General features: G+C 42.2%; 3 protein-coding genes across 3 annotated transcripts; 2 read left to right on the plus strand and 1 right to left on the minus strand.

Annotated features, from left to right (window-relative positions):
- Positions 1-5,468: 5,468 nt before the first annotated feature.
- On the plus strand, positions 5,469-19,574 carry il34 (interleukin 34; the record flags this gene model as incomplete). The annotated part of the gene is made up of 7 exons (XM_079224104.1): positions 5,469-5,514; positions 14,068-14,171; positions 14,927-15,004; positions 15,142-15,219; positions 16,610-16,717; positions 18,503-18,712; positions 19,569-19,574. The coding sequence occupies 7 exons, from the start codon at positions 5,469-5,471 to the stop codon at positions 19,572-19,574; spliced, it is 630 nt and encodes a 209-aa protein (XP_079080230.1).
- Positions 19,575-23,830: 4,256 nt separating this feature from the next.
- lonp2 (lon peptidase 2, peroxisomal) lies at positions 23,831-40,151 on the plus strand (the record flags this gene model as incomplete). The annotated part of the gene is made up of 17 exons (XM_079223878.1): positions 23,831-24,063; positions 25,791-25,926; positions 26,616-26,729; positions 27,862-27,993; positions 28,736-28,858; positions 28,945-29,108; positions 29,420-29,514; positions 31,366-31,484; positions 31,594-31,733; positions 34,068-34,209; positions 34,515-34,665; positions 35,667-35,793; positions 36,742-36,881; positions 37,587-37,672; positions 38,124-38,331; positions 38,429-38,619; positions 38,703-40,151. The coding sequence occupies 17 exons, from the start codon at positions 23,831-23,833 to the stop codon at positions 38,931-38,933; spliced, it is 2,532 nt and encodes an 843-aa protein (XP_079080004.1). The 3' UTR covers positions 38,934-40,151.
- A 7,411-nt stretch (positions 40,152-47,562) lies between these two features.
- Positions 47,563-50,222, minus strand: siah1 (siah E3 ubiquitin protein ligase 1; the record flags this gene model as incomplete). The annotated part of the gene is made up of 3 exons (XM_079223957.1): positions 50,041-50,222; positions 48,237-48,533; positions 47,563-47,934 (listed from the first exon to the last, which is right to left on the minus strand). The coding sequence occupies exons 1-3, from the start codon at positions 50,218-50,220 to the stop codon at positions 47,563-47,565; spliced, it is 849 nt and encodes a 282-aa protein (XP_079080083.1). The 5' UTR covers positions 50,221-50,222.
- Positions 50,223-72,089: the final 21,867 nt, after the last annotated feature.

Below are 72,089 nucleotides of genomic sequence, written 5' to 3' on the forward strand. Positions count from 1 at the left end.
TACACATGGCTCCTTTTAATGAAAACTATCTGTAGCTTCCTCTTCTGCGTCATGAGGTGACCGCACATGCTGTAATGACAACGCACACTGTTCAATTGTTGCCGCTTGTGAAACGAACAGCGGGTTTCAGTCATTTGTTGATTTGTTGCGTCTTGGCTGCCTGCCACGCCATGACTTCACTACTTATGGCACATTGTGGCACATTCGACCAACCAGCAAGTCATTGAGTCATTGAGTTTGTCAGCTGGCTAATGACTGAGGTGTCATGTGCAGTTGTAGAGCGCTGAAATGAGCTTGTAAAAGCTAGATGAGGAGGAAGGTAAATATTTAGAGGGAGATAAACAGGGCAGAGAGGGGAGAGAGAGTGTATTGTCTGGATAAATAACGCATTGAATACATATTCGGTAAATACTGTCACATGTTTAAAAGCATTTTTAATTAGCTATGAAGAATTGTCTTCACACGTCATTGGTACACTGCTTTGAAGTGTAACCTTAACGTTCTGTCCCAAAATAGACAGTTTTGGTTTCAGTCAGTGTGACAAATTGGTGCCATTCACTGGTGATTACGCAGCTGACAGTAGCTCCTGTGTTTTTTCCTCCAAAACATCAGAAGCATTTCTGAGCTCTCAGTTGACTGGAGATTGGAACATTTTATTGACGAGACACGCGGTGGCTGTGCTGCTCTGAAAGTCTGAATCCTATACAGGGAATGCCTCTGCTGAGATGGCTAAGATGGCTAAGCACCTCTCTGATGGTGTGAAATGAATACACTTGCATTTCATATTGATCTTCTCTCTGATCTTGCTGCTGCCTGCTTTGAAGTTGCACGGAGCTCAAGAGTTGCATCTTTAATGACCTCTAAGATTTGCTATGTGTCGACTGTGATAGGACAAACATATTGTCTATATTAGGGGCATGTCTGTTATACATATGTGCTGACTGCGACTCAAACATAGGCCAGAGTTGACAATGTGCAAGTTCACTGTATCGAGGATGGGTGGATGTGTTTTCTGTGTTTCTTGCAGATGTGTAAGCATGGATGCTGATGTGAGCTTAATGAAGGGTTCAGTTTAATTAGTCCTGGGATGTGTGTGAGGCCCAGTGTTCTGTCTGGTCCAAGTAGGACGTAGATGTGTGAATACGGTCGACGCTAATGCTGACAAAGATGTGGGCATGATGGAAGCAGCCTCTGGTTAGAAAAAACTAAACAAAGCCTTGATCAGTGATTTCCAGTCAGCTGTGCAATAGTGTTCCTGTGAAAGAAATCTGAACTAAAAACAAATTTGGCATACAATATGCTAAATCATGTTCCTGTTTAGAAATTGAATTTCAGCAATCTAAATTTAAATTGTGTGTGTGAGTCTGCATCAAACAATATCCAGGCTGTGCAGTCACTTCCCTTTCCAACAAGCTTCATGCAAAAGACTTGCTTCCTCCAACAAGGATACATCTTGAAACCCAATCTAATCAGATTTTAACATCAATTTTAGTCTCATCAAATCTTAAAACAAGATTAAAATGAAGAAGGATTTCATTTGACTGCTATTTAAACGGCCAGTTTGGTTTTTACTTTAAACTACATTAGATTTAATTCTGTTTTAACAAAACCATAAACTCCAATTAAAAATGTGAGCCAGTATTATTTTTAAACTTACACTTGAGGAGGTTTAACTTTTATTTTGTATCTTTTTAGAGAAGGATTGAACACAAGTAAACAAGTTCCTGAAGAGACCACACTCAACCCAGTAAAGTATTGATTATACTGCTAAATGTATATCAAGATACTGGGAAAGGAAGATATTTTCCTTACAGTAAAAACAGTTTTTTTCCTTACTTTGTTTGCATCCTCTATTATTTGTTATTATACACATTTATTCAGCCAACAAGTTTTTCTCTGCCGAGCCATAAAGATAACTGACGTTTTGGCAATGCTTTGTTAATGAATACAGAGCAGCCGAAAGTTAACATTTCCCTCTTTTTCTATTTTTATAGCCTACTTTCTAGGTTGTGACAACACCTAGATTTATTTATTTATTTAAATTTGGATAAGCGAGGATCTCCATATGGATTAAACTGTATTTCAATTTAGTTTAAACTTGGATTTACTAAATGGGGAATGGTTTTCAATTGCGCAACAGAGCTTTGCTTAAATTGAAATCTGGATTTACTCAAATCTAATAAAAATAACCCTACAACCCAGTCTAAATGATTAATTATGAATACTGTATGACAAATTTTTTATCTTCACATTCTGATTTCTGAGCTTCATCAGACGTTACTATTACCTTCCATAAATAGTCGTCATAATCAATTTGGCCGTAGACAGAACATAACTACCAGGATCCAGCCTAGAAAGCGTCAAATCCCTTTTATAATTAAAAGTGTTGTGCGTCATCTTCCAACCTTAGCCTCCAGACTTCAGGACTACATCAATTTTGGGGGATGACCATGCATTTCTCCTGCCCAAGATTGAATTTTGAGAGAATCGGCCAATTCATCTGAGGCTCCATCCATTACTGCTTAAGACGATTTACTGAGATGAGCAGTAAGTGGTGCTCATTCTCCAGTCAGGTTCCATCCAGGAGTTCTCACAGTTTTGATAAGTCTGTGCCAATTTAGGCAGCCTGCATAAGATTGAGGGCGAAAACCAGTATTTAGCTAACGAAAATTGTATCGGGGAGAAAATATCCGATTGGAGCATTCCTATTAGCACATGTAACCGGCACGGTTTCTCATGTACAGTATTGGTGTTGTGTCAAGGTACAGACGTTACATACAGAGCTGAGCTGCTATGAGCAACGCTGCGTGTCCATAAATCAGCTGAAATCCGGAAGGCTCATCTCTATTAGAAGATGACATTTTAAGGATTTCTCAAACCGAAAAAGGCCTACAACTGTTTCTATAATTAAATACATACATTTCAAGTCACATGCTCTAGTGCAATGTTGTTTAAGTGACAGAACTAGTGCTGACAATAAGTGGAAGCACCTATGTTACTGATACTGTGCAATAAATATTACAGTGTGTGTGCGTGTCTACCTGCAGATGTGCTGTCCTTCAAATGTAATATTGCCCAGATGTTGTGAGATGGTATTTAAAACCACAAGCTGGGTCGCCTACATGCTCTCAGGTGGCTGCAAACAGTGATGCGCCTCAGAATCACAGATTTCTTTCCCCACACTCTAACCTTTTCCAAATTTCCCCACTGACAGAAGTTATTGAGCGTCTTGATACCCTTTTTTATCAGTCGGATTAGAAAGTACTGTTATGCCCGGTCTAGGGGAAACCTGAATGCAGCATACTGTTTCTCCCCCATTCCCAAATAAGGACCAGTACAGTCCACAATATGTACTCATTAGAATGGGTTTAAGCCCTGAGTTTGCCACCAAATATGGATTGTTGGCCACGAATGAGGTGACAAATATCCCTTTTTCTTGACTCTGACAAATACGACAAGTGATCCTCCATTTTACCCAAAATTTGGGGGTTCTGTAAATCACAGAACCGACACAAGTGGCTTACGCAGTCCGTTCCCCTCTCTACTGTGTGGGGGTGACACCACAGTCACCACAAGACATTTACTTGCACAGGGACAGCACGGGAAAAATAGGATTCTAGCATGTTGACATCCCCAGGACTTTCTTCCTATCCGGCGTTTTTGATTACATGATCTGTATCAATCTGTAGTAACTGCCGCTCAACCTTGTATGGCCCACAGAATTTAGCCTGGAGACAGGAGCCAACCACATCGTAATCCAAACTCGGTTCCAGGGTCAGGTTGTTACACACCTCCTGACCTTTACCCACCAATTTACACTGGAACAGCTAAGTCCAAACACCCTTTGGCTTCTTTAAAGCGGATGCAATGCGTTCAAATGCATTGAAGTAGGAATCCACCTCAGGCTCACATTGCAGCTATCTCGGGGAGAGTGTGGGGTTTGATTTGTTACATGTGGCTGGGGAGCGACACTCGGCTGGCGTTTCAGTTCTAAGGCTCTCACCCTAAGGTGCATAGCCTCCACTTCTTCTTCGCCGGCGTAATTGGAAGACTTAGGGCGTGACGAACGGCACAGGATCCTGGAGCTCCACGTCAACTTTCTTCGACCCCTCTGTAGTAAACAAAACAACCCCCTCTCCCCCAGCTTCTCAGTCACGCATTTGTATATCAAACAAGAAAGTAAGGAGCATCAAATCCACCTTCCTCCAGGAAAACCACAAAATAATTGTGTTATTGTTAAATTGTGAAAAAGTATTTGCCTCCTTCCTGGTTTCTTATTCTTTTGCATAATAACTGGTTGTGCCACCTTTTGCAGCAACAACTGCAACACGCGTTTGCGATAACTGGCAATGAGTCTTTCACACAATGCTGCAGAATTGTTTTAATTCAGCCACATTGGAAGGTTTTCAAGCATAAACGGCTCGTTTAAGGTCATGCCAAAGCATCTCAATCTGATTGAAGTCCGGACCTTGACTCTCCAAAAACAAAAACCTTCATTTTGCTCTTTTTGTGCCATTCAAGATTCAGGATTTGCTGGTGTGTTTCGGATCATTGTCCTGCTCCACAACCTAAGTGCGCTTGAGCTCGAGGTCCCGAACTGATGGCCAGACATTCTCCTTCCAAAAAGTTTAACTTTTCTATTCCTAGTCCACAGAATATTTGCCCAAAAGTCTTGGGGATCAACAAGAGGTTTTTTGGCAAATGTGAGACAAGCCTTTGTGTTCTTTTTGGTCAGCAGTCACTTTCGCCTTGGAACTCTCCCATGGATCCCATTTTTGCCTCGTCTCTTTCTTATTATTGAATCATGAAGACTGACCTTAACTGAGGCAAGTGAGGGCTGCAGTTCTTTAGATGTTGTTCTGTGGTCTTCTATGACCTCCTGGATGAGTCGTCAATGCACTTTTTTGTAATTGTGGTATGCCGACTGATAAATGTTTCTCATCTGTTCTTGAAGTGATGCATGAAAGCATGAAGTGTTACTTTCTAAGATCTTTTAGCCAACTTCTCTTTGTCAGACAGGTTCTATTAAATTATTTCATGATTCAACAGGTCTGGCAGTAATCAGGCATGGGTGTGGTTAGTGAAATTGAACTACCTAAACCCTAAAAATGTGGTTAGTCAAATTCATGATTTATCAAGGGGGGGGTGGGGGGGGTACATCAATATTTTGTTTTGTTTGGCTGTTGGTTTATTTTCTTATCTGGGTCCCTGATGTTTTTTGTGTCTTGTTTTCAGACTGTCAGCAACTGGGAAACAGCAGAAGTACAAGAGCCATACAATCCAGGATCTGTCTCTGCTGGCATGTTCCAGAAATGCTCAACGGTGCAATGAAGACCTGATAACCCAATAACTCATGAGTCTCCCACTGAGCACACACACTGAAAAGTTGCAGACATCAGTGTTGTGTGTGTGTTTACACACTGTGCTGAGATAAAGCACTGTGGAGTCAAGCACTTAAGCTCAAGAGTATGGTCCAACTGTCCACCTCAGTCTACCTGCTGGGAGGCCTTTTGGGTAAGAAACATCTGCACGTGTTTGTGTGTCTTTGTCGTGGCCCTTTCCACTGCAGTTAGTGCTGAACTGATTTTTGTTTTTGTCCGAGTGTAAAACATGGAATTGTATGCCTGAGTTGTCCATAATTTGCAGATTCATACTGACCTTCTAGCCAGAAGGTCAGTATGAATCTTAAAGGTACAACAAAATCAAAAACAAGTTCAGTTTAGGCGTGTTATCCAAATCAAGTTCTTAACTTCCAAAGTTTATATATGAAGTCTTTGTTCTTCTATGGACTGTGTTTGCTTGCTGAGCCATTGCAGAGAGATAGTAAAACAAAGAGGGCATACTAAAAAGACTGGAAGATCCTCACTCTTCCTCATATATATATATATATATATATATATATATATATATATATATATATATATATATATATATATATATATATATATTCCATTCCATCCCAAATCGCATATCTTATTTAGGGTCGCGGAGGCGCTGCAGCCAATCCCAGCTGACATTGGGCAAAGACAGGGTTCTCCCTGGACAGGTCGCCAGTCTATCTCAGGGCACATATAGAGACAGACAACCATTCACGCTCACATTTACACCTACGGGCAAACTAGAGCCTCCAATTAACCTAAGCTGCATGCCTTTGGACTGTGGGAAGAAGGGATCAAATCCGGGCCAGGTCGAACCATGATCAGGTCGCTTGCCAGTTGTACGCCATTCATGGAGTAGGGGGCTTTAGGCTTGTAGTTGGGCAGAGTCACTTGTTGAGAGCTGGTGTTGCAGTTTCTCCGTACTGTCGTTTAGCATCTCTCACTGTCTTGATATGTTGACTCTTTAAACCAGTCCTTGTCCACACTTCTAAATACCTGTTTCTTATGCAACCTTAGCTGTCTGAGTTTATGATGATACACAGCAATCTTCAGCCCATTCCCAACTACACCGTGGGTGGGCCGTGCATCTTCGACCACAACAATGCCCCATGCCCTGCAGTCTTGGCACCTTAACTAACCTACTTGCCTTGCTCCATAAAATAGTGCTGTTTTTCTTCGAGACTGATGAGGTTTGCATAGTAAAAAGAAAGTGTTTTGCTGCAGGAGCATTTCGATTGACCTCTCAACAGCTCACAAAATGTCCACGTTGACAGTGGCCTCTTTCACCACAACAGAGAGAAGAGTCTGTTGTTGAGATGATTGAGGTCTTTTATGGTCCTGATAAATGATCCTTGCAAATCTCATGGTGTTTTCTGTTGACCGCAGAACCATCTGCAGGGCCAGGTATAGTCCTTTGAAGTGTACAGAAAATGTACACTTCAAAGATATCTTTAAAGATATCGCCCTTGAATCGTAGGATCAAAGCATTACAGTCTCTGGAAAAAGTGTATTTCAATCTCTTTGCAGATGATTGATTTCAAATGTCACAACGACACTGAGTTTTCTAGGAACACAGTTGGACGACATCTGTTATATATTTGTTTCAGATGTCGCGGTAGTTAAGCCAGAACACGAAGAATACTGATATAAGCACACATGTCATCAACTGTGTGTGAACTGTTACGGTCAGTGTGTTCTGGCAGTCTTGTTACTCAGGAATGCTTTGTGATGTATAACACAGTGCATGACTGCCAGGAGACTTGTGCTTTTGTGACTTTTCTCCCTAAAAAATGCACATGTAGTTTACATGTGCATTTTTGAGAGATAAGTAGACACAGCAGGGTTTTATTACTTATTTAGGGTGTAGCCAATAGATATATATATATATATATATATATATATATATATATTTTTTTTTTTCTTATTTTTTCTCTTATTTTACAACTTGCCAAATGCAATGTCACTTGCATAATCAAGGTTTGGTACTTTCTGTATTTTCATTTTCACACTTTATTCAGTGTGAATTTGTTCGTCCATCTTGCTGTGACGGGATCCAGCACTGCACACATCGCTCAAAAGGATAAATTAGAGTAGAAAAGGGACATATTGAAAAATGTCCTTCTTGTCAGAAAGCGTTTATGAGGTTGTAAGAGAGTATGTCATGTCACTTTGGATTATTTCAAGTTCAAGTGTCTTCATCTCAGCGTTTTCCAGATGCATGAGGAGACTTGTGAATGTGTGAGGAGATTGTATGTAATGCAGGCCCTGGAAGATTGTTGGTGTTTAGAAAGATGGTCAAGATGCATTAAACATGGCCAGCAATTGAAATCTTAGTTCCTATTTTGGAAACCTGACAGTTTTTTAAACCAACTGCTGCAGTTCTCTCTTCATTGGAGCTTTTCATTGAACACCTTAGACGTGTAACAAACGTGGAGCAAGTGTTTAATATAAATAAAGAGGTAGTGAAGTAAATTGCCTCATTTCCTCAGCATGGTTTGGCTCAACTTCACTCACTTGTGGTACGCGAGGCCTTGTTACAAAAATGTAAAGGGTATCAATTACTTAACCATTGTAACTTTGAATTCTTGAAGAAAACACTTTTTTTTTTCGGCATGCCTCCACAGTAAACAAAGAATCCAAAAACGAAGCAAAGTCTTGATGAATTGAAGTAATGTGGGCCATGTTTAAACATCCTCATGAAACTGCCACACCATTATCTTCAATGTGACACTCATTGAATCCTTTCATCAACAACTACACACAGGAACGTCGGCACTTCGCCAAGTGTATTGCAGTAGAAATAGTGTACAGCGAAGCGTCGTAGTAATCGAGTAGTGTAGGTAGTGTACAGTGTATCTTTGTGTGCTGCCATTGTTTTAAAATCTGGGTTCAGTGAATAAGAAAACTGGTCGCTATTGGAGGTAAGTTGGTCATCAGAAATGGCGGATTTGTGCAGGATGTCTGTCCTGTGTTTGCGTTAGCATCAATTCTAGTATTGGATCAGCTAGTTTGAAACCTCAACCGAGGTGGTACCAAAAGAAATACCAGGTACTAATCCACAATGAAAACCAAAAAAGAGCGAGTTGAGTTTAATAGAGCTGTGCCATGCAGTGAAAATGCTGAAAAATGCTGGGGTAACTGTATGCGGGGAAGAAAGAATACAGAGTTATAGGAGGGTGTGTCCATGGGTATACCTCACCTACAACAGCCTCTTTAGCGTTAATACTGTAAAGGTTCTTAAGAGGCCGTTACTCTTAGCATATAGTACTTTCACTGCAACTAATCCCTAGGAAGATATTTGGTGTAATGACGTGATAAAAGACGAACTGCTACAGTGGCATAGTATGTGTTTTCTCCATCACACATAAAACCTTTAAACTGCTAAACCACATGGATGAGAAAATATTTCTTTTGGGAAGGACTGCGCAATTGCGGTAACCACTTTTAACCCCACTATGATTGGTAAATGGGTTTCTCTACTTTTACAAAATGTGGTCTTTCTACTTTCAGTGTCTCCTTTTCAATGTAGAGTGACATGCAGCTTGGCCAACATTAAGTGTACTCACTCAACTGACATTTTATAGATGCAAGTGCACTGCTGTGTGTGTGTGTATTTCAGTGAAAGAATGAATGAATGCAAGCAAGGACCTGAACTTCCTTCCAAAGCTTCATGTGTATGATGCAGTTCTTAAGTTGAAGGTGCAATTGTTTCATGTTTTTGTGAGAATGCGGATTGAGTTAAGACCCAAACTGTTTCAGGAGAGAGTAACTTAGTTTCAACTCCTGTGACACAGTCAAATAACTCAATTCCACAACATCAGTTTGTCAATCTCTTGCTGTTTGATCACCCACCCTGTGTGCCTCATGTGGTCATATCCCAGGGGCCAAAGACCTTTCTGTTTTAAAACGCATTTCTACGATTATGCCTAGCTCAAGGGCACAGGCTGCACACTGTTAGATGTCAGGGGTGGGAGCATTTAAGTTTCAGGATGTAAAACATTGCATTTGCCCCAAATTAGATGTTGAATGGTAAGAACAGAGTGTGGTGAGAATGCTTTGGACTTGAGGTTAGTTGCATATCCTTCAGCCCGTGTTTCTGTTCAGCGGTAATTTAATTAGTATAAATAAAGTGAGTAAAAGTGGAAACTGTGCAACCCACTTACACTGCCATGATACAATCAGCTGGCTAGATCTAGAGAAAAAAACACACAGTCTGGTCTTATATTTTTATAATAAGAAGTGGTGGTTGTTTCTTTTTTTCAAAGCAACAAGCACATACTCAAGCCTGCTATAGAATGCACTAACTGGACAACAGTGTTTCTGTGAGTTGGCACTGAATAATTAAATGAAATCCTCCGTCTTGTTAAATGAGATTAACTTTCTTCACCAGTCACATGTAAAGCTGCTGTCAGTTGTGCAGAGATCTGTCAGCATATGCAGAACTAGCAACTTTTCCCACACTAAAGTCATATTAAAGGTGTTGCTTAATGGCTCAAGCAGATATTGTATGTAAAACCAGGGACTGGTACGTGAATAAATAAAACTTCAACCAATTATTTTCTGGGCGATCTGGCTAAAAAAAAGGACATAGATGGCTACATTGATATGGATGGATATGAATGAACAGGCAAGCCTCAAGACAAACAACACTGGAAAGATAAAATAACTGTCTACATTTATCTTTAACAAATCATTAAATCCAAAGAAAAGCACTGATGAGATAAACACACATCCTAATTATTAGAAACACTAGGTGCTGGCTCTTCCTCTATAATATCCTTTTTAGATTTTTTGTACCACACATTGCTAAGTTTTAATGTCAACAACCTGCAGCGAAGGGCAATATCAAAACTTTCTTCACCCCTGACAATCATGTGATTATGTAGTCCTCATAATTATCTGGCCGTAAACGCATGCTGACAAACTAAAGTAAAGAGAAGCATTGACCGTTAACTAAGACCGAGCTCAGGATTCCCAAAGAATCAAGGTTCTGTCGTCCCTTCCTTCCCTAATTACAGGATACTCCCAGTTGACACAACTCACATTTTAGTGCTGAAACTGATATATCTGTTTCAGATGTCGCTGTAGTAATGCCAGAACACAAGTTAATGCAAAGATAATGTTATTTCCTGATCACAGCACCCATACACCTTTTGTAAAACTGAAACTGGAGCATATACTGCAGGGAAATTAAGCAGAAACAAAATGTGACTAGCTGTTAAATTTGACTTGCAAATTGATCTTGTACCTTTATCAAACTAAGAGGAACCCGGTGGATGTCTGGATGGTCAGAGAATCTATTATACCGACACATGCATGACTTTGTTCTGCTCCGCTTCTTTTAACTTGTGTCATAAAATGTAAAGAATAAAGCTCTGGCTGAAGCATGGTCTTCCGTAGAGACAATGAAGACGGATGGTTTGCAGAAGACAACTGACGTCTCTTAATGATACAAGCACACATGTTATCAATGTATGAAGTGTTAGGGTCAGTGTTGCAGTCTGGTTACGCAGGGAAGCTTTATGGTGCATTTAACAGTGCAGACAGTAAGGAGAGTCAATTATTTATGACTTTTGTTTTACAAGAGGCAACCTTCTGGTCTGAAAAGTGAAGCCGTACAACAGTGACTCACATCCTGATGGATCAATTTATTTCTTCCATGTAGGACTCCAGAATGAGTCTATCTACTATCAATTTCTGTGTGAACAGGGACAGCCGGCATGGTGGAACAGCAGAATCTCTGTGTGAAAGAAGCTTATATGTCTGTCTGATTGTCCATTCGTCTAACTGAACAAATGGTAAAAATATTGAAACATCTACACAAACTTAAATCTGATTTCTTCTTTGACAAGAAACCCATCTCACAGATGGAATCTCAGATGGATTCGTCAGAACTTCAGTTTATAATCCCAAAAAAGCTTTCATTACCATCGACGGCAACATTGAAAAATTAAAAAAATGTACAAAGTACATACCGTAAAAGTCGGGTTACAAGCCGCTCCTACTTCCGATCAGTGTCCCGCTGTAGCAAGCTAGCAGCAACGCTAGCTAGCTCCCCTCTCCTGCTGCTAGCTCCCCACTGCTGCTGCTACTGCCCAAGTCGGGTGTCGAACCGGGGCTGGTCCTGCTACCTTCGATGGTTGTCGGGGATCTAGCGGAGAGCTAGCGGGGAACTAGCATGAGCGCCAGCTGGCTACAGCGGGGAGCAAACAGGGACACTGACCGAAGGTAGTAGCGGCGTGTAACCCGACTTTTACGGTAGTATTTTTAAATGGATTCCTCCATTTGCTTTCACACCCTCTTTGAAGAATTAACCAACTTCCCAAATTCCCATATTAAAAGGTGATTTTAACTTTAAATTAAACGTAGATCTGAAACGCTGCTCCATTTCAACCTCCCATAAGCCTCTCTACTCCTCATCTACAACTAAACAATATATGACAGAATGCGGACTGACACATAACTGGCAACTACACAACCCAATAGAGAATGTCTTACTAATCCTCATACCACAAAACATAACACAAAACACCCCGCATTGACTATTTTTTTCACCAACAACTCTCTTTTGCATATAGCCACAGAATCCATCACCCACTGTATCATTATTTCTGACCATAACCCGATCACCCTTCACCCACACTCCTCACCCAGATGACACTTTTAATACCTCACTTGGATTTTTTTTACAGTATTTCAAACAGTAATGGATATCCTTCATAGAAGCAGCACGCTGACATAAGCAAAAGCATTCTGAGACGCAAAAGTAGTTCTCAGAGGTAAATTAATAGCATATTCCACAAACAAACCAAAAAGAAGAAAGACAAGAGAACATTTTCTACAGCAGGATGTGAAGGGACTCTCAAACGCCCACAGGCATGTTTAGCAAAGAATTACTCAAAACCGACAACAACATTTTGGAAATACAAATGGTAAACTTCTGATTCATTTAATTGCCCCCAGGGCAGGTGCCTGGACCGAGTTTGAAGAAGAGGGTTTGATAAAAAATTATACCACGGTTATGGATATGTGTGGAAGCAGGAACAGTGGTGCCATCGATGCAGAAGGACAAGTTGTGGTGGGATTTGTTTTGTGATTTGGAGCTGATGATGGGTTCAGATTGGTCGCCGTTGAGTTTATATGTGAGGTAGTTGGTGATGGTAGAGTGGACAAAATCATCAACATACTTGTTTATATATATGTATGCATGCAATACAAAAATCAATAAAAAAGATGATATATCTGCTTCTGCTGCATGAATTTTCACTTTAAAAAACACAATAATACACTATCATCAGGTTATGGAGGCGTAACTCTAAATGTGTGTGTCAGTATAGTCTACCTAATTAAAGTAATGAAATAAGTGACATGAATAATGCAGTTCAAAATAATCACTTGGTTGATTGATTTGCTGGTTTAGTCAATAACAATGGCGGATTGACACCTGTGTATCTTTTATTGGGACATTTTAATAGAAGCTAAAAGACAGTGGATATGAATGTCTTCACTGGAAACATGAGAGGATTGTCATTTTTATTTTAAAAAACCTTGTGTTCATGTTCAATAGCAAAGGCAGAAGTAGTGTCATTTAAACCTTAGAGGAGAGGACAGAGTGTCGAGGTTTTATTCCATGTGGATAAAAATGTGTAATAAATAAAAGTGGACATTCTTCTGTGACAACGTCGACGGTCAGGACGGTCATTAAACACTAACAGTGACAATATTAACATGCACTATTGTTGGATTTTAAAGTTTAAAAAGCTGAACTCTTTACTGACTCGGCATCTGTTAAAATAATGACAGGGCTAATTAGACTTGACGAAATGACGCAGATGCAGTTGCCCACTTTCCCGTATAAGACAAAGACTACAGCAGGGATGAGCAAACCTTTTGGCTCAGGGGTCACAATGAGTTTTAAGATGTGACAGATGGACCGGGCCAGAATCAGATGGATGGAAAGTGTTTGTGTGAACTAATATAAATTAAAAGTAAAAGCCATTAACTAAAAAGTAGTGGTTCTCAAACTTTTTGTCACACACCACTTTGGAGGAAGAAAAATACTCATACCCCACCACCCCAACAAAATTATAACAAGTTGCTGTATTGTTTTTGAAATAACTGTTTGTGACTTCTCCATCTGTGCTTTTTCAAATAAAAGAATAACAAAAATCACTTTCAAGTAAACAACTAAACAAAACAAGTTTAAATATTTGGCAATAAAGAGTTTTACTGAGTGTTGCAGTGCACATCTTTTTAAAACAACAACGCACAACATGCAAAACAAAACGTAATTAGTGCAGATATGTGTGAGTCATCAGGTTGTAGTTTCTGCAATGAGCCTGTTTTCTTTAGAGTGTTCCTCCTGGGGAGTGGGATCAACTGAAACGCCGGGAATTGCAGGAAAAAGGCGAAATGAGTCTGTTTCTATTGTACCAATATTTGATTGGTCGGATTAAAAACCCCAACGGGCCGTAGTTTGCCCATACCTGGTCTACAGTATCTTTTTTTTCTTTGCCCTGAGGAGTGGCCTGAAATCTGAATATTTTCCTTATCCAAAGTGGGGAATTAGTCAGATCCTAATTCTGTTTTGTAAAGAGCAGGGGAGTAATGAGACAGGCGACAGGTAGTGCTCCTTTGTTTGACTGTATTCTGGACATCTGTCATCTTCTGTGTTTTCTGGCTTCTGTAGGCCTGTTTCTGCTATCACCTGTTCTGATGGCCCCGACACCAGCCAGCATGTGCACACCCTTGAGGACTCTGAACGACAGCCTCAGCCACAGGCGACGGTACATGGTGAGAGAACAATGGCATGGTTGCAAGCGTGTCTCAATCGGTTTGGAAGCCAGCAAGCAAATGTCACCCTTAAATACCCACCTTCTAAATATCAGCATCTGGGTCTGAAGCTGCTGTGATCAAGGGTCATTTTTAGAAGCTTTGTCCACTTCTACTGAAGTTGGTGATTTCCAGCCAACTGGACACATATAGAGGAGACAACAATAATCAGAAAATAAATAAACAGAAAGAGATTTTCCACAACAAATAAAACATTGTTTTCTGTTTTCCTTCAATGAAACTTAAAGGGACACAAAATTCCCATTAAATTGTCATTTCAGGGTAATAGTTGTCCTAAACAATTAATTTGTATCACACAATGGATCTGTACTTTCCCTTTATTCGTCATGCACAATATATTGGATGCTGTTTATTCAATATTAATTCATATTACTTGTATGTGGAGCCTGTGTGAGAAGAACACTATTTGTTTTGCCAATAATGGGAAAGTTATATTTTTTGTGACAAATGTTTCTTCACCCATGTGGAAGTCATCAGTGATTGGTCCAGATGGGTCATTCATGTGATGAACATGACACATGAGGGGTTTATTACCCTGATTAAGTGTTTTTTATTTGTGGGATTTCTGAGAAGTTGCTTGAATGTTCTAGTTTTGATAGTAGATGTCATAGTCAATTAATCAAAGACAACCCAGGTTTAAAGCTATCTGAGTTAAGAAATGAATATCATTCTCTCCCTTTCTCTCTGCATTACAGAAACACAACTTCCCGATCAACTACACCATTAGGATTCATCATAAGGAAATCTTTAAACTGTCAGACATCAACAGAATGGTAAATGTCACAACTCTGTCTCTTGATTTATTGACACCTTTACCTTTTCCTGTCAAAGGACAAGGTGGAGGTGTCGCACATTCACATAATCTGATGAACGTACTGATACCATTTCTCTCCTCTGCGTAACACATCAGAGGTTACAGGTCACAGGGTTGGATGAGCTGGTTCTCCAGAGGTTGTGGTTCCAGGTCAACCAAGGCGTGTTAAAAAAGGTAGGAATATATGTAAACAGTTTGTGTCATTTATTAAAACCAGTGCCCTTTTCCTTCTCTCCCAACAGCCAAGTCTGAGCTGTAAAAATGATTATACGACTGCAGTTTACATTGAGTTTGGCCATTGATATTTGTAACATAAAGCATGTGTTGTCACTGGCAAATGTTTCTTTTAATTCGTCTGCTATAAAAATGTTATTTCAATTGGTTGATGGTCATAAAATGCAAACAGCTGAAGCATGACCACAATGCAGCCGTTCAATGCACGGCACAAATAAAACACTGTTCAGAGACAACAGAACAGTGGTTCAGTCAGCAACTCACTTTTGACATGTGATCAAATGCAGTTTTGAGTTGAATCAGAAGGACAAAGCATTCATCAATCCGTCAATAAAGATCAGAATTTGAAAATGACAAGTAAGTTATTGCCTGATTAAGGAACAGGCACTAACTGTGTGCTGTCCAGGGACAAGAGCTTCAAGTGGTGCTGCGGCGCCCACACGTTTTGTATAATAGCGTGTGCCGCTCACCTGAGCTGCTGACAGTCAGCCAGGTTTAATTAGGGATGAGGACCTTCTGCTCTGTCCACTCTGTTGGAGTCTCATGAACCGATTTAACTGGGTTTGGTGTTGGTCTCTCTCGCCTACTCTTGTTCCGTTGGGTTCTCTCTCTCTCTCTCTCTCTCTCTCTCTCTCTGCTGGTTTGTCCTCATGCCCACACTTAAAACCAAGCACACTTACAGTAAGTGTGCTTTCACACGTAGCCAAGTGAGTACCACTTACAAAAATGGCAACACCCTTAAAGTCACACTTTATGCGCACTTAACCTAATACTGAGTGGTCCTCAAAGCTAATTAATTCACTCGATTCATCCCATTCTACTTCATCACACCAGTATAGCGGTTGACAGCAATGGAGCTGGTTTTCCGAACAGCATTAATCACCAAAAAGGTTGATTTCATCAGATCCCAGTACAACGATTGTAGGTAGTTTATTGTTTCTCACTTATTACAATTTGGAAAAGACGCTGAGCTTCTTGAGAAAAGAGTCACTTGTACAACTTCCACTTTTCAAAACAATAAAATAAACATTACCGCCTCTCAGGTGTGTCACATCAGTGCTTAATTAGAGGTTGGCTCTTTTTTTAAACTTTTTTTTTGCACTATGCACATTGTATTAATTAAGAAGAGACTCCACTGACTTTTTTCCCTCGCATTTTTATTAAATACATTTCCTTAAAGTGCATTCATGAATTGTGAGTTTTACTTTTTAATAACACATTTTGTGTTGTCAATGTACAAGGAGTCTGAAGATCTGAATGGAGAAGATAGTTGGGGGGCTTGTCTGCGGTCTTTAAGGTCTTAAGCATCTTTTTGTCTGAAAAATTTCAGATCATCCGAGTTATGCCAGAGAGACATCCTTCACGTCCATACAGCACTGAGTTGGAAAGACGCTTTCGGGATGCGGAGGGCGTCTTTGTACAGTCACATCCCGCTGAGGTAAGCTTCAGTTCACATATCTGTCCCACAGCTGCATTTAATTCCTCTTTTAATTGAAGCAAATCAGTTAGTAAGTGAATTTCCCTCAGACTTTAGAATGTCAAAGCAGTGTATTCAGTTGTAACTTGTGTCTCCATTGAACTGTGTTAAACCATGTTGGCCCAATTGTAGCAGCGATTAAAACAAATAACCTTTAATCATTTATTTCATTATAATTCTATCCAAAAGTTTGAAACTAACATGAATTCTCCCCCCAAAAAGGGGGACCATGTGACAACATATTACTCATTTGTGGTCTGTGGTCTAATTGGGTCAGACTATAAATCCCTGAGGTGAACAAGTTTGGGAACACTTTGTCCAGTAAGTAACAGACACGGATGTTTCGACAATTTACATGCATAATTACCGTTGACATATTAGTCATCTTCCCCACAGCGCCCTGTGGGTACTTTTGAAGTACCCTGTGAGTTTTAAGTCAGCAGACAGTAAGTCTGTAGAAGCCGGATCACATGCCTTAATTGTGATATTTATCTGGTTGGTTCTTCCTTGTTATTTGCAGGTATGGAGTCAGATCAGTGTCAATAGTATTGAATGCAGCCAGAAAGATTCACAAATGCATTTTGTGATTTATGAATGAATGAACTCCTCCACACAAAAACAACTTTTTAAAAACAACTTAGAGAAACGGAGTTTTGATGACTCCTTAACGTTATGTTTAGGTATAGGCTTTAACATGTGGGATTTAGACCTAATTTTGACCTCTCCAATACTATGACTCCTTTTGATATAATCCACTGTCATTACCTTTTTATTTTTATTTCAGGCAATTTCAATTTAAATACATTATATAGCCATGTTAATAAATAAGCCTATCCTTTTATATTAATCATGTAGTAATTGTTGTTAAGTATAAATGTTCAGACTTTGTGTCCACAGAGATCTTATTTGAATGCACACTAATGCCATGTCTTAGTTACTTGTATTTTGTCTACATATTGTAATCTACCTCAGTGTAAAAAAATTACTTTATTTGTTAATACTTTTTTTTGCATTTAATCTTATTTTGGTTCTGTACTCATACAACACTTGTCTTTACTGTCTCACTAAACATTGTGTGTCTTTCGTTATACATTAATTGTGCAAGCTTACTAAATCTCGACAGTGAAAATATTAGAGTTTTTCAATAATATGTATAATATTTGTAAACAAAGTTACGTCCATAACAACTAACTCTGCTTACAAATATTGTAGTTTCCTGCCATATAAACTGGATGTTGATTGTTCTGCCTGCATGTTTTCTCTCAACCAAAGCACAGACTGTCCAAAAGGAGGGGAGAGATCCCCTCCTCATGTGCTTCTTCACGCAGGACACTGATTTTTTACTGAAATATTGAGTTTAATGTTATCCATTCATTTAATTTGCACACATTTATATCTGCAGAGGGCTGTCGTGAAAACAAGGTATATCTGTGTTCTGTAATCGTTTCATTCATTCCAACTTTAATTTATCAGTTTTAATTCAGTGATTGATATCAAACAGTTTTTGTCAGTGAACTTGTAGACAATTGTTAGGATCGGCGTTGTTTTCCTTGCATCCCTTTCTCAAGAAGATGCAAGCAAGAAGAAGTCAGAAGAAACTCTCTTCTACTCTGGAACCCACACGCATTGCTGTTGATTAATCTCTTCTGAGATATTGACAAGATGCGCCTCATGGATCATTGGCTGTCTCTCACACATGCGTTTTTGTGTGTGTGTTTTTGTGTGTGTGTTTTTGTGTGTGTCCAGGTGTTCCAGCATGAGCTTCCAGAGACTATCCAGGACACTTGGGATCATTTAACAGAGGAGCCTGACAGAGTGCCAGAGTCCAGCTGGCGATTTGCTTCACCAAAGTTTCTCCTGGACAACTTCTGCCACACCATGCACTGCCTCTTCAGCGAGTGCTTTGCCAGCACAGAAGCACAGCAGGACTGTGAGTGTAACAAAGGAAACCCTCTGGTGAAACTGCAGTCTGTCACTTCAAATGTAAAACAGAAAATATGTTTTCTATGTGACTGTACTATAATAACAGAGACTAACACACCAGCTGTGCAGGCTGCGTAAAGAACAATTTAAAGAAAAGAACAACAATTCTAAACTCCGCAGGCAGGACAATCTAATATGTTGGAGTCATGACGCCCAAGGGTCCATCTACATGTTGGGTCAGCCATTGGCCAAGACACTGACGCCATGATCTGCCTCATGTTAATTGTGTGGAGCAAACATGTGTCATTTCTTCATGCCACATGCCATCAGCAGCCAAATAAAGTATCAGATTAGATTTGACAAAAACTGAATTTAGTTGACAGTCAGGACAGGACATAATGGTTTGGTTGCTCAGCCTTACAATAGAGCATGTTGTGTAAGTGTCCACCTTTGCTCTCAGTCAATGAATTCCCAAGCTCAAGATGTAGAACTTTATTTGTCCCAAATTATCTGACTTCACTTGATTCTCTCCTCCGCTACATCTCAGTGGCAAATATTGTACTTTTTACTCCTCTGCAATTAACTTTCAGCTTGTGTTACTTTACAAATTCACATTAACAATATAAATATGATAAATATACAAATTATGATGTTATTATATCCATAAAGCTGTATTGGCCCCCCAGGGCCAGCCTATGAAGTAATCTACTTCACATACTCCAGTCTCAATTGGCCATTTGAGGAATTGCAGTCTTTGGCACTTTGGAGATGAAGTTGAAGCTTCACAACACTCTGCCGGGTCCAAAAACTGATTGAACAATCCCACACATCCCTTATTTCCTCGTTTTGCATGTGACTCACACAACCCATCGCTGTATGTGTGCTACAGGTGTAGCCTGTAAAAATAATTTTTAAAGAGCACATCTGCTCCTCGAACGGTTCGCATCCATTACGTCTTGTGAGGCGTAATACTTTTGTACTTTTACTTAGGTGCCAGTTTATCCGCTGGCTCATCTTGCTTGTCGTTAGACATTGGAATCAAAAGAGTTGAAACGCAATAAAACTGAATGTGTTCATCAAAACAAGATGTCGTTTGTATTTTAATCTCAAAATGATCCCAAAGCTTCATTGTGTATAGAAATTAGTAACGTTTTCTTCTGGGGTAAGAACCCCGACACAGTTTGAATGTCTGAATGGAAAATACTAAAATGGCAATTGTTGTATACTACAAAAAGTCCAAATAACCTTAATACTAGACTTCATGCATGAATTTGATATATTTGTGTGGTGTGCGTGTGTGTTATTTATTATGGCCTGGGAGAAAAACGTGTTCCTTAGTCTACTTGTGGTATTTTTACGTGCTTGCAAATTTACTTCGCGCGCACATAAAAGTAGTAGGAAGTCTGTGTCTGGTTTGTAAATGACCCAGATAACAACGTGATAGTGGTCAAAGTCTCTGTGATGTAGACACAATCCTGTGAGCAACACCAAGTAGTGCAGTTTATCAAGAACAGCTGCAACTACTTTCACTGTGACTCCTCCAAAATTTGAAACCTGAGAGTAAAGTTGTGCTTAAGTTGAGTACCTCTGAGTTGCCCCAGGTTCATATCCATAAAGCATGCCAGTTAAACACATAGTGAAATGATGGAATATTTATGAGAGTGACTCAAGTTTATCTTCTTGTCTTCTTTTCAGACTGTGTTGTTTCCTATTGGAGGAAAGGCAGATAGACAGACTTCCATACCGAAAGCTGAGAAGAGGCCAGTGGGTCTGATGATGAGGGATTGGTATCATCATATCCCTTGAGTAATATGGAGAGGGGTAAAAGGACAAGCCACACGGAAACAACATAGTTCAGGTCTGATTTGTGAACATCAATAAGTCTTTCCCAAATCCATCAAACGCCAAAACAGACTGATATTGTATGCACAGCAACGATATTCATGGAGATTTCATGAGCATCTGAACTTTCTGCTAAAATGTAGTAAAATCTCCTCATCAAATTGATTCCACTGTGGATTTGCCAAATCTGCCCCAAAATCCTGTGATGTCCTCCATTGGACATGTGAGGTTCACCTCAGAAAACAACAAGAAGCAGTAAGACATTGAAGTGCTTTTATATTGAGAAACATCTGCTGACTTGTGCCATAGCCAGACGCCTCTTTTAGATATCAATGAGCTAAAGCAAGCGCAATGTACATGAACTGAACTACAAACCTACAGGCAACCTGATTACTACTGTTTTCTTTGTTTTACATTTTGTTTTTTAATACATTTTGTTTTTTTAATTTAGTGAAACAAGACATGGCACGAGAGACCAAACATAACTTAACACATTGGGTGGCATGACGAGAATAAAGCATGCATTGGGTACAGTGCAAAAGTAAAAGCTTTAATCCCAGGGTGTGGGATGTGTGTATTGGACAGTCTATTTTAAAATGTTGTATTGTTTTACATTGTGGAAAGGGTTTCCCTCCCTTAAACAATACTGTTTTCTCTTCTCTCTTCAGTTGTCGACTATGCATTTCTTACTTGCAGCTTACATTTCAAGCATTATTATCTAGATCTGTGCCGTAGCCCCACATTGCATATCCAAAAGCTGTCAAAACAAGTTGGAATTCATTTTTGCCCCATTTCATGCATCTCTCTCTGTCCAAGTCATGCATTTTTAAACTTAAGAGTTGTTTTTCTTAATACATAGAGTTGTCTTATATAGTTAAATAATCTATAAAAAAAAGTGCAGTTTGATGTTTCTTACAGTTCGCCACAGCAAACTAAATTGGCTTCCTAGGCTGGTTTGAGGGATTTCCAGTTGTTCTTTTAAGAATGTCAGCTCTAAACTTGCTAGAAATGAAAGCTGTGAAAGTGTAACCGGAAACTCAACATCCAAATCTTTTACACGTTTAACAAAAATATTTTACTTCAAAGCAAATCAGTTTCTTCTATCGTTGTTTTCTGTACGAGATTGCCTCTCAGGTTGTGTCAGCTTTACTGTTTTATTTCTTTCCACTCAAGCAATTAAACTCGAGGCTATCTTGTTAATTTTTAGGAATACAATATATTCATACATATCACATAGATCATACTTTAGTTCAAGAGGCACAATGATTATGAAGCTCAACGTATAAAGGATAATGCAAATCTATGAAAATAACTTGCATCATGCTTTGGGCACCTGAAGGACACTGTAGGCCTTCTCGGAGTCTTTTGAACATCTGGGGCTCACGATTATTTGCTCACTTCACACATACAAGGTGTCGACTTTTATCTTGATGCGTCTGTTTCAATGCCTGCAAATCCTGACTTGCTGGTTTAGTCAGTCAGTCATTTCCTCATCCCTTCATTACTTTATTCACATGCATTTACCATCATGGTTTTCAAAAACACATCCTGTGCAAATTGAGTACACTCATACTCATTATTTCTGTGTTAAAAATGTTATTACATAGTAATTAACTACTATGCTTTAAGATGTCTGTGTTAACCAAAAATGAAAGAATATATATTTTATCAAAAATCAACAACAAATCAAATAGCTGCAATTGTATTTCGCATGACATGAAATGGCACCTACACTACACAATTAAATAAGTAATGTGGTGTTTCACGTATAATCTTCAGGTATTTGTCGCATAGAAAGTCTTCCAAGGTTCTTTGTGTCACTCTTCAGGGGGAGAATGTTTAATGATTGATTATGTTATATACACAGCAATTGCTCGTATTGTAAGAAGGAACTTTAATGAAGACAGCTTTAATAATGTAATACATTAATGATAATTATTGGTGAATTGCTCTAAATGCAACCCATGTATTATTATTGTACTTAATCATGGTTGTCTGTTTGTAAACATACGAGCATTAAAAGCTGTATTCAAAGATCCCTTATTGTGAACATAATGTGCTATCTCCCAAAGCTGACTGCAACAACAGAGATAATAAATGCAAACACATGGATGGTGGTTGTCTGTGGTCTTTAGAAACTGTTTTTGTTTATACACAAGATATTGAATGTATTTATTTTTTGTAAATGTATTATGTTATGTGACAGTACTTTAATGAAATAAATATTAAATAGCTATTTTTATCAACCAATCCTGTGTGTACTGTCCAGTCATTATTCAAGTGAGTCTTTAAATACGGTCCCATTATAGTCCAATTATTTTACATAATATATTTAGGTCTTTACATATTGTGTTGGTCATATTATTCCTCTAAAACCCAGTGGTGGACCATGTATTTTCTACCTAGGCCTTCTGTGCCGTCTGATATTGTAAACCCTAGAGTACATATTTACGTTGCCCATTATTTAAGTAAAAACAAGTATCCTCTGTGAAATGTACTCATGCTGATTATATTATATTGTAATATTATTGCTAGTGTATTAACATGTAAGTAGCATTTTAATGACATATCTGGTTAGGGGGAGCTAATTTAACTATTGTATGTACTGTTGGGCAGATAATTAGTTAGATAAAAGCTTGAGCAATTAATCATATTTTATAAACCGTTTTTTATTTTGTATGTACAATTTGAACCTGTAAAGTAGCAATAGCTTAGTTATAGCTCTCACATAACGTATTCAAGTACAAATATAGAAAACACAATAATTCATATGAAATGTAGGGGAGAACGCCTATATTAGCAAGAAAAAAAAACTGTTACTGTTAGATCAAGTACCTCATCACTTTTTAAAGCCTGCAAATATTTGCAGGCTTTACAAAAGACAGGAAAAAGATCAAAAGGTGGCGAACTCATTGGAATCTATTGCAATTTATTTTTCAGCAATACCGTACAGTTTGTCCATGTGTACTTGCCGTAGCCTATCCAGAGTATACCAGAAGTAAAAGGGTGTCTGAATAAGAGCGGAAAAAAGCGGAAAGCCACCTCAGGGTAAAGAACGGTGCCTTTCACATGACTGTGCAAACAAAACAACTACGTTTTAATTTCAGAAGCAATATATTCAAACGCGTGCGTCGTTTACACGTGTAGTAAGCTCAATTATGTATTCGGCTGGTCAGTGAGGCTTTTATTTTGAAAAAAACTACTCGGAAGTCGTGTGTTTACTCTTGTCTGATACGTTTGACTGGAGTGCGTGTTTGTTGTCAGGAGTTGTGTCATAGGCAGCGACCTGGTTTCTGGAACCAACGGACAATGGCACCCGGCGACGGAATCCAGATACCGAGCCGCCTCCCGCTGCTGCTGAGCCATGAAGGGGTGCTGCTGCCCGGCTCCACCGTGAGGTTCAGCGTGGACTCTCCGCGGAACATGCACCTGGTCAGCCAGCGGCTGCTCAGGGGAACTTCTCTGAAAAGCACAATCATAGGAGTAATTCCCAACACCAGAGACCCAGAACACGACACCGACGACCTGCCCACCTTGCACAAGTAATACACATTCCGTGTTAGTATTGTAGGTGTTCAAAGGGCTGCTGGTGTTGCGTGGAGGAGGGGAGGGACATACCAGGTGACTGTCCGCTGCAGGACCTCCAACCTCGGGGTCAGGACCCCTGGTTGGAAACTAAAGAGTCTCTACGTCTTTAGGCCTCTAAAGAAATATATTACAATTGAACAAGTTGAGAAGGGAAAGACAAGCCAAAACAGATCCAGACATATTTGAGACATACAGGGATAACCTTTAGGGAACAACTTGTGCCAGTTCAAAGCAGGCTGCACGTAGCCTAGTTGTATAAGGTCTGGTCTTCAGCTGGCCTTCCAGTGGCATGGCAGAGTTTATGATTAAAATATGATGTTTTTTATTATTTGTTGTGTCTAAAAGAACTGTCAGATCACTTCACATGCAATCATATAATGTAATCATATCTGTATTGTTCTGTTATGCGCATGTCTTATGTTTATTTTCTTTCACATATCCTATCTATTTATTTATCTGTCTGTCTGCCTTTTTTAGAGACTGAAGGGGCAAATAATAGTCCTTTGTCGGTTAAAATGTCCAGTATTTCATATATATATATATATATATATATATATATATATATATAGGAAAGTACAGTTACAGTTTATCAGTCGCCTCGCAGCCGAGCACAGCGAGGTGGACTTCAACCTTTCACCAGCTGTCTACCAGCTCAGTCGAGTTACTCAATAGCAATTGTTTGTCTCTGGACAGTTTGTCTCTTCTTCAACCACAGTTGCTGGAAAAGGGTGGTAGGCACCCAACTTGTCATTTTAGCCGTGCACTGTGCCCCCTCCCACTGCTCCTACATAGCTTGTTCAGTTCGATTAAAGGCTCCAGGATGCAGAAGGGATTCTTTAAACAAAAAGAACGGAGACAATCTGGTGCCCCTGTGGTAAACCACAGCAACACAAGGAACAGCAACACATATATGCCACATTGCTGTAGTTTACCACAGCAATGTGGCATATATGTGAGGGGGAAAGAGGTGGATAATGCTGGTTATCCAATCCTCTTTTCCCTTTCAACAGTACAAGTGTCTTCAAAAGGCTTCTACTTTGTGGGAGCTGCCACTTCACATTAACATCATGAATTGATGTCCTAGCCACTGCAAGCACATAATCGGAAACACATCTTGTATGCGTGTGGAAGGGGGTTGTGGAGTCAGGCCCCATCGCCCTGAGCTGCTGATCTCGAAACTATTGGAGCTGTCCCACTAAAAGATAACCCCAAAACCGTGGGGATCTCGTTTTGACAAAGTGTCAGCAGCACTTGTATAGAGTATTTTGATATATACATATGATATACAATGAGTACCAAATTACAATATAGCTTGTTTTCCTGGAAGAGTACAAATAAAAAATAAAAACTGCTTCACTTTGAGGAGAAATAAAGATGCGGAAGGAATAATTTGGATGAAGCTGTAACAAGCGTGGCTCTTTGTGGCTTTTGACGTGAGACTCGAATGAGAGACTACCACATACTACAGCACACCTGCTGGTTATAACAAAGTTGTCTGATCCGAAGCAGGAAGTCATCGAGAGGTCCTGGTCAGATCCTCAGTGTGAAGAATGAATCGGAAACAAACTGGAAACGATCATAGTTGATTATGGTTGACCATGAGTTATTGCTGCTGTGAAGCTCGGGACAGGCTTCCTCCAGTGAGTCGTCTGTCTCACTCTCACCTTCTCTGTCTCTGCAGAATTGGCACAGCGGGGATAGCAGTGCAGGTGGTGGGCAGCAACTGGCCAAAGCCCCACTACACCCTCCTCATCACTGGGTTGTGCCGCTTCAGTGTGTCAAGTCTGCTAAAGGAGCGACCCTTTGTCCTGGCAGAGGTAAACTTCTAATGTCTCACGGTAAATGATTAAAACTGACTGTGTGCACCTGCATGAGAGAAACCAAACTGGGACCCGTTCATAGAGAAGTCCCATTGACGTAAATGGTCACTCAAAGCACTTTAACGCTACTTGTCGTCATTCACCCATTCATACACTGATGGCAGGCTAAGGTGCCACCTGACCATCAGGACTAACATTCAAACAGATCGACAAACGCTAGCGGAGCCGGGGATCGAACCGCCGATCCTCTGTTTTGACGACCCTACTCACCACTGAGCCACAGTCAACCAACCCAGTGAAAGTCAGTCAAACTGACCACAGCAACTTGTATTAGCCAGTACTTAAAGGCGCCCTGTGGAGTTTTTGTGCGAGCATAAAACAAACAGCCGTGTCCTGTCACCCACTTTTGTGCACGTGTGCATATGCGTCTTTGTGCGATTGCATGATACAACCAAAGTGGGAAACCATTTTGTAAAAACAATACTCCACAGCAAAACACTCCACAGGGTACCGTACATATCCTAATGTTGCTCTTTCCATTGAAACAGTGGAAAAGGTGCATTCCTTTACTCACAGCTTCTTTTTCTTTGCCAGTATCGGACAAAAATACCTTTCACTCAGTATGTAGCACGTACAAATGTGGATGATATCAAAGTGTGTTTCTCTAATTGAAACATTAATTGTAGGTGGAGCAGTTGGATAAACTGGAGCAGTACATGACCCCAGCAACGGAGCGTACCACGGTCCAAGATGGAGAGCTGGGGGAGCTGTCCCACACGTTCTACCAGGCTGCTGTACAGGTGTGTGTGTGTGTGTGTGTGTGTGTGTGTGTGTGTGTGTGTGTGTGTGTGTGTGTGTGTGTGTGTGTGTGTGTGTGTGTGTGTCTGTGTCTGTTGTGTGTGTGGAAGAGAAAGAGAGTTAGTAAAGATAAACATCTCCATATTTCTTGGTTTAGTTATTGCTTGTTGACCTAGAGTAGACCTACAAAACAATTTCAAAAAGAAATATGAAATAATTCAATAACTTGTCATGGTTACATACAAAACATGATCAAGTAGATTAAATTATAGGAAAAGAAGGAGCTTCTGGTCATACACATCATTTATATTAGAGGTTTCACAGGTTTTTCCTGTAAAATAAATGAGTTACATTTATTTCTACAGAGTCTTTTTTTTCCAGGTGAGATTCCTCAACCCAGAAACAGTCATTTCTTTTCAGATTCCATGTGGGTTGAAATGTTTTTCCTTCAGAAAACTTAAAGCAGTATGACATCTATTAAGAACATGTGAAACAATTAGGGCCGATTACACATCTGGCTTCTGTGGTTGCATATGCTAGAACATGAAAGGGCTGTGTGCTTGCATCCATGTTTGAGTGTGTGTGCACATGCACGTCCCTGAGTGAGTGAGTGAGTGTGCAGGTATGTGTCTGTCCACGGCTACTATGTTGGGTGACCAGTCATGGATGAAGACAGATCTTTCTTATCTTATCTTATCTTACTGTGGGAAGACCTGCAGGTTGCAATTATTAAGGACTTATGGAAGTCGGCAAACCTATAACTCAAAGTATTTACGAGATGATCCATCAATTAATGAAAAGGCTTCATCGTAAGTCTTTGCCTAATAATTTATTCCTGAGCTATACCAGAATTCCTGAAAAACTCTGGAATGTCAAAAGTGCATCTTAAGTGTTTTCTGCACCTTTCAATAACCAGGCATTTTAACGTGCAGTCCATAAGAGAGAGGCAAGAAACACAAGATACACAAAAAGACACACATGAACAGCATTTAAAAAAGAGCAAAACTAAATTAAAATGAGGAAAACAAGAAGTAATACACTGATGGATTGGAGTTAGGCCTTGAAAACAAGTCTTATTGTGTCATAAATCACATTTTACCGTGTGTGTGTGTGTGTGTGTGTGTGTGTGTGTAGTTGTTAGGTATGCTGGACATGTCAGTTCCAGTAGTGGCTAAGTTCAGGCGTCTGTTAGACAGTCTGCCCAGGGAAACTCTACCTGATGTGGTCGCCTCCATGATCCGCACCTCAAACAAAGAAAAACTACAGGTGAGGTGATCTGTTGGGTCTGTGTTTAAAGCAACTTATTGCGGGGGTCTTGGTGTACCGGCGCTATTTGCATGTATTTAAATTAAGTAATCGGCATACATATTTGGCGCAAAATTGGCCATTGGCCTTTTTCTATGCAATTGAGCCTCATATCAAAAACACGGTCCAATTCACAAAGATCCTTGCTAATGGCCACACTCTGTAAAGTGAGAGAGTTTTTCAGAATTCATTCAGAAAGTTGGTGGTAACTGAAGTGCATTCATAAGGGATGTCATACACAGACTTTCCATTGATCACGGCAGCATTGAATCCTTTCCTTTCTTTTGTGTCAAATCACGCTACGGTCTTTTACATTTTTAATTCTTAAAACACAAACAGCACTGACAGACAGCTTTGCTCTCTGGCAATTTAATTTTTTGTTCTGCCTGCCGTGTTCGTGGCGATAATTCTACATCGATAATTGCAAACGGATGCAAAAATAATCAAATTGCATCAGCTGCAAAACTGTGTGGGCGCTGTAATACTATCAGCACAATTTAGTTAACAATTTGGACCCTGAGATAGTTCTGTGATTGTGTATTGGAATATCTGCCACAGTCTTTTTTTTATAGCTACGAGCAATTGGTGCAAGAGAGGGGGAAAAAGTCAAACTACACATCACAGTTGGCTTAATGTAAAGATTTTCCCTGAGGTGAATTTATTTTGAAATGTATTTTTTTGTATTTCCATGTGTGCTGTAAAGGTCCTGGATGCGGTGACCTTGGAGGAGCGATTCAAGAAGGCTCTGTCCATGTTGACCAAACAGATAGAGGGACTAAAACTGCTGCAGAAAACTAGGAAATCAAGTCCTGAAAATGAGAAGAGGGTAACAAACATTGGCATTCATCCTTTTCCTTTCAACCATGTCCGTATGCATATACCCGTTTACCTCTCCGTGCCCCATCTGTTCAGGTGTTATCCGTGCGTAAAGGTGGAGTCTTACCGGGCCGGCAGTTCAACCTGGAAGAGGAAGCTGAAGATGAGGATGGCGATGACACTGCAGTCTTGGAGAAGAAGGTCCACGGGGCCAAGATGCCTGAAGCTGCATTCAAAGTTTGCCTCAAAGAGCTGAAGAGGTGAACTCGCCCGGATAAGCTCTGTCACACGTGTTCTCTGTCCTAATTATCTCTGAAATGTAATTATTTAAAATCTGAAACTTTAAATATGCCTTTATTCGCAGTAGCTTTCTTGGGCAAACTTTTCCTTTTGATTGCACAGTTTGAAAATTGACCGTTTGATCGTTTCAAATCAATTCTCGCATGTCGTTTTGTCTTGAACACACAGACACTCCATCTCTGCTTGATTTCTCTCTAAGCTTGATTTCACTGATGAGTCCCGGTCCGCAGCCTGACCCGTGTTTCGGTTCATCTCATTCATCTGCTTTCAGGTTGAAGAAGATGCCTCAGTCCATGCCTGAATTTTCCCTGACCAGAAACTACTTGGATTTGATGGTAGAGTTGCCATGGAGCAAAAGCACCAAAGGTAAACAAAGCTGAAGGCGAACTTTAGCGGAGTCCAGGTCCACAAGCCACATACAGTATGACACATGCCTCAGATACCGTATGAGGTTAATACTACACTATACCCAGCCTGTTTGAGTGCTAAGTAATGCCTAGCATGTGGGGACTGTAACAGTGTTCTCATAACTGTGTCGAATATGAACGTAATCGGTCTTAAACTTTTCTAGTTCGCTGGTTTTGCTTTTAAAGTGTCTGAACTTCTCTGTTGTCTTTGGACTGGTCAAATTAGATTGGTACAGATTTAAATCTTAAACGTCAATTAATTTGGTCTAATAATAAAATGTCAGCTGAAAGAAAGGATTAAACTGTTTTGATACATTCACAACACAGGTTGCATCTCATCTTCATTCATACCCTTCACTCGGATTACACAGTGTAGTCATTCATACTGAAATTATGCAGCACCAATCAATATTTGAATCGTGACGACGTGTAACGGGAAAAGATGTCTCTTGTGATGAACCCAAGGGAAATTGTCACTGGACTCACTAGAGAGGCTGCATCGCGGCCGTGTTGACTGCACTCAAAGGGCCATCCGTGTGAAACCATGATGCTTTAAACACATTGACTCAGGAACTAACCAGGCCGCTATGAAGCCTATGAAAATTGTGGGTTTCAAACTGGTGCACACGGCCAAATTGAGTAGCCGTGCAGAAACGTGTTTGGTTCACCCACGCTGCTCTTCTTCCCCATTTAAGTTTCTCTAAAAGGTTGATTCTGGTTCAACTTTTCCTTTTTGTGTAGTTCTTTTGTCATCCCCCGCTGTCCCTACGGCCGCAGCATAAACTCAGTAGCCACAGCCCGCAAACTCAAATTTAGGGTGAACGTCGAGTGTTGTAGCATTTCTCAGCTCATTTGTTTAGTTTAACCAGCTCACAACTTTCACTGTTTTGACTCAGTCTCACCACTCTCATCCAATCGCACCTAGTGTCCATCCACAGCTGTTTTCAGTGAAAAATAATGCTGGGTTTAACTGTTTTGTTTTTTTAACATATGAGCCATAACAACTTTGGAAGCTGATAATATGTCAGTGTTTCGTTTACAGCTTGTTCTGCTGCCCCTTCCCCGTCAATTTTTTTCTCCAAATGCAGCTTTAGATAAAGTACGTGGGCGACTGTGGCTGAGTGGTTAGTGTGCCCGTCTTTCAATCAGAGGGTTGGCGATTCGCGCCCCGGCTCTGCCAGTCCATGTCGTTGTGTCCCTGAGCAAGACACTTAACCCCTAATTGCTCCCCGTTGCTGTGTCTGCGGTGTGTAGAGCAAAAATGTAAGTCGCTTTGGATAAAAGCGTCAGCTAAATGAAATGTAAAGTAATGTAAAATACGTTACGCCTCTTAGAAGTCTCACATCCTGTATCGCTCATGTTCAAATGTGAAACCAAAGTTGTTTCAAGGCAATAATATTTCCGCAACTGAAGCCAAGCAAAGATATAATGTATCTGTGTTTGCCGGCCACGATATCAGGATGTCGGTGCCCCTGCTGATGTTCTTTGCTTTGTCTCTGCTGGAGACCACAGACTGCCTCAATTACAGATAACCTCAGATGAGTGGAGACTTCAATGTCCGGGGTTTATTCGTTTGCAGGCTCAGGAGTCAAAACAAGTATATCCTGCAAACAAATCCAAATAACCGTTTCATCTAATAACTTTGGAGGGTTGTCTGTTCTTTTAAGAAAAAACAACTTTCAAGCGAGCTTGTTTCTACTCTCCTCCTCACTGCCTTTGCCTTCGCTAATGCAAATGTGTTTTCTCTCTTTCTCTCTCTCTCTGATCTATCCATCTTGTCCTTGCCAACACAAACACACATACTCCCCAGACTGCCTCGACATCCAAGCTGCTCGTACTCTATTGGACAACGATCACTATGCCATGGACAAGCTGAAGAGACGCATGCTGGAGTACCTTGCTGTCAGACAGCTGAAGACTTCTCTGAAGGTGGGTCTTATAGATCAGAACACAACATGTAGAAAGGCAAAAGGTCAGAGATTTCTTTGATGTACCTCATATTTACCTGTGGATTTCATGCCATTGTTTTTGTCTCTAGGGCCCCATCCTTTGCTTTGTGGGGCCCCCAGGAGTTGGAAAGACCAGTGTAGGACGCTCCATAGCCAGGACCCTGGGCAGAGAGTTTCACCGCATCTCTTTGGGAGGCGTCTGTGACCAGTCGGACATCCGTGGACACAGGTATCATAAGATAGCATATAGCAGCAGTAGTAGTGGACAACACAGATATGAGTGAGGCCGGCGGGCTCACATATAAATAAATATACACCAAGTCCTGAGTTGTCTCAAAACTAGGGATTTATTGTCTGAAATCAGAGGGGATTCATGTTCTGAACTCAACGCACTGCAGTGTGAGTCTATTGTTTGGATGGCGAGCTTCCACGGGCTCTGTGCATGTGTATTGGAGCACAGCGCTGTCTGCTGCTGAGTGGAACACGAGCTCTCGTGATTACAGTTCATTGATTGCATTTCAAATATACTCCTTCTTAAAAGACTCCTACAAAGTCGTGCAGGAACAAATCCTAACATCCAGGAGTAAGTCAGCATTTCTACACTTTTTTTAAATGCCTTTTTGGTTAGATGCCTGAAAAATGGCCTGTGGTTAACACAAGCTTTAGAGATTTTAATGTTTTGTTCGACCAGTAGATACCACTCTCGTGAATTTTGAAGCTTTAACATGTATTTTAAAAAGGTAATTGCCAACACGTGGCTAAATGAGACTACAAAACGTCGCTATGCTGACGAGTCCGCCTTGACAGTTAATTTATGGGCTAACGTTAGCTTTTTACTTCTGCAGATAGCATTCACCCTTCAGGCGTTTGCATATTCTATTGGAATCAGTGAGACGCTAACGCCGGCCTCCAAAAATATGTCATCCCTGCACCCCTCTATTGGAGAGCAGCAATGAAACATTGCTAACTAGCATCAACCTCTACTTACTTACCTTTTCTCAACACAGCCACACACCTACATTACACAATGAGCAACATAGTTGGTTATCTGCTCAAAACCACATTTTTTGTCATTACACTGCAATTATTCAAAATACCCCCCAAAAAACTTTCTCTATAACGTGGCCAACTCGATATCAAATAAATCTTTGAAAACACAAGCATGTGTTTTCAAACCAAGGGGCATTACCAGTCAAGCGTAACACAACGGCTTTCAATATACTAACAGTTGATGGTCTTCCAAAAACGGTCACAGTTCCACCCTCATACTATATTAAAATCATTGGGTTTTTTTAAATGCAGTTTCCTCTTACCATCTAAAAGTAAGTGAGTCATTTTTCATTTTATAGAATGTCCTGTAGAAATAATCAATGACAGAATTGCTGCAGTAAAAGATGCAATAGCAAGAAAATCCCAGATTGATTCCAAATGTGTAACAATTTAAATTCCGGAAAGGCACAGAAGAGGAAAACAATCCCCAAATCCAGTCATGTTGTTATCTATACCATCTTCAGCATTTGGCCAAGTTTTCTCCCACCGCGTCACATCTTATGCCATCTCTCGCTCAGCACCTTGGATAGAAACACTTTTCATGACTAATCCAGCCCTGGTGTTCTCTTTCTACACAACTTCTAGTGAGTCCGCTATTTCTCAAGGTTTCAATTATCTGTAATTTGGTATTGGATAAACTTGTTTTATGTAAAGAGCACAAGATGACTTGTATTAGTGGTGTGGTCAACAACAGACAAGTGTACCACGTTGTCAAATTACAATCAATTGCGTCGTAACCTCAGATAGAGGTCGGATGGGGGTCATCTGTTCTGGTGAAAAGTGCAACTGTGATAATCGTCCGGGAATTTAAAACATTTGAATTGGACTTTACGAAATAGAACATCAATTGTAGAAATAAACGATCACTGTGTTTATATTTACTGCAACACACACAACACAATTATAGTGACCTGGAGTTTATTGGTTGACTCTCACTTCCACAGTATCTGTTCGTGTCGGTCAAATAGTTGTGAGAGTTCGGCTGTCGGATCACGCAGCTCGCCTTTGATCCGTCTGTTTTCAGCCTCGGTCCCAAATGAGTCTTATCTCTATCAAAACACACTCACTCATCCCAGGTGACGGAGCTGATCCTGGTATTTTAAAGGAGAACAGGACCGAGTTTAAGGGACCTTTTAGAAAAGCCAGATGAGGAACGTGTGTCTTGCTTTACCAACAGCAGGAGTGTAATTTCAGTTCATTATTTAATTTGTTCAACAAAAATAGCTATCCTCTGAAAGGTAGACCCCTCCATTTGTTTTGTTTATATCCTTTCCGCTACATTTTCATGTTTTCAGCTTGCAAGTTCTTGTCCCCCGCTCGCATTTGAACTTTGTGAGAACTTTGTGTCTGCACTCTGTAATTCCTGTCCCGTGGCAATAAAACAAGAGCAGGACCAGCGTGTCCACGTGGCGGGACAAACAGGAATGTAAACGTGATTTAATGTATTTCTGAACTTCTCTGCTGTCACTATTTACCCAGTGGATCAATTCAAATCCTTCTCATCATTCTCCAGACGCACCTATGTTGGGAGCATGCCTGGCCGCATTATCAACGGTTTAAAGACGGTTGCCGTAAATAATCCTGTGTTCCTCCTGGATGAGGTGGACAAGCTGGGGAAGAGCCTGCAAGGAGACCCTGCGGCCGCCTTGCTGGAGGTCAGCTCTGTTTCTCTCTCTGAGATGACCTGTAGTTGTATCTGGGGAATTAGGGCAACATGTGAAGCATGTATATGAGTCCAGATCCTCTTCCATCAGTATCAGATGTATTCTCTGCTTTTTAATTGTTACCTATATGTATATGCTTCCTACTTAATCTGCCGGTAGACCTCACTGCTTCCGCACTAAGTTTTAAACCGTTTTTTTTCTTCTGTGAACCAACCAACTAATTAAGATACATTCATTTAAGTTTGACGAAACACTAAAAACACGCACGATAAAACCGTCTCCATATATTCCCTTAGGTCCTGGACCCAGAGCAGAACCACAGCTTCACAGACCATTACCTCAACGTGGCCTTTGACCTCTCCCAAGTGCTCTTTATTGCCACTGCAAACACCACAGCCACCATTCCCCCTGCCCTGCTGGACCGGATGGAGGTGCTGCAGGTACCAGGTGAGTTTAGGTGCAGAGAGTCACTCCCAGGCGTCATCTGTGCGGATCCAATAATAATAATCCAATTCATCATGTGATTGTTTTTTTAAGCCATGCAAGTCTAAGTACACACGGCCGGTACAGTGAAACTGCGAATGGCTCATTAAATAGGAATATTATATGAATAATATATATATATATATATATATATATATATATATATATATATATATATATATATATATATATATATATATATATATGAATATTATTAGGCAATGCCTGAGCAGTAATTTGTAACTTATGCTCATGATATAGTCCATGTTTTTTGCACTTACTGTGCATTTATCTGCTAGTTTGCATGAACCAAACGACACCTGCAATATCACAGCAGTTTGATGGCAGATAACACCATGTTATGTTTAAGAGACTCAGCCGGAAGTATCTTATAACAAGTATTATAAGTGCATTATAACCTACAGTCAAGTACAAATATTTCCTTTTTACTCTGTATTACACACTTATAGTATCATTAACTTATAGTATCTGTTAGCTGCTAATTGTGCACCTCCCAAACTGACCGTACCAGCTACGGCATCCTCCAAGTTTTAGTTCCTACCGCTACATTTCATTTTAGTACATTTCTCATGCATACACAGTGTAAAGACAGGGATGACACAGACATGATGAATGGAGGAAAAATTAAATAAATACAACTGAACAAGAAAACAACAACAATACAAAACCACAAAAAGAAACGACAGGAGCAGTTTCCATGTAGAAAGCAAAAAAATAGGCACCCAGTTTTGGGCCAAAGGCAATAAATAATGCAATAAAAAATAGAATATGTCTGGTTCCGCTGCAACACTTGAGATTCATACTACTTTTAGACTGTTAATCGTGATTCTGACGCATTCTAAGAGCGCACTGCTTAATCCGTGGATCTCTCTTAGTGTAATTAGATAGTATGATTTACTGCTTTGAGGGAATGATTCATCAAAGTGTGTGCGTTCGTGTTTCAGGCTACACTCAGGAGGAGAAGGTGGAGATAGCTCACCGTCATCTGATCCCAAACCAGCTGGAGCAGCATGGATTAACGCCTCAACAGCTGCATATACCACAGGACACCACACAGAATATAATCAGCAGGTACACACAAATGTTCATAAAAACACATACATCATGAAAAAAGGAAACTCGCTTAATTTAAAGTTACCACAAGGAACTTTAATTTCATAGTGATTATGGCGGTCCCTGTGGATGAGAGCGGCAGTGTTTCCGAGCGCCAGATTCCCTTCATAAAACCTAATTTTACTGCAGCAGGATCTCATGCAGTCCTGGTTCTGGTTTTCTCCAGGCCTCCTTTTCCTCCAGTGGGCCCAGCAATACGCCCAGTGGCACTGATGACAAGCATGAAGAAATACTAAATAGAAAAGTAAACTTCTGGTCATCAGAGTGTGTCCTTAAAGTGTTAAGTGGTTTGTCGGCTATTTGTTTGATGAGCAGTGCTTCTGACCATGTGATCAGAGGAATGTGTCTCAACCAGATTGAACCTTTAATAATAATATTTGTAATAACGACCAACAGCCTGATCAAACGGTCAAAACAAAACAAATCGGAAAACGCTGCTAATAAACAGGCTCTCAGTCTTTTCAGATAGAAGCAGTATGCTGCCTCTCAACACTCGCCTCACTCCAGGCTGGTAACTATATAAACGTCCAACAGCATTACATGGCGCTTATCCTTGGAGGGATACTCCTGATGTCTTTCAAACAAGAAACAGAAGAGGTCCACGTGGTTTGGGGTGAAGTCAAAGTGAATAAAAGTGTCCTCACATATAGTGAGAGATGACATTTTTGTCAGAACTTCAGGCATTTGAACATATACTTTTCTTTATAAGGATTTTCAGGCCCTGGAGGGACACCACATTTGCAGGTCATACCAAAACAGCTAGTTTAAAATCAACTGTTTTTGTGTTCTGATCACATACCTGATGCACACGGATCGTTTCTACAAACCTGGCAACCCAAAGCTACCCAATGAAACCTCCCCCCTCCCCACGTAATTGTAGTATTTGTTGTGTGCTTGTTGTTTTAGTTACACCCGTGAGGCGGGTGTGCGCTCCCTAGAGAGGAAGGTCGGGGCCATCTGCAGAGCGGTGGCTGTGAAAGTCGCTGAAGGTCACAGAGTCCCCGTCACAGACGCTTCGACCGCCGAGTGTCCGACGCAGCAGAGGGGTAAGAACCCGGCTCTCGTTCCGGTCTGCGTCTCAGTGGGACGTTTGGACTGGTGGGAGGCAGAGGGTCAAATCCTTCATCGCATGACCTGCACTCTCACTCATAATAATCTACTAACATGTACATACTTACAACACAATTACATTTACCAATACAGATTAAGTTATGCTCTTATTTAAGTACTTTGAAATGTGATAACCTTTGGAAATATAAAAAGACTGCCTCACCCAACTGGGTGAGTGGAACCGGTGTAAAAATGTTCAAACTAGTTTGATATGAAACCAAAGACCGGACCTGTGAAAACATGAACATGTCTTGTTGGTGAAAAACAAACATCAAACAAGCTGGGGACAGTCATGTTGGACTGCTTAGTCAGAAAGCCCTCTGTGTTGCCAGGTAACTGATGTTAGGGACATGCACTACAAACATTGGCGTGTGTGTGTTCTCCTCTTCATCGCTCTCTCTCTTTTGAGGCTTCAACCCCATAGTTCTGTTTCTCTCAATATGTCAGCTGTGTGTGGATGTTTGATCACATCATTAAAACTTGATTTCCACAAACATAGATGTAAATGTTTTATTTTTGATCTGGTCATTTTCCCTCCAAAATGTGCTGAAAGTTTGTATTCAGACACTTTTGAGATGCTGCATCCTGAACATCAGTTCTTCACAAAAGGATTCAATTCATTTCATTTCCTGTGTGCTCAGACCAGGCCGCCCCGCCAGAGATGCCCATAGTGATCGACAGCGTTGCCCTAAAAGACATCCTGGGTCTTCCTCTGTTTGAAATGGAGGTAGGCAACACACCAGCAGGGGTCCACAATCTACAATTACAGAGACATGTGCAGAATTTCCCATTTTTTCTGTCTTTCTTTGGCTCTCTGGAAAGCTCTCAGAACTCAATTATGTAGAGGCAACTTGTGGAGACATCTCCGCGCTCCACAGCAGCTGTACATGAAGTCAGAATAATGCAGCCGGTTCTTGAGCTGTTCTCATGCAGTATAATGGGAAACACAATGCCGTTTGTCAGGCGTTTTCTCTTTTTCTCATGTCTTTCATCTCACTTGTCTTTGTTCTCTCCATTCCTCAGCTTTTCATCTCACCCACGTCTCTCCTGTCTTCGCTATTACATTACATCATGTTGGCCCTTTGTTTCACATTTATTCCTGAATGTTTGAAGGCCTCCTTCTTCTGATTTATTCCACCAACTACAGCTTTACAGATGGTGTGTGTGTGTGTGTGTAGGTGTCTGAGAGGCTCACCCTGCCAGGTGTGGCAGTGGGTCTGGCCTGGACCCCCCTCGGTGGGGAGATTCTGTTCGTGGAGGCCAGTCGAATGGAGGGAGAGGGAAATCTCACTCTGACCGGTCAGCTTGGCGCCGTTATGAAAGAATCCGCCCATCTGGCTATCAGCTGGCTCAGAGCAAATGCTAAAACCTACCAGCTCACCAACAGTGAGTTCACACAGATGGATGAACATGCCGGCAGGTAAATAGTTAAATAGGCTCATTATCATGTATTTGAACCCGACATCTGTGTGGGTTTGAACAGTGGCGGGCGGTCCAGACCCGCTAGAAGGAACCGACATCCACCTCCACTTCCCAGCTGGAGCTGTCACCAAGGACGGCCCCTCTGCAGGTGTTACTATAGTAACCTGCCTAGCCTCACTGTTTAGCGGCCGATTGGTCAGATCAGACGTTGCCATGACAGGAGAGATCACGCTGAGAGGGCTGGTGCTACCGGTGAGTTATCGCATTTCAACACATAATAGTAGGTGCATTTACATCCAGTTTTTTAACCGACTGGATTGGTCCGTTTCCCTCAGGTGGGCGGTATCAAGGACAAGGTCCTGGCGGCCCACAGGGCAGGAGTGAAGTGCGTCATCCTCCCTCAACGCAACAAGAAGGACCTGGAGGAGCTTCCAGCCAATATCCGAGCCGACCTTGACTTGGTCACAGCCGCAAACCTGGACGAGGTGCTGAACGCCGCCTTTGATGGAGGGTTTCCAGGGACAGCCAGCACCCACACCCAGCCTCAGCTGACCAGCAAACTGTAACACACCGATGAAAAACACACACACAGGCACAGTAACAATGTAAAATGAAGGCTGTGTTCCTCAATAGACCAAACGGAGTAGTCATTTGAGATAAATTAAGCTACAAGCTCTCTGTTATGTGAGGTTGTACTAGTCTGGCATCTTTGTTCATCACATATGGGCAGTTCAGCCATTCAGAGTGTTGTCATGTTGATGCCTTTCTGGACGTTGTGAATATGATGGTAGAAACATGATAAAGAATATGTTCGGCCACGGTGGGGAAAAAAGGAAACGGGATGGACCCGAATGCAGAGAGACACGGGGAGCAGAAGGATGAATAACAGTGATTTTAATAAACAAATATCTAAATCAAAACGTACAAAGTAGAGGAGTCCATAATTGAGTAGCTGAAAAATCCAACAGGCAAACGGGCAAAATGACACAAAACAGCATCAGGTGCTTCAGACATGTGCACAAGAGATACCAACAGGACCAACAACCAGCAGACAAAAAGGTCTTTCAAGGAAAGACGGGAAGGAGAATTCATTCGACAAAAGACAACCACAGTGTTGAGCATCTCTGACTAGTTTTGATCCGTTTACAGCAGTTTCATCACTTTACTGCACTTTTCAGCAACCGCATAGTAACGTTCTTAGTTTGCCAGCCGGTTTAACAGCTTATTGAAAGTATTTCCAAGTTATAGCAACGGTTATTCAGTCATGAACATTTGTTTTCGTGAACGCATGAATGGTGCGTCACTTTAAATGTTGCCGCCGCAAGGAATTGTGGGGCGCCATTATCTACTTTCTTTTCCATCAATAAAAAAAAAACATTATTATTGTTTAATAAATGAATTGACCTTTGCACAAAATGTACTTTTCAACAAACGTATCATGAAAAACTTCCCAGGCGCATATACGTATATATTAGTGCAGTGGTTCTCAAATGGGGGTACTTGAGATTTAAAAATATATATATTTAAAATGAGCATAAATTTAAAATTCCTTGAAAAATAGTTCTTTATAAATATTCAACAATATAAGAATTCATTTTAGAAAAGACACAAATCTGATTTCATACAAACCATGATGCACTTCTGTTCTTCTAAATAACTAATTATGAGTTGAATTAAATATCTTTGAAATTTTGAAAGTGTTTTTGTATTCCTTCAGATGTCCCCGTCCTGCAGGGAGTGACTGTATTAATCACACAACGGGATAAAATTGTATCCTAGCTGAATTCCATCTGAAGCAGAAAAATAAAAGTATTTTCAGCTCTGAGATAGAGCACAGATGGGATTTCTTTCTCTCTCCTGTAGCGATGTAATCTGAAACACAAGCGTGCCGGGTTCCCCGATTCAGACAGCCATGGAATGATTAATGCAGTCCTGCAGAACATTTTTGCAGAGACACCTAGATCAAGGCAAAGAGCATCAAAAGAGTTCTGTGGGTACAGATTTTGTGAATTATAGAAATATACTTTTTTGCAAGAAAATAGGCAAACATCAGCCGTGACATTTTAAAGCAATGTGAAGGCGTGGGTATGTATTGTGTTTTTAATTTGTCAAGCGATTAAAACAAGTAAAGAAAATGTATAGCTGCAGCTCCTTATGTGCATTTGTCTCATTACGTTGATGAGTAGCAACAAATAAACATCCAACATGCAATAACTGGGTTTGGCCACTTAGGGGCAGCGGTGAGAAGCTGCTGACTCAACGCCGCCATGCGCTTGGAGTTTGATCGTTGGGCTTTCTGCCGGAAACCTTGAGGTTGGTTGTCATGGTTTGGGTTAAAATAACACTTTCTGGCAGAAAGTCCTAAAGGCAAACTTCTCCCATGTGCTATTGGCGTCACTTGTTAAGTGGTTATGGTAAACTTGCTTTTGATCATAGTGTAATGATGACAGCAAGGTGATTGTGTAATAATGGGCTTAAAACCTCAACACTAATGCATTTACAATGCAAATACTTTCATCCACATCTCATTTCCAGGACAAAGTAAACAACAAAACACCGTTCCATGCTGGATCACAAAGCTTCTGAAAGTGACATTTTAAAGTTAGTTTCTAGACCCCAACGTTCCAAATCTAAAAATGGTAATAACAGTAGTAACAAGAGAACTTTGATGGCATATACAACATTACACTCTCTAACCTGACATGCAACCCCTTGTTAAAGTATTACCCGATGTTTTAGTTTACATACATCAGCACATTTATTTAAAGAATACTTTACTGGCATCAGTAATGTCAGCGTGTGTGGAACGTAAACAGCAGCCATGTCGGCTGAGGAAGAGGCCGGCCGTGTTCAGGTGGAGAGACTTCACAGCCGGAACCACAGCTGGCTCAGGTGGGACTCATCAGCTGATGATCAACATCCTGAACGACACAGAGCCAGCAAACAGGACACGGACCCCTGGAAAAGAGGTGTTGTCACAGTGTTATGTTGAAAAAGTAATATAGCGTGTGTGTGTGCGTGTGCGTCCCTGCTTTAAATTGGGGGCGGGACAAAATACGCATAGCTTTGCCCGTGTGGTTCCTTAACACAACCGATCAAGGTGGCCAAAAGATTCTCTGCTCAGAGGGTGAAATATGGTAAACAAAACAGATAACCGTACATTTATACATATTTATAAAATAAAAGTGGCATAGGTATTTTAATAAAGAAAAGATGTGCAAGGGTGTTTAAAATTGTTCCGGAGTCAGAGTCAGTTTGTTGATGAACCCGACCGCAGCTGGAAAGAAGCTGGTCTTGTGGCGTGAGGTCTTGGTCCTGATGGACCGCAGCCTCCTGCCAACAGCTTGTGTCCAGGTGGAGAGCGGTGGGCTACAATCTTTCTGTACTTTGTTTTGTAAATTCTGTACTAGGACTTTTTTCGCCATACTTTACAATGACCTTTTTTGTGTTTTTTCGCCATACTATACTGAGACTTTAATTGCTTTAATTACTTATTATTATTTATTTTTTTTTCACCATACTATACTGTGAGTCATTAAAATTCATATCATGGTCTGATTAAGAACTAAATACCTAATCGTGGCTTCATATATATTGTATAGGGACATCAGAGCAGAGTGATGATGCATTACAGCTGTGTTGTCATAACAGATGTGATGTCATCGAGCATTGAACACCAAAATTCCATTTACTGGATTGTCATTGTGCAGCACAGATCAGACATAAGCAACACATTTTTTTTGTAAAAATACAAATAGGATAAAGATGGAGGCAAAGAACGTGGAATTGAATCCTTTACATGAGACAAACGAAAACCAGGAACATGTCTTGAAACTGGAGGAGCAACTGGTTGCCAAAGAAAGAGACTTACTGAGGCCGTACAAAGAATAATGCCTTCAGTTGAGGAAGAAGAGCAGAGACCTGAAAGTGGCCGTGAGCCAGCAGGAGAAACGGCTCATGGAAACAACCCATGTCCTCGAGCTGGAGAAACGTCATGAGGAGACCAGCAAAGACCCCCAGCATGAACTTGCCCAAAAACAAAAAGCACTTCTCACAAAAAAGAAGTGTTCGGTGCTTGAGAAACAGCTTGAACAGACATTGCAAAAGCTTCACATCGAGTTGCCACTAAATAAAAGGACCGAGAGTTGCTTGGACGATAAGAAAGAAAGCTGATTGCCGAGCGCAACCATCTGGAGAGATCACAGCGTAAGGGAAAAGGAGAAGCGGATCGAAGAGCTGAAGCACAGCAGGTCAAGGCCGCTGCCTTTTGAGTTGAACCCCCGAGAGACAGAAGGTCAGCAGAGAGCAAAGAAAGAAGATCAGTGCGCTGACAGCCCAGGTTCAGATGCTCTACTTAAAAGCTGGAGAGACAATGCAGAACACTTTGAGGGAGAAGTGGAAAGCAGGGGCCTGAAGGGGCCTGAAGAGAAATCAGGTGCCATCCAGGTCCCGCAGGCCCCCGGGGTGAAACGGGTCAACACCAGGATGTAAACCGCCGAACCAATTCCTGCCCGCCTCCCACCCATCGGCAATAGTTTCTGACCAGAACAACCAAAAAACAACCAAACGCGTTGATACAAAATGTCTTAAAAAATTGCCTTTGATTGAATTGATTTCAGCAGTAGATTGTGTTTTCAGGAACATCTTTTTAAGCTCTGTGATTGGCTGTTTCTTGCAAAAATGCACCCTGGGAGTGGGATACTACTTTGAAATAAATCAAATGGGCAGCCAGTCATGACGCTTTATAATAACTAGCTTTAATGAATGGTAAATTGATAGTCATTTAATTAGACTTAAAGTAAAAGTGCAAAGTATTCACATCGAAATATAAAAGAATCAGTATCAACCAATTCAATGATAATTAATGTTTACTAGTTAGTAATGCGTTATGCTACTTTAACTGTTTGCAGACTGTTTATGTTACTTATATTTGTTACTGATTACCAAATGATTAATAAAACCTTTGAAGAAGTCGTTTCTAAAACAAAATGTATATATTTACAACACGTTGTTAATGTTTAATAAATTGTTTCTAAACCATCTATCAACAAATGCCTTACATTCTTTGAATGCATTTTGATAGGATCCAATGTTTTGCACTTCAGGACCAAAACATTTCAACACTCCAGGAGCCTCTCTGGACCGCCATCAGTCCAAAAATGTCATCTTTGCACACAAGACATCTCATAATCTAACAAGCTTCATCATCAGTTGAGCACCTTCTAATCTGAATTGTGTACTGTTGGTGTAATGCTGATTTCAGCCTCTAGGAGCTGCTATTTAGTCTGAAAGGACGGCACCAGAGAGGCGGTGAAACCGGCGCTTTCTCCACCGCCACATAGACCATTATATCATAGATCATCATATTTATATAATATATTTGAACTGTCGGATGAAATGTGCTCATATGAAGGAGAGCGATCAGTACAGGCGTCTGAAGGAAAGTTATTTCGGTGGGTAAGGATGCTGGGAAATGCTTCACTTACTGATCCATCCATTACATGTCAAAATAACAAATAACTCCTTTAACATATTAATAATTCATACTTTAAGATGAGAATACCCAAAATAAACATACATGTTCATATCAAATGAGCAATCAGTAGTTTATGTCAAACTAAAAAGGTGGACTCAAAGATGGCTGCAATGACCTCTGCTGTATTGAATGAATACGATGCAGATCTGCCCGTCGAGACACAAGGAGGCTGCAAGGCGTTGCAAACACACGATGTATGACGTCATCGCAGAAGACACGTCGTACAATCTGGCCGCAAACTAAATTAAATTCACTCTGTTGTAGCGGTGAAACAAACAGTCTTGGCGAAGTGTGAATTATATTTCAATTTCACTGAATGCATATTAAATTAATACTGTGTTTATGACGCATAGTTTTGTGAAAACTATGAAGGTAGAGAAAACCTGAAAGTTAGGATTTCCACTGGTTGTCTTGTTTGTGTGCATATTAAACAAATATTAATACATTTGGATTGATTTTGTTACCGTCACAGAGCGCCAGGTGCGCAGTTTCCCCGTTACCAGTTGTTATGCCAAGTTGAACCAACAGGTTACAGCTAGATATTAAAAAGGGGAAACTTGCATCCTTTTAGGAACCAGGACCTTGTAAACTCTTCATTCAAACTGGACAAAAACAACAAAACTCATCAAAAAACACCCTGGTTAGTCCTTTCAAATGGTCCAAATATCAGCAAAAATAAATCCTTAAATTGTAGCATTAACGTGGAAATATGCAAATCATTCTCTTACTTCCAGACTGGGACAGAGATCACTGCAACCTGCAAGCGGACAGGAGGCCCGTCAGAGAGACAAGCTGAGCATCTCTGCATTCGTTCTTCAGGGATTTTGGTCCCCGCTGCCTGATGCTCTACCATCCGACCGCACAGGCTGCTCTACATCCAAACACATACTTGACCATGATAAACTTGGGAGGCCGACCGATGCGTGGAGGAGAGCTTGCCTGGCTCTCGCCTCAGTCTGCGGCTACGACACTCTGATGTTGAAGTGATCATTCAGTCTGCTGCAACAAGCAAAGAGCATTGATCTACTTTCAACTTCCTGTGTCGAGGCATTAATCGGACCTTGAGAAGCTGAACAAATACACATGGATCACGATGAACAGCCTTGTATGAATTAGCAGCGTCGACATGTTTAGCTAAGGTTTGCTGAGACTGTATTTTTTCCCCTGTTGAGGTAATAAAGACAGGCACACATGTCTTCTCTTAGCACAACTGTCCAAAGAGGAGACTCTTTAATCCAGAACTTAACAGTGTAGTTTAGGTTCCTTCTGACTGGCACCAGAGCCGCTGAATTCCTGGTCGGTCACAAAGCATTTTCTACAGAAATTTAAAAAAATATATTAAATATTTGCCGGATGAGGCATGATGCCGTTCTTCACCTTATTCCCGTGGCAGCATGATCCCCGTTTCTTTTTTCTTTGAAACTTCTGTGTTGTTCTGGAGCCAACCCTGACCTTCCACCTTTCTGTGAACAGAAGCGAGACAATAAGACTTGTTTCATGTAGATGTCGTCCAACAGTTTCTTTGACCAGCCGTCATGAAAATTAACTTTGTAGCGCAATTTTAAGCAAACATGGACGAGAAGGCCCAGAGTGATTTTTTTTTTTTCTCCCCTTTTTTAAAACATCTACAATTCCATGACAACAAGGTAAACTCTCTTTGCTGAGGGAGCTCATGTGATTTGATCCAAAGCCAGAGAAAGACCTCCACGAAATTTGACCTTGAAGAAACAAATATTAAAAAGATGCCCTGTGGAGGTATACAGACAAATACATTGGTTCTCATCAGAATTGCAATTACGGTCAAAGAAAATAAGTAAAGGCACCAGGTATGAAAAAGATAGATTTATTTAATGACAAATTAAAACAGAAAAAGGAGTTGAGGGAGAGCAGCAACATGACTGAGACTCCACATGAAGAGAAAGGGATAGATCATTGGCTTGACCTCCCTCCCTCCTCAGAGACAAAAAGAAAGAAAGGACTTACCACACAAACAAGAGGACAGAGACAAATAGATGAGGAAAAACAATCCAACTTGGGGGGGAAGACAAACCTTCAGAAGGAAAACACAACTTGCTTTTTAACTACAAACATTGAAGTTTAGCCACAAGTTTTACAACTGCCTTTTAATTTCTCTTTTTAAAAGTCATTACAAAATAAGATAATTATGATAATCTCCATTTAATAATAACAATAGCAACATTGTAACGGTACAAACTGTCCCTCATTCCTGGTTGGGTGATCAGTCAGTGGTTGAGGCCGACACTGGCAGAGAGCGAGACGGAGAACAAACGAAAGAAGAGCGCAGAGAGAGAGACGCACAGACACACAAACACACACACACACACACACACACGCAAATCAGGAGTTCTCTGCTCTCATACAAAAACTAAAATAATTAAAAAGAAACAGACTTAAAAAAAATAAACTCAGAAAGAAAACCGACTCAACTGAAATGCAGTGCTTGTTTGTTTTTTTCCTTGTCCTGAAAAAAAGAAACAAAAAGACCCCCCTCTAATACGCAGTGAAAAATGCTCCGACACACTCAATTCAGCCACTATTACACCGGCACACACTGTCTGTAATGAATGGTGTGTGTTTTGGGTGTGGGACTCCATGAAAATAATAATTAAAAAAAAAGAAAAATCCAGGGCTGCTGTAGCTGAGAGCTTTCCTAAATCCATACAGTACGAGCGCAGACTGTTCTAAGAACTATCAACGACGACAGTCAACTATTTAAAGAGCGTCCGACGCTCAATCTTTAGCCTTGGGTGGACCGATGAGTCCGTACGAGTGTTCTGTCGACAGACTGCCATCCTGGACGCGACCGGGCGCCCACGGTTCTGGGTGCCGGAGCCGTCCACGTCTGCAGGGCAGTGGTTCCAGTCCCCGGCCGTCGATAACCACATCAGTCACAGGTGACGATACGGAGCTCCGGGCTCCAGTCCGAGCTCGCTCAAACGTGAAGACACCCACCCTGGTGACCACGGCCACGTCGTCGACCGGTCAACCCAGGAGCAGGAGGTCTGAGGTGGATTACAAACAGAAGGGAATTGGGGAGCTAGATAGCTGGCTAGCACTGACCGGGAGTCCGTGTTGAAATATAGCTTGAGGTTTCCCCAGTGTGTAGCCGCCAGGGCAAAGCCGCAGTGTCTAAAATGTCTGAGGATGACTGAGGGAAGAGAAGAAAGAGAGACACAAAAATAAAGTGGTGGGAAAATCACTTGAGGCGAGTTGGCCTGAACAGCCTTTCAGTTTGTGTCCATGTTTTTCATGACCAAGACAGGGCGAGACCGCAAGTGCGTGCACGAGTCTCACGTGTGTGTGTGTGTGTGTGTGTGTGTGTGTGTGTGTGTGTGTGTGTGTGTGTGTGTGTGTGTGTGTGTGTCCATAGCCAACGCTACATAGTCCTGTCCATGTGTTATCTCACTCCTCCATCCATCCATCCATCCCACCCCCTGGGCATCCACGGCTGCCCGATCAGACAGTCCAGTTCCACGTCTCAAGGGGTGAGGCAGAGAGGAGGGAGGTGGGGTGGGGGTGGGGGCGCTGTGAGGTCACAACGGATTTGACCCCCCGTATAAAATAAAAAAAAAAAAAATAAAAAAAAAAAGCCCCCTGACAATCTGTAATTTTTTTGGACCGTCTTCTCTTGAAAGCTCTTAGCACATGGAGATGGTCACGTTGATGCCCAGGTTGCCGTTCTCCGCGAACAGCTGTGCGATGGATGTGTCGAACACCAAGCAGTCGCTGTTCATGATGGCCGTGGCGATGCCCTCATGGATGGAGCGCGGCGTGGCCTCCCAGGTCAGGCGGCGCCGGTGCCCGTTGAGCTCCAGCCGGTAGGCAAAGTTCTCCGCCTGCTTGCGGGTCCCGATGAGCTGCACGATGGCAAAGAACTGCTGGTGGCCGTCGTACTTCTCCTGCTTCTCCAGCACGAGCATGAAGTGGAAGCCGAAGCAGGACTGCATCATTACCCAGTCCACCGCGCCCGGCAGGTTGATGTCCGTGGCCAGGAACACAATGTCCTCCCCCTGGTGACAGACGCACACACACAAACTCATGTTTCACTGACACGACGACTGCTTATTTACATACTTTTTAAATCGAAAGTAGTAGTAGCAGCAATTTTCCAAATAATTCCATTATTTATCATGTAGCGCCTATAGACACAGCTCCTTATTCAGCACCGGCAAATGCGGTAATGTCATAGGGACAAGGGTGGAAATGACGTTCCACGAAACGGGAACAAACGGAGATTCTACCCGTGCTCGGACAAACGTCAGTGTACGTACACCCGTAGTTCATAAGAGCAGCTGAGGAGTCAATGCCTGACCTGCAGTGTGGTGATGGACTTGTGCTGGTGCATCAGGTGAGGCATGACGGCGTCCAGGGAGCCCTGCCACTTGCAGGAGGCGCCGGGGCACGGGCACGAGTACGGCCGGAACTCGCACAGCTCTTCGTGCTCCGTCTTGTCGGTGTGGGGAAGGGTGACCTCGCAGCCCGATGAGGCGTACTTGCAGGGGAAGAGGACAGAGTTGGCCACCTTTTCCATGGCGAGGTTCCTGATGGAGCCCAGGGGGCCACGGCAGGTGGGGCAGCAGGTGAGCTTGGGCCGGCAGTTGGAGCACACCTGGGGAGGGACCCGGAACACAGGTTAGCGGCTGAGCACAACGGTCACGTGATAACATTTCACGAAACTTAAACCGCAGGCTGCTAAACACAGTGCAAGTAGAGGTTGTAAAAATGTAATAAAATGTAAATACACAGAGCTAAATAAATGTCCTACACTGGTCACGCCTGCAGACACTTGGAAACATGTTGGATCCATAGATTTGAGTGTAATAAATTATCACAGAAATTCACCTCTTTTTTATGATTTATGGCATGGTAAAGGTTATACTGCACTTATTTTTGAGTCATCTCTTCTTCTAGCCATGATTGTGCCGGTGCAGAACTTATATATTGTCGTGAAAATCAGGCCACTGAGTGCAAAATGGAGAAAAACTCCCCCAAACTGCGAGGGGTTCAGAGGGAGAGGATTCTTCAATGTAGTCGGGGCTCAAGCACTAGGGTTGCAAAATTCTGGGAATATTCAAAGTTGGAAACTTTCCACGGGAATTAACTGGGAATTTTGGGGTAATTTAACTGTATTTACCTTGTCATAAGCAGACATGCATGCAAACATTTATAATACAACTTTTAAAAATGACATTTTTGACTTTGACATTTTGTGAGTAGAACTTTATTCTTTCATCGAACAACAAAAACATGAACGTTGAATAAAAAAACCCAATTTTTTTTGTTGCGAGCTATAATTGAAATCCCTGTCTGCAATACCGCTCTCTACGCAACTCAGCGCTCTCACTCTTGCCAGGCATAGGGCTGAAACATTCGCAACACTGATGACAAAGACGTTCAAAAACAACAGAACGTTTTACGTTTATGTTTCTGGCAAACAATGTTCCCAACCAGCTGCATTCAGGGTCCAGCTGAGCTAGGCGTGCATAGTCGCTGTCGTTGGCTGTTGATTGTTGTTTGTCTCGTCTAATGTATGCACCTTCCGCCTAGCAAAATTCCTTGTTTGTGTAAACATTCCTGGCAATAAACGGTTTCTGATTCTCAACTACATTTAAGTTCCCTGTTATATGCTTTTGCAAATAAACTTCCCAAAATTCCCGTGGAAACTTTCCGAAGGTTTTTCACCCCTTTGAAGCCCTATGAAGCACCCAAGATTTGTATCATAATCTCTCTGGAATTTTCTATATCCTGGTGGCCTAATAACACATTTCATAGTAACTTTCGTTCTAGTGCCACCTGTTTTAAAAGTTGATATTTTAAAAAGGCGGTCACTTGGAACATTTTCTTCCGAGTACGACGCATCTCCAACCAGTCTGGTCCGTCCATGAATGTTGGCAGTGATCTGTGAGAATCTGCAGCTCACGCCAAAGTGAGCCTCTTCAGGGATGACTTAATTATTTCTAAAACGCTTAAAGTCTGAACCGCTTTGTCTATTCAAGATCAAAATAGTTTAGGACATTAATACACCGTTCCATTTCACTTCAAATCATTTTGACATCTAAAATCGCACGGCACACAACAACCGGCTCTGGTTGGTTTCCAGGCCGGACGGCACGTACCAGGTGTCCAGACTGGCACTGCAGGATGGGGGGCAGGACATAGTCGAAGCAGACCGGGCACTCGAACAGGCTGGCCAGGTCGCTGTTGGAGGCGGTGGTGCCCGACAGGGTGGGCACGCGCTGGGACGGGGGGCACTTGGAGGTTCCTGTTGGCAGCGCGGTGGCAGTCTGGCGACTCATTTCTGACAAAAGGGAGAGGAGGGAAAAGCGCCATGTTAAAGCTTTCAGAACATTCCATGGAACTATATCAGAGAAAAAGTCTTTGTAGAAGAGAAGTAGGCTAGTTTTCTAGACCTCCCTTAAAGCACATCTATGAGTTATGACCTCTCGGTCCCAGCTGACACATCGACATATCAAAGCCGAAAGGCGGTCCGCTAAAAAGTGACGTGGGGAAAAAAGGCTGCGGCTGACTGAGTTCTCCTAGCTGATGCCATTTCACGTTACTCTGAAAAAGAGAAAAAAAAAATAAAAAATGTACCTTTGGAAATAAATATTGTACAAATGTTGGACTAGCTCATTCTAGATTTCAGTTTTCCTTTGAGCCCCAAAGAACACATGTTTCCCTCCGCCTCGTATGCTTTCACCAGTTGCACGAGTCAGTTCACATGATCACATGCAGTTACAGAACAAACTCATCTTGTCCATGACACTCACCATGCTTAGTAGCTCGTGCAGCAATAGAAGCAGAGTCCCTCGCATGCTAGCCATCAACAATAGCCTCACATTTCGTAATAAAGCATCCACTAGCGGTGAATAAACACGGCTTTTGTCGGACGACTACATTCCTGATAGATTCAGTACGTGTAGAAATCGATCATACAACAAAAAGACTTTAAAGAGGCGATCAGTGTGGTTACCCACTCAGAATCTGCAGACTTGTCATCCCATCGCACTTTCCTATTTGCGTGACTGCGGTAAGCTCCGTTACATCTGTAACCACAGCGCTTCAACCCAATTTGACTGTTGCCTTTGGGAGTTAAGACACTGGTAACTGCAGGCATGTGGATTTCATTTGGAGCATCTGCACTCCCTTTTGGGGGGCGGTACCATCTTTCCATGCCACGATGTGAGGAATGAACAGAGAACACTTCAGTTCTCTGACTGTTTCCGTCAGCCTCTCCGGAGTCTGAGCAACACGTCTATTATTGTCACAGCAACAAGTCAGAGCGGCACAGACTCTCTTGGTCACGTATCCGTAAAAGAAAAAAAGAACCACCAGACACTAAAGTGAACTCAGATGTGTGGTGTGTGTGTGTGTGTGTGTTGTTTCCTATCGTGCTGAGCAGTTGCCTTGGTAACAGGTTTGTGTTTAAGTATGGGGTGGCCTGTGGAGCAGAGGAGAGGCGCAGAGAGGATAAGAGTGAAAATGATGGGCGGGAGAACAGGGATGCGTTGAGGAAAGAGGGAATGAAGGAGTGAAAGGGGAATGAGACATTTGGATTCATGAAGGGTTAAATAAGCTCGCAGCTCTTCCCCCCCATTCTCCCAAAAATGAGAATTGTGTTTTTTCTAAACTAAAACTGTGCCATCTCCTTATCCACAGTTCCGATTTAATTCATTTAAATTGCTAAAGTACCGTAACCATTGTGAGAAGAGACGTGTGGTTTAACATAAAATAAAAAGATGGTTAAGTTTTAATAATTCTGTAAACTCCTAAAATGTCTAAGTGATTATAACGTTTCACTAAAACGTCCATAAGTACCCCTAAGTAACCCTACGAGCCTGTGGGAGTCGAATAACTCAATCTAGATCATTTTATGACGAGTATTCGTGTCTCCAAATTGCAAAGCAAGAACAGAAGTAATTCTTTGCCTTTTTTTGGGGTGTTCCGAGATCCTGCGATCTCATTGGTCCTCAGACTCTTCTGAAAGCGCGTCAGACGGCACATGCGGAAGGAGGGGTCATTTTGGTATCCTGTTTATTATGGTGCGAGCAAGATTCAATCTTTCAATTTCTGAACCGAAAAACACGTTTTTTGGACTGAATATGCTTCCTAACATGTCAATGCTTGTGTTTATTGTGATTATAATTGCAGATTTAGATGCTTTAGGTCGTAATCTTTCTAATGATGTGCATTATTACTCTGTGGGTTGACGGGGAAAGCACCGAACAATACAATTAAAAAAAAACTCTGGGAGCAATCGAGGAATCACTTTTGAGGAATCTTGCTCCGACTCTTGACTTTTGATCATATTTTGTATTTATTTTTTAAAGGCAAGGAGTTGTGGATCGTTAGAGATCAAGGACATAGGGCATGGTATTCACATTGTGGTCATACAAGCTGTAGAACTTTTAATACAGGAGTGGAAGATAGAAAAAAAAACAGGAACATGGGAAACTGAGGGTGGGTTCAGAGGACAGTGGAGGAAGCGCAACGGAAGCAAATAAGCAAAGAGTGGCGACAGCAGTGTTGCTGTGTTTTTTTTTTTCAAAGGGGAGGGAAGGACAGGCGGACAAGGGGACGTTTCACCTGTTAGGTCTTTTCTGGGTAGTACAGGGTTTGGGGTGGGATGACTGTGCATCCTTGAGTCCCCACCCTCTCTGCTACCTGGCAGAGTTCATCCTTTTTATAGGCCTACCCACAGACATATGCAGCACGGGGGAGAGACACAGAATGGAGGGGAGAAGAATGTGGGAGAGGAGAGGAGATAGAGGAGGAGGAGGGTGAGAGTCGGAGACACACACACACACACACACACACACACACACACACACACACACACACACACACACACACACACACACACAAAAAGGAGGAGTCAGGTGGTGAGACAGGCTGCAATATGTACACAGACAGTTCAACAGCTGGGAAATTAACACCCACAGCCAAATGCAGCCAAAGCTTTAGAAATGGCTGCTCAATTTGTCAATCCTAGCTGCTCATTAAAAAAAAAAAAAGCCAGTGTTAAATAGAGGATACTGCAGGAGTGGAAGAACATCATAGGTGGTCCTTGCATGTGTATGAGGAGCTGTGTGGCGATTGAAAGTCGTTCTTTACCATATTTTTTTTTAATCTTAAAGCACAGCTAGGTCAGTTTTAGTTTTCTAAACCCGGCACCATAAAGTAAGTAGTTCGCTATGGAGCTCCTATTGAGGGCAAACCCTCACATTTCAGTGATTTATGATTTCATGTTGACACTTTGGACTACTCCCAGAAGGTTTTGGGTTCGCCCTTAAACCAAAAGGGCTGCTTTTATCTACGTCTTCCCTACTTGCATAAGATTCCTTTTTTTTTTCTTTTTTTAAACATCTATCTTGGTAGCAGGCAGCAGGCGGGTCACTTCTTTGAAGTGCATCTGTTCGGGTACAGGCCTCTCTGCAGAGGTACCGACTGGACCTAATGAGGGAGAGCATTAGCTAGCTGTAACTGTGTCCGTCGGCTTGTAAACACATCTGCTGTGGTGGAGATAATGCCTCGGCAGCTATTAATAGAACTTCTTAGCTGGCTAGCATGCTAGCAGCAGCAGCGGGACCAAATTAGCTCAGGACATTTAGCTCGGCCCAGGCTGGGGTCACAGTCAGCTAGCATGCAGGATTGTAATAACCAACACTGTGGCTTTGTACTGGCCGTCTCCAACTTAGCAGACACCGCTACGATCACAATTGGTAGCACAGAGTCATTTTCTGTAAATGTGAAGCTTCATGCAGAGAGCCGATTCCAAATTCAAGGTATTCATTAAAAGAAAATGGGTTAATAGTTTGTTTTATTTTTTCTGGGGTTAAACAGATACATCCAATTTAAAGACTCGGTATCTAACTATCGAACCCATTTTGTCTTAAATCAGGAGAAAGTCCCTTCAAGGACACGACTGGGTTGCAGTTATTACAACATGAAGAATACAGGCTGCAGCTCAGTCAGCAGAACAACTGTACGGCTAAACATACCCTACTGAAATAGAACAACACTGGAGGCCAGGAAAGGGGCCAGTTTTACAGTCTCAGAGTTGAGAAACGTTTGAGCTGCCACACCCAGTCCCTACAGGAGAGAATTAACATATTGTTTCAATTCAACGGTGTGATATTATAATCTCAAATGTTAAAAAAAAAAAAAAAAGGAGATCATCTTGTCACCAATTTTCACAGTTGCACATAATCAGAGCTGGGGATGGTATACTCGCTATGAGGACATCAAAAACAAGCTTCCCTCGCTGGAAGACAGATATGCCGAATTGTTTTCTTGGCGATTACGCATTACTTCTGACACAATTGTTTCCTGGCTCACACCGGCTACAATAGCTAGTTTGGCAGCTCATGCAACAACAAGTAGCAGCGAGCCCAGCTAAAGAGAGCGAGTGGGGGGATAAACAGAGTATCACTTGTTCAGTTGCACATGGTGTGGGGGGGCTAAGAAGAGACACTGCCAAGATAGTGAAAAGAGTAAAGGACACGCATGGACCAGTAACCATTTGTTGATAGCAGGTGGCTTAGAAAAGCCTTTTACAGTCTGAAGTTACCGTCCACGTGGTTCTGTGTTTGTGGACATGGAGGAGAACCAGCAGCTCATTAGGAACGATACTTCTCCAGAGGACCTTGATAGCAAAATTAAATAGAGTCAACAGAAGGTGAGCGAGGGGAGGAGCTGAGAGCATGAGCTCAGAGGGGCTGGGGGAGGGGGGAGGGGGACAAAGAGTGAGTCAGCTAACCAGACGGAGAGAGAGCACAATGAGCACGACGCTGCTCCGTGTCAGGAGGTGAGGGGAAGGATGATGACGGAAAGAAGAGCGGACACAAACAGTCCCTCACTCCCTGTTTAGAAGCAGCAAAGATAACGGTAAAGGGGAAAGGATCGAGTGTTGCGACTGTTCATACCGCATGCTAGCAGCAGAGAGAGAGAGACATGTTGCACACCTCTCTCTGCGCTGAAGAAAGAGTATGTGGTGCCGCACAAACTGGGATGTTTGCCAACAGAAAAAGGCTGCTGGAAGCATTGTGGTGAAACACAGCCGTGGACGAACAGAGAGGTTGAAGAGGGCGGGAAAAATTTTAATCTGACAAACAAATACCAACCTTCGTCCATAAGATTTCCAAATAAGGCTTTCGTCTTCTCTTGAAATGTGGGGACCTCTGAAAAGAGAGAAGAAGAAAAAAAAAAAAGAGGGTAAACAAACATGACTTTGAGTAACACAAGCTAGAAAACACTTGCTGGGAATCATACCAAATACAAAAAAAACCCACTGCAACAGTAAACCTACAAGAACCGTGAAGTCACAGACGACGAGCTAAACAAGCCGACGAATGAAGATGTTAAGTTCCCCACAGAATGATGATGACCTGGTTCTGTCATTTCTGACATGACAAATGATGATAGGAAAGATGATGACACAAGTCCAATGTTTATGGTCGTCACCTCTGTCATGGCGACAGGCCATAAGAGACCGGGAAGAGGCACTGCCCATCTTGTGCACTCTCATGCGCCGAGCAACGCTCATTCAAGGCCTTTAAGCCACTTACTGCGCCCGCTAATGCAACGTGCATTAGCCTAGACTTCTAAAACCGGCCTGCTGTGCCGTCTGTTGGCGCCACACTGGTTTTCCCAGCATCGTTCATTCATTTTTCATAAAGACGATGATGCTACATCCGTGCGTTACATTTTGTGGCTCCTAATTGCCGTGCCAGGATCGTATTATGCTGACACGCCGCTTTCCAGAAGTGACCGAACAGTTGATACGCTTCTTCAGAACTTTTTGACCACATGAGCTACTGTGAGCCAAAGACAATGTCATCCTGACCGCAGTATATTCCACGTCTGCCGTTCAAACAGAGACCTCAAATGCGCGGTGGTAATGTGCAATGCTTTAGCGCACTCGGCTCAACGCCCATCACCGCTTTCGCAGCCCATCAATCCCTAGTATACCTGCTGCAGAGAAGCCATTCTCTACCGAAAGAAATGAACAGATATTACTTTATGCCCCCCAAAAAAAGGGTCTACACTATTTCCAACCACCGTTACGGAGCCGTGAAACACCTGTACATCGAGATTAGAGATCACTTCTGAAGTGTTAAAGCATGATATGTTAATATTCTGAATCTGGCCGTGTAATAAATGCATACGTATAGTCCAGTCCACAGTATCATTGTTACAAGGTTCGGACATGAAACCTAATTTAATTTAAAAAAAATACTCTTGCAACACCGTTTTAAAACAACACAGGAAGCAAACCCAGCAGACAGAGTATATTTTCCAAAACACTGTGTACCAACATCTTTGGAAGTCAATTTGTTGCAGGAAAAACTGAGCAGGAGACTCGACTGAGCCAGTAATGCAAGTAAGGTGGAGTCCATGTAAACATTACACACCATCAGCACACTTTTACGTCAGGAGTATGCATCAACATGGAAATATATGCATAGACTTTCCATTTCAGCAACATTGAGAAAAAAAGAAAAAAGGCATCTTTGCTCAATCCAACTCCAATGCAGACTCTTCGCTGCTTCATGCGCCACAGGTGGCAGACTAACTGCTTGCCAACACATGCCAAAGATGTTGCAGTGGAAAGGCACAGCTCCTCCATTCTTTCATCTCTTATCAACCCTCTCAAGGCTACAAAAACTCCCTGTGGTTCAAGCTGTGTTATAAAGTCGGGAATGTTTTTAAAAAGGAGAAACGCCTTTGCACAAGCGATATCTTTATTAAAAAGGCAAGATCTACTGAATGGCAGGCACACAGCCGACAACCTCGCAGCTAAACCAATTGCTGCAGTGGAGACTAACCAGGGAAAGTGGCTGCCATGTGTCCACCGCAACGCACGCAACTCTGTAGCCGCCAACTCTCCCAGACCGGCTGTAGCCGGTTAGAAATGATGGATTCAACCCAGTCGTGCATTGGTTATTGTTGCAGCCGAGCGGCTCGTTAGAAACTACAACAGCAACCCTGCATGCAACGCACTAATCTTGTCAATCAGTGGTTATTGATCGGTGAACGGCGGTTGGTCAGAAGAAAGAAGTGTCTCTCCACTGCAGCTCAACAAAGAAACACTGTCCAGAGGGTAACTTACACTTAAATGTCTTTAACTTTGAAAGATATGCACTGATTGATCTAATTTAGAGGAACTTCAGATAAACTTTAATTATTTTATTACATCCACTTTTAAAACAGGCTGGATGATTCCAGAGAGTAAACCCCGTATTTAGGTTTACATGCATTAACTTCTTAATTTGGAGAATTGGATTATTGTGTGCATGTAAACGGCACCACTGTTGTAGTTGTGATGTAGAGCAGCACACATAAAAGCAAGGGAAAGTGAGATTGGTTTGGATGCATTTACATTTCTTTTCATCAAGCACCAACAAGGAACGCATTTAAGCTCATCAGGATCATTCTGTTATCAATTTAACGTTTCGCTGACCGTTGCGCTAACATAGGAACGACAACATGATGCCAGAAGAGCAGGTTTTCCCTGCCATTATAAGAATTGGGGCGCAGCAGCACATTACCTTTTTTCAATGCCTAAGCCTATGAAGAGAAAAGAAAACTTAAAAACGTAATTATATTTTTGCGCTGCTTCTGTCCCCTATTGACACCTGCGTCAGAGTTCCATTAGTTTGCACTTTTTTTTTTTTTTTTAATGCAAAAGTTCATTGCTCTTTGAAAGAATCTACTTGCATTATTATGATATTATCATTATTTCAGTGGCATACCAATTTCAAAATTGACAATATTATAGATAACTTCTTCTGGGATAATATGCTGACCAACAAAACAGTTATTGTCACAGGCCTAATCCCATTTTCTACAAATCTCTATTTCAGAAGTTGGAATCCAATTTCTTTCAATGTGCAAAGTATCGGTGGGTTTCACAGCAGAGTCCGATCTCCAGGGAGAGTTTATGGCCAGGTTTAACACCAAACCATCTAAACAAAGCACACATTAAAAATGCTTTACGGTTTAGTTTAAGTATTCCAGTTAACCTGCAGCAAGTGCCGACTTGAAATAGACACCAAAATCATAACATTTAAAACACATTCCCACTAACAAAACACTGCAAATGCAATGCCTTCAGCATTACAAATGGATGAAAAATGTATATATAAAAAAATAAAAATAAATATATAGGAACATTTTCAGAATACCGAGAGTGAATTATAGACTGAAGCCGAGAAAAGTGAGACACAAAAGGGAAAGAAACAAGTCGCAAGAAAGGAAGGGTAGCAAACAGATAAAAGATAAGGTTGCAGTAAAGAGGATATGGAAGACGACGGGAGAAAGCGACAGGAGACAGATGAACGGAGCGCGAGCAGAGGGGGAGGCAGAAAACAAGCTGGGCTTCAACACAAACATGACATTCTTTGTTCTCAACTCTGAGCCCACTCTTTTCTCAGTGTGTCTCTCTCACGCACGCACAGTGTTCATACACTCGGACTCATATAATTCACAATGCACACAGGCGCTCGCTCAAAGCTTCTTCTGTACCCGGCCAAGCCATTCAAAGGCAGTCTGTCACACCACGCACACTTTGTTATCCAAGCTCCTTTTACACAAAAGTATCGATTCATCAACAGCTGGAGTGAGCGTAAGAATTTACGGCGTTTCACAAAACGCCTCAGCTGCAGCTACAAGGAGTGCTGCAGATAACGCATGAGACCAATGAGGAAGAAAAAAGGCGTTCAGTATTCCCAGAAGTAAGCGCGCCCATGTGCGTGGTCTTTCTAAAAGCCTGTTCACCTTTAGTCCTGTGCACGCTCCTGGTGGCTACACATGAGAAGAGTCTGAACCAGGAATTCCAGGGCGGAGCTTGCAGTGCTACGCTAGCTGGCTTGGATTTCACTTGGACCAGAGACATAGGGGTAGAGCACTCACGCAGCCCCTCGTCGCCATATTTCTCCGGTCTTTTCCATGGAAACCGCACCGCTGTTGCTGCCCAGAACACACCACAAAACAGGGGATCACATTTCTTCCTCCCGCTCCCCCATTTAGGAAGCATAAGCTCGCGAGGGTCCGGGGAAGGCGGCTACAAAAGAACGAGGGCTGTGTGTCCAGAACAAGGACACGCAGAGATGCCCAACACCCTGAAAAATAACAGCCGAAGAGGGAACGGGACGAGAGCAGAACACACAGCGCCAATGTCTATGTCCGTGGCACTGAAAGCCTTGCAAATGTAGTCAAAAGAGTGCAAGCAGCTCGTCAGTGTGTGTGTTCAACCTGCCACTCCCTGGCCCCTCCCAATCAGCCACTAGGAACTAATGACAACATCAGACAGTTTTAGCAAAGTCACTGTAGATTGTCGCTGACACTGGATGACTATCCTTTCACAAAAGTTCCACCTCCGTTTTCCCCCCCAGAGTGCCAGGTCTTCAAGGTCCGTTTGGTGCCGCTTCTAACGCAGCTTCAGAAAGGTACCGGTACATCCTCTGTGCAGGTTCGCAGCACAAGAAGCTCAATTCCCTCAGCAAAAGAGAAAGGCTGGTTTCTACGAGAAACAAATAGTGTAAATATTTTTTTTTTTTTTAAAAAAGGTCCCTGGAAGAACAATCCTTTGGCCGATTTGGAAAACAAAGCCCTGCTCTCTCTTGCTGTCCCGGTGGAAGGAGAGAGGGCTGTGCAGCTTGCGAGAGAAGAAAAAATGAGGGAAAGTCCCAAACAAAGTAACTCTTCCTTCTGACTTTCCTCCTCCTTTCTCTCGTCTGCATTTCTTTTATTCAAACCATGTTCTTTCTGTCCCCTGGAGTGTGGTAGGTGTCACTGCTGCTGGGTGTGTGTTTCTGCGCAAGACGGAGAGAAGCTAAGCCAGCATCCAATGTTAGTCCAATCAGAGCATACTCACTCACACACACTCCCTCCCTCCCTCCCTACCTCCCTTTCCGCAGCTCCAGCCAAACACATAACCTCTTCTTCTCCACAACTTTATTTTGTTCACACAGACCATGACTTTATTCTTACTCATTGTATTTGCCCCGCTACATTTCATCTTTCATGGTCGGAATCTCTTCCTCTGTCTGCCCCACACTTTCCTGCCCCGAACCAGCATAGATTTTTTTTTTTGCATTCTTTCTTCACGGTGGACATTCACCCTCTCTCCCCCTCCCTCCCTCCGCCCGGCTCTGAGGTTGTGCAAGTGTCATATTTCAGCCTCGTCTGGCTGTAGGCTGCACCACCAGCTGCCCTCACTGACACCATACCTCACTTTCTCGCTTCCTTTTCTTTTCATTCGGCTCTATTTACTATTGCCACAATGCAATTATCACATTCAAAAATCACAATTCACTCCATAAACACTTTTTTTTTTTTAAAGAAGCAGTTATAACTTGTGTAGTGTGTGTGTGTGTGTGTGTGTGTATGTGTGTCTCCACCGAGTTTTGGCATTTGCAAAATTATCCAAAGGCCCCAATTTGCAGATCAAAACAACGGGATCCATTTCTTAAATTGACATCCATCATTAGGATTAACATGGTATGTCTTAACTGCTTACTTTATAGAATAATTCTAGCCGTGCACCTCTCTTTTGCGCCATCCATTTGCAGACTCACTAACCGGCTCACACTCCTCACTCTCTAAACGCAAACAAAACAGAGCTAGCCAGGAAAAGAAGCCCAAGTGAAACCAAAATCACTGGGAGCCTTAAGCTGTCAGCAAACGATCAAATTATAGCTAGCTTCGAGCATACAGGCTAGCTATCATCACATACTTTCTCTTTTTCCTGAGGCCGAATTGATGGATATTTTTTATTCCCTAATATTGGTATTAGTTCAGTATCGGTCTACGTGTTTCCCACAGGATTTCGTGAGATTTTGGTGGTTGAACTTCAGACCCTCTGTGGGGGCCCGGGGACATGCACCCCCACAAAAATGATTGATTCATTTAACTTTTTAAAATGTACAATGTGTTGCACCTTGAGAGCAACAATAGGAACACTTTGTGCTCTTGTATACAGTTATGTGCTCCTTTACAAAGTCATAACTTCAATGGCATTTTTAAGTACTCAAAAGTAAGTACTTGTACTTGGTCTGATGTGGTATCAGTGCATCCTTAGACATAAATACACACAGCCGCACATGAAAAACACGACGACGTAACTACCCGTGCAGCGGCGCTTTGTATCGCACGCTAAAGAGGGCCACATGCGCTGAGCCTCGGTAAGCCCAGGGGCGTGACAAAGCGGCGGTGCTTGACATGGTAAGGAGAATGGGCTGCACACCCCGCTTATTGGCTCGGGATTACACCCCCACACGGGCTCCAAGTGCTGATGCTCAGATGAGTCCCGAACACAGCAGAAGAAGAAAAGAGCGGACAGACAGAGGGCAGATACAGACAGCGATTGTTGTGTATACACATTTGTAAATATTCTTGCAAATGACAAACTCCTTTTCTATGATCGCAACAAATGTCTCTTACAGAGAAATCCCTAAATTACAAATTGCAGGCAAAGGTCATACGCATCCAAACCATACCAGTGTGTCTGGAACAGGGGTTCACAATGGCCTCATTTTAGCTCCCAGTTCTGGATAAACTAAAAGTGTGAAAGCTTCTTTAAACTTCATCTTAAAAAAGAGAAGACAGGAGGCCAACTGCTGCACTCCCTCTGCTGTATTCACTCCACCAGCGGTACACTGCATCTGTTCACATTATCACCAGACAATATAAAACATAATGCTGTCAGGAACCCAGCAGCAGAATACAAAAAAAAAATATGGGCACAAAGAGAACCCGCTGTTACACACGCACACACAGAGCTATTAAACAACACTAGTGACACTAGCCAATGCCAAAAGTGTGTTATTAAAAAAGGGGCAGGGCAGCAGACACAACAATGAGCCATCTGGACCGAGCAGGAGTTCATCACCAGAGACCTTTACACTCCATCACCTACAGCCAGGGGTTCACAAAAGGGGAAGAGACATTATTTACATCTTCAATGCACTTTTATCATGCAAATGAAGCATTACGGAACTGAAATAAAAAATGGAGCAGGAGAGACAACAAGACAAGCGAGTGATGTGAAAAGCAAGGCGCCGGGGCGGGGAGGTTGTAAAACACGCTGGAATAGGGTCGAGCGCAAGCCTACATTTCCATATGAAATGACCGCCGCTGCTGCTGCTCGGCAATCCAGCCTGCATTACCTGATCCTCGCCACTGAAGCAGAAATATATTCTCTTACATTATCTGTTAAGAGGTGCATTTTTTTGGATTGCATCAAGACTTTGTTTGCATTTCAAAAGACATTATCACTTTCCAAACACGTCCCTTGCTTTGGAAGATCCGATTATCACACTCAAAGTTGTTTGTTGGTGTCAATCTGTTCAACATTACAGAGTTCATCCTGCAGCTAATTCTAAAAAAAGTCACATCTTCCTAATACAGAAGGACCCGTGCAGAATAGGTCAACGAGGGACGACAACGGGAAGTCCATTTACAACCTTTGCCCTGCAAATCACTGTCCCCAACACCGGCGTTAACCCAACGCCTTCAGGACATGCCATTTGAATGTCAAATCAGCACATAAGAGCAAAAAGGTTTGGCAGGTTAAGACAGAGCTGGAACTCTCCGGCAGGCCCAATTGCCCAAAAAAAAACAGACTCCCGGAGTCACATTCTCTGAAGATATTACACGGTCAATGTTCCAACAGAGAAAGATTAGACTTCTGTGTAGTGTGTGTTTGTGCACAGATTGGCGTTTTTAAACGTAACAGTTAGGCGTCAATTAACTTTTAATGAGGTACTCACGTCTGGCTCAGAGCGAGGTACGGTATCAGAGGAAACTACTCACAAATAAACAAACAGAAGGCAGTGCATCAGGAAGTGGCAATTGTAACCCACATTTTCTGGATTCAGGTTTGTTTAGTCTGCAGTTACAATTCATTGTGGTTCAGGTCCTGATGTTTGTTTTATAAAGTACTCTGAGATGAAGCAGCGACAAAAATAAATCCTTTGAGTCGGGTACAATTTTTTTTTTCTATCCATGTAGCAAAGGATGAGCTTTAGATAAATTCTTAGGTTGTTCGTAGTCCTCCTCAGAAGATCAGACCTGCTTGCTTGAGTGCAGACTTTGGGAACTGGTAGATATTTCTTTAGTAACTGTAGCCCCCTGTCCCAGGTTGCAGTTTTTGCACTAATAACACCACGTGAAGGACATTTTTCTTAGCCAAGAATGACGGAATATCACGGGTGTGAAGCATCCCTCGCTATGGCCTAGAATATAAAAATCGCTGAATGATATACAGACAACAACACGCAAGCGTTTTCCTTGAGGGGGTAACTTAACTTAAGTAATGTATTCTGCTTTGGCAGTCACATCTTTTCCACAGCAGGAAAAACAACAGCGTAATTGTCCAGCTTTTTTCCACAAAGAGCTGAGATATCAGGCAGAGGCAAACCTCAACTCCACAAAAAGCCATGTGTGAAGGGACTCCCTTTGGCATTAGTAACAGATCTAGAGTTACCTCACTGATACAGAGCCAATGAGTCACTATCACTCTCAAACACAAACACACCCGATCAGGATGGCAGGAACAGCTGTCATTCTCCTGAGGAGGAGCAGAGCTCTATACACTGCACAAGTGCTGCTGATGTTGTGCCAGTACAGTAAAATAAAAAAGGTATGGCGACACGTTTGGTGTGAACGCAGCATAATGCTGCGCTCACACCAAACACGACACGAATTTGTTGCGCGACCAGATTACATGCAAAGTCAATGCACAGACGCGACATGTTTCGAAGAAGCAAAATTTCCGCCGGGTGGCGAGACTGAATCGTTTGAGGCGCCGCGAACAGAGCGAAGGACGCGGTGCGAGTTGAAATATCCCAACTAAGGCGACAAAATCGCGTCAGTCATAGTTGCGTCAGCCAATCAGCGTTGAGAATCAGCTCCGCCCGTCATCACCACCGTCTTGCCGTTGCTGAATCAAACTGCTGCTGCTCCGCCAGAAGTAGCGCTGGTAGCGGCCGTCATTCAGACACTGTTGTGGGACTACGGATAATATTATGAACCCAGACACCATGGAGTTTGATGTTCCGACGTATGTGGAATTTACACAACAAGTATAAAGCAGAACTAGTGGTTATTTCCATGGTGGATGGCGGAAGCGGTATCCGTTTTACGGAGATAAGCCAGACGCAGTTCCTGGAGGAGTCGGTGTCATAGTAGATACCGGAAAAGATAACTAAACTATTTTTCACGGAGAGAAGCGACGGCGATAAGCCACAGCCCCTTTGCCGCGGTGGGATTTTGCATTTGGTGTGAACACCCTCGTTTCACTCGCGCAAGTAAACTGAAACGGTAAGCACGACGCGAAAAATTGTGTCGCGTTTGGTGTGAACGCAGCATAATGCCGTGTTCACACCGGACGCGGCGCGAATTTTCGGGCCGCGTTTACCGCGGCAGTTTACTCGCGTGAGTGAAACGAGGGTGTTCACACAAAACGCGAAAAATCGCGGCACGAAGGGGGCGTGGCTTAGCTCTGTTGCTTGCCTCTGTGAGAGACAAGCGACGAAGCTTTCATTTCCGCTATCGACCATGGAATAAATAACCACTAGTTCTGCTTTATACTTGTTGTGGAAGTCCCAAGCATGTCGGAACATGAAACGCCCTCGTGTTCGGGTTCATAACATCAGTCATAGCCGCACACAGCTCGGTGAATTTCACCGACTCCTGCAGGAACTGCGTCTCGCGTATCTCTGTAAAACGATACCAATTATGCCATCCACCATGGAAATAACCACCAGTTCTGCTTCATACTTTTTGTGTAAACTCCACATATGTCGGAACATCAAACTCCATCGTGTCTGGGTTCATAATATTATCTGTAGTCCCACACCAGCGTCTCAATGAAGCCGCTGGTTCTGGCGGAGAAAACAGCAGTTTGATTCAGGAACGGCGGTGATGACGGGCGGAGCTTCTCAACGCTGATTGGCTGCCGCAACTTTGCGCCACTCAATTTCTCCGCCGGAATTGGGAGAATTCAACTCACGCGAATTCGCGCCGCGTCCTTCGCTTTGTCCCGCCCCAGGTCAAACGTTCTGTTCGCGCCGCCTCAAACGCGTCTAACTCGCCGCCCCGCGAATAAATCGCCAATTCGCATTGTGGCGCGTCTGTGGATTGACTTTACATGTAATCTGGTCGCGCCGCGTCTGGTGTGAATACGGCATAAGACTCATGCAAGGACAAACGCACTGCAGATCACCCATTGAGAGATCCAATATCGCATGAAAGCACGGATAGAGTTGGAACGTTCCTTTTCTAGAAGTGTCATTTATTTATTTTTTAACTATAGACAACATTACATGACTCGAAATAGAGCATAGAATAGAATGAAATAGAAATATCCAGTGAGTTCAAAATGATGAGAGGGACACTGCTATCGGAAGCTTAAGATGAGGGTTGGAAAACATTTTTTTTAAATGCTTTAGCTTGAATTAACACACCATAATACCTATAGTTTGTACGCTAGTATGATCAGTAACCACTGGTAGCATTATGTCAAAAAATATACACATTTGATTTGCTTAACTCCATATACATCTAGGCCTCTCAATACCAATGTACAGACTTGTGGTCTTTTGGTGTCCAAACTACAAAAAACAGGAGGACGGTCTTTCTGAAATTGGAACAGCAGCTAACTTGATGATGTCACAACCTCAGCTGTGGTTGCTCATGAGCGCACGCACGCACGCGCGCACACACACACACACCTCAAATTGCCGGCGTATATTTTTAAGTAGACTGAATCTTGACAAACCGACCACAGTTTTGATGCTTAAACAACTAACTTTTCCCCTGAAAACATCCTAAAATTACATTCTGTGACTCAACAACAACAGTAGTATTCAGAGAATGTCAACTTGCAGTTGTGCGTTTTCTCATTTATCCCCGCTCTTGGTGTGAAATGCATTCTGGGATATTTGGCTGTACCAAGTACGCACAAGTCTCCTCCGATGCATCCCCGGTAAAATAGGCGGATCAAATCACATCCGGGCATTTGTACCGTGCTTGGCGAGAAGCGGACTTTTGAAATTGGCCCAGCACTTCGGCTGCGACTGATGACATTTCACGAGTCCACAAAAGAACGCATATTGAGAAACGACCCTAGTAAAAACCCAACTGTTGGGCCATGTGACACTGGGCGTGTGTAGTTTGTGCAAGGTGATGGGAAAAAACAGACTGGCTTGCAAAAGCTTGCATGTTGAAGAAATGGGATACTGGAGAGATGACAGGGAACAAAAAAAAAGGTAAGAACTGGTGGCTGACCACTTGTCGTGTGGCAGGTGTCTGAACCATTAGTGCCACTGCACCCTCAACTATCGGCACACATTTGAGGTTACGGCATCCTCATTGCAATACTCACAATGTAACTTAGAGTCACCATGGAGGCGAAACCTAAACGCATCGTGGAAAACACTTTCTACACCTGTAATAGTTCATAGAAAGGCCATACACACACACACACACACACACACCAAAAAGCATGCGAGAATAGGTCAAAATCCAGTACAGTGCTGACGTGCGAGTTAATATACTGCACTGGATCTATGGTAAAAAACAATATTACATGATTATATATTAAAAATTCCATTGTGGTAAAATCATAGAGACATCGCGATACACAATTACGTAGCCGACATTGATAATAACAAGCACGTACTGACTCAACTTTCTCTGAAAATGTGATTATTATTCACAAAACCCTGCGTTTACTTTGTATTAACTATTAAATTACCAGAATTTAGAAAATCGTACAGACATTTATTATTTTATAGAGCAAACAAGTAGCTGCAGCCCTTTTATGAATAATCTGGTCAAAAGATGTGGCGCAGGAGTCACTGTTTACATGATGCATTTCCTCGATAACTGAAAAGAAACGCAAGCTTCGGTCTTCCCTGCTGTCACAAACACATACTGGTGTATGCATCAAATTGTGATCTTTGCAAACAGTTGCCACCTTACTACAACCACTTTCTGAGAACGTGCCACTCCAGCTGACCTAGCTATATTACTTTCTCATCCAACCAGACTGAACAAAATATGAAACGGCAAACGAATACCGAGTACGAGGATTTCATGAGTGAGTCTTTCCCATCCATAACATAAATCCCTGGCATCTTGGCATCTGTCAACATCCAGCCACATATGAAAACCGACCCGGTGGCTACATTACCAAACGACTAAGCCTCTCTAAAAGCTACAGAAAACCCTGAGGTCAAAACAGGTTCATCTCTGCTGCTGCATCACAGACAACCAACACTGTACACAACAGTGCACACTCAGCAAAAGGCAAGAAGCCAATTTGTTTTTCTTCATATTTGCATGCATGTGTAATTAATGAATTAATAAATATATATGCATCACTGGTGTTAATTTCATGTCATACAATCAAGGGCTGATTTACAACTGGGATTGATGCAATAAACTTTGCATGTAATGTAATTACTTATTAATAACAAATGGGACCACCCCTTCCCTTATCAATGTCATGCAGCTCTTAATAAGTCTTGAGCTTGAATTAATTAAATATGAATCTTTATATTTGGTGTTTAAATCATATACAAGACAGGAGACCCTGCTGCGGTGACCTATGGCTGCTGCGTTAACTCATCGTGGAAAATCACAACCAAATCCTAAGCTTTTCTCTTATCAATATAAACAAATGTGCACAGAGAATTTGTCCAATTAAACTGACAATAATGTTTGTCTTTAAGATTAGCAATGAAAAGGTGACATTTGAGTTGCATATTTATTTATTTTTAAATCGGACAGTAAAATGATGGGCAGTGGACTTTTTATATCCAATCAAAATATCCAAAAGAGATGCCTTAATATTTCCCACCTTTTTCAACAAGCCGTCGAATGTGCTGCAAGTAGTTATCAATTAATAGAGACATAATTGCAGTCCCATTGATAGTTGCAATGGTACCAGCAATATAGGGGTGACATCAAGGTTCTTCATCTACAGTTTGACGATAGTCAACTCAGATTGACACAGTAAAGTGTCTTAACTGTAAAGTGTTTCTCTGACAAGCTGCTTTGTTATAGAAAAGCACAGCTTTTAAGCATTTGTGAAATATGGTAAATAGGTTCAGGATTCATGTAATTTCCATTGATGAGATGCTGAAAGACTCTGATGTGTCCGCACTTGCCAAGTAGTCTATCTTGGTCAGCGAAGACCACATACTGCATCTCCCTTGCCCTTGAAACATTACTACCCGCACATGCATAGTCATCACTTGGTGATTCAAAACAACCAACCAACCAGGCTCGTCAGCATGTCCAATGACTTAACACAATCACACATTTAAAGTTTTCCAATATTCCAAAGTCTGACAAAATCATCTGCCATCCCTGCAAGGTGCCCCACAATAATGGAAACTAGCTTTCAGCCATGTCTCTATATAATGTGTCAGATTATTAGTCGACGAGTGGAAGCTGTCAAACAAACGTGTATTAAAACACATACAGATATGTGTCTTTTATGTTGCTGCATTTATGCATCTGAAGCTTTTGCATGATAAAGACAATAGTATCACTTTGAAAAGTTACCAAACTTCTGAATCACAGCGTGGCCCTGGACAACTAGACCTTGTCCCTCTCGTGAATTCTTTAAAGTAGGTTATTTCCAGCAAAGCTCCATCCCACCTCAACCTGAGCAGCAGACTTTAGGAACAACAACAAAGAAAAAAGTGATCATCAATGGGGCTCCCTTACTCGACTTAAGTAAGGTAAACAAGATGTCACATAAAGAGACCATGTGTTGTGATAGTGACAGCATAGTTAACACATCTACAGGTGTTCTTGGAAGCACAAAACATGAACGCGACCTGCTCATCTGTTGCACTCGCGATGCACAGATGAGACGAGCGCGTTATAAAGTCGATCGGAACCGTCACAGGAACAACAACAACAACAACAACAACAAGCGAAAGCTGACATTCACCCGTCCTCCCCTTTGAGACAGGTCACCCCCACACACAAACACACACACCAGTCCAGGTGGATCTCTGACAGCAGCCGCGGTCGTTACTTTGAGTACACGTTAGTCATCACCTCCCTCCTCGACAGCAGCCTCGAAACCCGGTTATGCCGGTAACGTTGCGACGGCTAAACAACGCCGTGTTGGGTTTCTGTTGACCTGGACTAACCCGCTTAGAAAGCAAAATGGCCTTGTGTGTCTGGCAAGGCGGACAACGGCAGAGCCGAGCTAGCGTCAACCGTTACAGACACACAAGGCCTCTTCTTGCCGTAAAGCAGTGGCCCATAGCATACTAGCTAGCCGAATCGGTGACTTGTTAGCTTAGCAAGTGTGCGAACAAGCCGAGGAACCGACACCTCCGTGGTTTTCCCAGTGCACAGCACCGGGGCACGTTGACAACCACGGTCGCTCCGCAGGCTTGTCAATCGACTGGAAACAGCAGAGAAGTGTGCATTTCGAAACGTCACGACCAGAAAACAAGCTGAGCTACCGACACGGCTAGCTTTCCCCCCAGCCCCAAGCACAGCTAGCCAACAGCCAACATTAGCATCGCGCTAATGAAGGAAGCTAACGTCTGCTACACCAGGGCTGTTGTTTTCCCACCAACACACACTACACTCGAAAACCCGACGTTTCGCTCGCCACAGCACACACGCTTACCTCGGACAAAATATCCTTCAGTTCACTGCAATTAAATGAGTGCTAGCCGCGGGATCCCTCCTAGTCGTCTTTCATTTGTTAGTTCGGTGTATATATATTCACACTGCTCCTGTAACAGAGACGAGACGCCAGGCTTTAAGTACCAGCCGCTCCAGAGCGCGCACAGTTGTTGAAGTTTGTCGCGGGAACGCGCTCTGCACGAATCGCACATTGTACATATTGGTCCAAATGGAAAATTTAAAAAATAAATACATGCACACATATCTGCCACGCACTCAGTTTCCTACTTTGATATTGTTTTAAATAATTTTCACACACAAAAAGATGATCGATTATTTTTATAAATAATCTCAACAAAGGCTATGACACATTTATGCACGCATGCACGACCACACTCGCGCGCGCGCGCTCTCACACACACACACACACACACAAACACACACACACACACACACACACACACACACACACACACACACACACACACACACACACACAAATCGAGGTTTGTAGTTTAATTGCTTTCTCATGTTTTGCCTTTACTTCTCCAATTCATGATAACGAAATACAAATGTATAAAACGCACGTGCCAACAAAAATATACCTGAAAAATAAATGATGGGTTGAGAGGCAAAAAGTCAAGAAATGCATCTTGTTACCACTGGGGCCTTCATATGCCTTCTGTGACATTGCATTAAAAATTTGTAGCTGTCCTTATTTTGAACAGCAAGGTGACTGAAACTATCACACTTCCAGTGACTCAGCACTTGAGACGAAGCCATGTGATTCAGTCTTGATACTTAAACAAGTAACTGGGTGAGATTAGATTAAGAGGTCATGTTGCCTCCTCCATAGTAATCTGGACATAAGGAAGGACCAGTCCCCCACCAGCAGCACCATCAGAGAGAGGAGGGGAGGGGGTGGGAGTGGCTACAGGCTGGATTACATAGAGGGATTGGTTATGTAAGTGCATTGTCCCAGCAGGCTAGCAGCAGGCTAGCAGCAGGCTGAGCGCATGGGACGGTTACAGAGACTCAGACAGCAAGAAAAGTGAGAGAAGTAACAGACTTTTGTAAATATGGGCTAAGCCAATTATCCTACCATCAACAGTGGCTCAGGGACTGTGAGTGTACTTCTTACTGTAATCAGGAGAGGAGGGACATTTATCTCTGAACAGCACAAAGTAGACCACTAGTGTACAACTATCACTTTTTGCTGGATGGAAATTACCCTCAAATCTATGTCACCTCCTATCCAATGTATGGATGATACATAACACATGTTGCAAGAGTTATAGGTTGAATAACACCTCTTTTTTTCACTGAAAAAAAAAGCATACACCCCTTTCTGCGTGAAGATGCTATGTTCTCAACAGCATACCATATTTTAACAACCTTAAAATATGCGGCAGGCTTTAGGGATGGTAATGTTGGTCGGTGAACCATTTTTTTGGTCCAGACTGAACTATTGCAACAACTGTTAAATGGATTGCCATGACATTTTGCACTGCCATTCATGGTCCCGACTTTCCCTCAAACGCCACCATGACATTATGGTACATTCTTAGTCTTTGTTATGCAATGTATATTTCCCTTTCAAAATATGGATTACAAACCCACAAATCAGCATATTACAAATTCCACCAATGCTGTTATGCTCTGATAATAACAAGACACTTTTCCAAATTTATGTTGTGCTTTACTGAGTAATAAACAATACACTTGGTAAAAAAATAAAAATAGAGATAAATAGAAGGCTATAGAATAAAATATATGCATTATAATAAATGCAATTAATGCTTATAAAGTAAATATTTTAAAAAGGGATAATTAAATGTCATCATTGAATGAGAGTTGTCCAGTTGTGGAGGAAGTGAGCCCACTTTCTTATGATGATGAGATAAAAAAAATGAAACTGCAGAGAGAGGGGCTAGGGAAGGAAGGCAGAGGAAGTGGGGTGATCCAAACCCAAGAGAATGTTAAGCTGCGATGGTATGCGGCTGGAATTTGAATTTCTGGCTGGACATACATGTTGTTTTATTTTCCCCCGCATCAAAATAATATGAAGAAGACAATGAGGGATGTTTGAGGAAAGGAAAAATGTGGAAGGAAGCGGTCAAGGGAGATAGTTTGAGGAGGAGAGGGGAGGCCGAGAGGAGAGTCTGAGAGAAAGGGAGGAAGGAAGTGAGGAGACGGACGTGATCGAGGCATGGGAGAGGGTGAGAGGAGCAGAGACAGAGGGGGGGATGTGTGAAATGAAAGGAGAGAGTGAGCGGGAGGAAGACGGAGCAGGCAGAAATGTTCATCAGCAAATTCCAGACATAAAGTTGTCTGGCAGCGCTTGACCCTAAATCAATGCAAATTCTTAGCTGTGGGTTTCTCAGGATTCTCACTGAGGACTTGTGCACCGCTGAGATTCTTGTGGGGAAACCCTGACAGGAGTGGTTTTGAACCCCTGTCCTTTAAACTCCAGCTCAAGTATGCCGACTGTGACCGG

Source organism: Taurulus bubalis, assembly GCF_910589615.1.
Source record: "Taurulus bubalis genome assembly, chromosome: 9".
Taxonomy (NCBI): domain Eukaryota; kingdom Metazoa; phylum Chordata; class Actinopteri; order Perciformes; family Cottidae; genus Taurulus; species Taurulus bubalis.